The sequence below is a fragment of the Dreissena polymorpha genome, chromosome 5 (assembly GCF_020536995.1).
Source record: "Dreissena polymorpha isolate Duluth1 chromosome 5, UMN_Dpol_1.0, whole genome shotgun sequence".
Classification (NCBI taxonomy): domain Eukaryota; kingdom Metazoa; phylum Mollusca; class Bivalvia; order Myida; family Dreissenidae; genus Dreissena; species Dreissena polymorpha.
The window spans coordinates 88,034,067-88,106,155 of record NC_068359.1 but is presented as its reverse complement, the minus strand read 5'-3'; the positions used below and the strand labels follow the sequence as shown (position 1 = coordinate 88,106,155).

At 35.5% G+C, this 72,089-nt stretch overlaps 1 long non-coding RNA gene and 1 pseudogene across 1 annotated transcript; both read left to right on the top strand.

Moving 5' to 3' along the window:
- Positions 1–40,004: 40,004 nt before the first annotated feature.
- LOC127832602 (uncharacterized) lies at positions 40,005–44,980 on the top strand. Its single transcript, XR_008026980.1, has 5 exons — positions 40,005–40,417; positions 41,701–41,758; positions 42,807–42,831; positions 43,445–43,515; positions 44,554–44,980. It is a non-coding gene; the product is annotated as an uncharacterized LOC127832602 (long non-coding RNA).
- A 14,241-nt stretch (positions 44,981–59,221) lies between these two features.
- LOC127831053 (galectin-4-like) lies at positions 59,222–66,325 on the top strand (annotated as a pseudogene).
- Positions 66,326–72,089: the final 5,764 nt, after the last annotated feature.

Here is a 72,089-nt window from a genome sequence, read left to right as displayed (position 1 = left end):
ATGTCATCAACAGCTTGACATCAATACGCTTGGGAGGTGGCTGCTTCATAGCCTTATAAACCCGATCTGAGATGAGGCTGACCTCCGCTACCGAATCAACCACTGCATCAACCATTACGTTACCAACCTGAACCTTCAAACAAAACTGCGCAGCTGAACCCAACTAGATGACGCGACCTACTTCCGGTTAACTCTGCTTCTCAACCGCCTCGGTCACTGACAGCGGTATCGACTCATTGTTGGCCACGGACCCGGCGCCCACATGACAACCACACCAAAATGTTCCAAATCACCAAACAAGCAGGATGTGCCACGGCTCGCTATCCCTGGATATTTGCCCCAATTCGAACCATATCTTCCTCGCTTCGATCCCTCGGGGCGGACATTTGAATTTTGGTATCTGCTTCGGTACCCGTTGTTTCGCCGGTTCCCGGCGCTCCCATGGTAAGCATTTGGGCCGGATCCCCTTTCGTAGGCATGTTGGTTCCTATGCCCACGTATTCCGCCGCCACCCGTACCCTCGGGATACCTAACCTGGCGTTGCTTGATGAACCCCCGGTTCTGGGTGCCGTCTTCATTGGAACCTTCGGCCGCATACTCGCCATACAGTCCCTCGTCTCCATCGGAACGGAACACCTGAACCGATTGTCTGACGCGGGAATCATCGTCCTGGCTCCCAAAAGAGTTCGACAATCGCTCCACATAACCTAGTAGTTGATAGACCACCTGGGTCAATTTGTCGACCGCCGACCTACTTACCGCATATGGAGTAGATGCTCTTTTAACCTCGTTAACACACCTCGACTCTTTTCGCTCACCCTCTTGTCTATCCCTAGGAGCCGCGGCGAAAACAGACTGAACATGGTTGAACAGTTTTATCTTGTCAAACGCATCCCCCATAGAGGCAGGAATCTGGAAGCTCACATGCTTGCCGGCCTCTTTGTCAAGCAAACCCTGACAAAACTTCGCCACTGCCTGCTCAGTGGCGTACGCATAGGGCAGATCACGAAATGCCGTTGTTGCAAGCGTCAGCACCCGATCAGACCAATCGTCTAGGGACTCGTTAACTTCTTCTTGGACATCCGGGAAATGGCCCTGCGCGGTGGCTTGGAGCTCCATGGCACCAAAGCGCTCCTGAAGCCGCTGCATAAGCTCGGCGTAAGGTAACGTCTCTCTCGCTTCAGTCAGTAACGCATAAAAGTCCACTGCCTTATCAGTTAAACACCAGCCCATACAAACACCGCATTCTTCGTCAGACCAATCTTGCATCCTGGCGTGACGCTCAAACTTCCTCTTAAACAACAGCCCATTCCTGCACCCATCAAATAGTAGGCTCTTTGGCAGCTTGGTCAAAACATCCCGATCCCGCTTGGTCGGGGGGTTAATTGGGACTGGAGGGCTTGTCTGAACGGGGACACTGCTGGGTAGGGTAAGGTTACCTGCAACGGGTGGATTGTTGGGTGCGAGGTAATAACCTACGATAGGTAAATTGCTTGCTATTGGAAGGTCAACTACAACCGGTAGGGTGATGGCACGAGAAAGCTGCTCATAACAGGTGGATTGCTTGTGATGGAAGAGCCACTCGACGAAAGGTGGGTTGCTTGGCATGGGAAAGCTACTCACGACAGGAGAAATTGGTTGGGAACGGTCTCGCGGAAGTCTCCCTTAATTGCGCCGGCACGTCGTAACCTTGCCGCGCGACGGGGCCTATGCGCTGAATGGGCCATGGAGAAGGCCTCTGAAGTAACCGAGCGACAAGGGCTTCTTCGCCGAGGTCGATTGATTGCCCTACCAGCCCTCATCTGGGGCAAGCCTAACGACTGTGGCGGGGCAGGGACGCTTGATGCGACCTCAGACGGTATCGGCATGCCCGTCACCACCACAGAGTCCGGTTGCAACAACAAACGCTTTTGAAACAAAGGCTTTGCAAACTGGGGAAGGAAATATCACCATATCCCCGGGAGCTCCTCCCATCGAGTGATGTCCGCCTCTAAATCTGATATTTGAGAGGCTAGCTCTGCCTTCATCCGGTCCTGAGCCTCGGGGTCCTGGTTTAGGTATGGCGTGCTTACGAACCGTGGCTCGGGGGCCATGGACCTACTTAGGGATTCCCAATCAATAAGGTCTTCTTCCGTTTCACTGGCCAGGGATTCCTCTACCAGCATGGGTTTTTCTGAAAACTCTAGCTGGTCCAACTCCCTATCACTGAGGGGCCGCTTAATCAGAACCTCCAAGGTGTCAAGGTCTGGGTTACCTGACCCTTGTCTAAGTTGGACAATGACCCGCGCCAATTTGGGCCCTATTCCAGAGATAAACATCAATGTTTTTGGGGGGTCGAAATTTACCCATATGAGTTGAGGACCCGGCGAAATATATCGAGCACAACAAAAGAGAATGGAAGAACACAGCACACACACACACACACACACACACACACACGCTCGCACGCACGCACGCACGCACGCACACACGCACGCACGCACACACACACACACACACACACACCCGCACACACACACACACACACACACACACGCACGCACGCACGCACGCACACACACACGCACAATATGTCAATCAATTTATTTCAACAAAATGATTAATTGCCCATTATAAACCAATTAAATAACCACAACCATTGCACCGCTCCAAACCAAAACAATACCCGATCCGCACTCTTTAAGCTACGCCATCATCAACTTGTTCATAAACACCTATTTCATGGCACACTGTTTATATTGTCAGCGACGCAGGCGTTGAAAACATTCAGGTCATCTGGTGCACTTAATCTGCACCAATGATCACGCGACCTCGAATGCGAACAAGATAAATTCCCAGCAATATGACCACGTGGTCACCTTGCAGCACGTCTGAAAATAGACGGCTGTTGCGTATTAGACGTCTAGCATAGACCACTGAACATTGCCATTGTATTAAACAACAAACAAGACAAATGAACAAATTACTAGTAAATACTATTCGTGGTTCACTACCTTTCAGGATGCCGCTTTTGCGAAAAAACCAGCCTAACCGTTGAACACAATTTTCACTTCATCCCATTTCTGACACCATTGTAGTGTTTCATGTCGGTTAGCTCTTCAGTGGGTTTCGTCTACAATTACTACAACAACTAGCAATGACACTATTTTAGGTAGCAATGACACTTTTTTCTAGTCTTCTCACCGGGTCATCGACCGGAAACCTTGTCAGGATGGCAGACATCGTCCTCGGCAGTACACGCTTCGAGGGAAAATGGAAACGCTCGTCTGTATCGTCCTCGGCTTCACGCCACTGGCTAATCCTCCAGGGCAACACACACAGTCACAGGCTAATACTTACGTAGCAGGACTAATACTTATCCTCCTGGAAATACTTACCTCAGGGCATCTATCCTCCTGGCAATACTTACCTCAGGGCATCACATCCGTTCACGCTGCAGACTGGGTAGCAAGAGCGCGGGGTCATCTAGAACGCCCCCTGCAGGCATAAGCCTCCATCCGATTGGTCGCACGTCTCCACCTCAGACAGCATGACCCGATAGCATGCGCGTGTCACAAGCCGGGCGCCAACTCTGCATTGGGGTGTGTCACCAGATGGTCACCGGCACTTAAGTTTTATAAAAACGTCTAAGACGACACAAAGAAATAAACAAAATTTGAGCATATTATGGCACGTTTTCATTTTTATTAAACATGAAGTATAAAACCTGAGAGTGATTTTTTCAAGAAGTCATCGACAACTAAATTAAACCTTTCCAACTAAACCTTCAGCGTAGTATGCTGTGTCCTGATCGGCACCTACATGCCTGCGACGATCACTAGTTCTTCCCATGCGGAGAAAACTTGACCTAATGCGTGTGCGTAAAGTGTCGTCCAAGATAAGATTGTGCAGCCCGCAAATGCATTAAACCCCGTTTTCCCAGAACGTTGATATATTAATTATAAATAGCTTTTTATCTTGCAAAAATGGTTTCCCAACATATTTTGCGTCCGCATGGTATTCGTACATTTATTTTCTTGTAGACTGGTATCATTTTCGCACGAGCGTTCAGACAAACATAGATACACTCCATTGGTCGTTTCCGGCTCGGGTACTACTTACATGTGCCCCGGGTACTCTTAAGTATACTTACATGTACCCCGGGTACGGTAAATATACTAAAGCGTATCAGGGAAATTTTAACGATTAATCGGTCGTTGTCGGCAATTTTTTTGTATTATTTATGTTCACATTTATGTCAATTGTTTGTTAAATGGCCTCTATAATATCGAACGTCTTTTTCAAAAATACGTTGGCACTAAGGTGACATCACCGCTTCAAAACAAAAGAAGTCGGGAAAACACAAGTTCTGTTTTCCCGTCTCCGAAAAAAATTAACTCGGGGAAACACAAAATAAGTCTTTTTTTTTTACGAGTTAATTTTTTTGGAGATGGGAAAACAGAACTTGTGTTTTCCCGACTTGCATTTTTTTTGGACTCGGGGGAAACACAATCGCTATATTGTGCCCACAAGATAATCGGCCAATCAAAGATGCGGATTATATTGAGGGAACAAGATACTATCTTGTTCCCGCAAAATAATCAGCCAATGAAAACGTCCCTAGTATACAGAAGTTGTAGCAGCGGTCAAAGACAACTCTTCAAATGACAACACTACTTCCTCCATATAATCCGCGTCTGTGATTGGCCGATTATCTTGTGCGCACACTATAGCGATTGTGTTACCCCCGACTCTAAAAAAAAAAAATCTTGGGAAAACAGAATTTTTGATTTCCCGAGTCCAAACAAAAATTAAGTCGGGAAAACAGAGCTTCTGTTTTCCCAAGTCCAAACAAAAAATAACTCGTGAACACAAACTTATTTTGTGTTTCCCCGAGTTACCTTTTTTGGAGACGGGAAAACAGAACTTGTGTTTTCCCGACTTCTTTTTTTTTGGAGCGGTGATGTCACCTTAGTGCCACCGTACAAAAAGCATAATGATGCAGATGGGTTTTTCAAAACAAAAGTTTGTTTAAGATAAACAGTATCGTTGTACGGTAATTAGTAGCGCGTTTTACGACATCGGATTTTGGGCGGGAATACAACTCGGGTACTGTATAATACCGACCGGGTAAGTTTAAGTATATTTACCGTACCCAGGGTACATGTAAGTATACTTAAGAGTACCCGTGGAACATGTAAGTAGTACCCGAAGCCGACAATGACCAATCGACCCATAGATACAAGTTCGTAAACCAAGTTGTTTTAACGTTTCGTCAAAATGGCAATTTAAAGAAAAAATACATTCTTAAAAAACTGTAAATGAGGCGGTGTTATACCACATATTACGTAGACTCTTTCCGGAAAAAAGCTTCGTTTATTAATATTCATTTTTTTCAAATTTATAAAAAATAAACATGTTTACAGACGCATAATGATTTAATAATTTATATATTATAAACTTTCATTAACAATGAACAAAACCCACGTGTCTTCATTCCTTCTTAATATATCATTTTGTGGCATAATACACAGTGATGTACACTGAAACAGATAACAACTCGCAGAAACATCATGTTTAACATTTTCTGGGAAAGTTCCAATTACTTATTTAATGTAGTTCATGTTAATTCATAAAGTCAGAATGATGTACCCTGTGTTTACCAATACTCACAACATCACCACCCTTTGTCTCATCTAATTGTAGTAAATGCATATTTCAAAATTTCCCGTAGTAAAAGGCATGAGGCAAATCAAATACAGCATACTGCGTGTTTGCAGGCTTTTGAATGTTTCGGCTGTGTTAGAAACTGTGCGTTTGCAGGCTTTTGACTGTTTCGGCTGTTTTAGTAACTGCGTGTTTGCAGGGTTTGGACTGTTTCGGCTGTGTTAGTAACTGCGTGTTTGCAGGATTTTGACTGTTTCGGCTGTGTTAGTAACTGCAGGTTTTAAAGCTTCTGTCTGTTTCGTCTGTTTTAGTAAGGACAGGGAACTCAATTCGCCATTGCAGAATTGCATATTTTTGTTTTAAATTAATTGAGTTAAGCATGTCGCAAGTGCTTTAAATCATATCTTAACAAACGGGTAAGCTGCACATTTTGTAAAAACTTGTTAACATATAATAAAAGCAGCTTAAAAGGACAGTGAGCAGTTCAATCGACAGAACTCTCCAAATTATTATATCGTTTCGCGTTGCAACGCTTTATAATTTTCAGGTTTTTAAATCGTCAAAAGATGCATTTAATTGATAATTTAGAGCACGTAGAGCACGGTTAATGTTCAGTATTACTGTTTCCACACAAATATCATCACTAAAACGAAACTTTGCGAATCTGAAACAACGTTTTTTAATTTTGTCAATTTACGAAAACGTGAAAATGGTGAGATGGCCTTTAATGGTAGACGATTTTGTCTTTGCAGTTAAATGCTTTGAGAATATATCTCGTCCAAGTGTGAGGTTTGTGCGCTTAAACGGTTTGCAACATCCGATGATTTGCTTCGAATGTATTGTTCAAAGGCTTTCAAACTACTCGTAGAAATGATTGAATCACCTGGACTGTCTCCAAAATTCTTACGTCGGTTTTTTTTGGATTGGATTAAAGTGTCTTTTTTTTAATTGCAATAAATTTATCAAATATTTTTGACGCAAAACATATCTTAAGCTTTAAATGAAAGTTAGTGGTAAAGTTCACAACACACACGCTTTTTAATTTAAACAATTAACTTGGAAGAAGTAAAACAAATCCATATCATAAGCGACTTAAGAAAGTGTTTCCTAAAGGGACTGTCAACCACGACGACGAAGAAAAGAAAAGTTGTAAAATATCGTATTTTTTACAATTATTAGTTAATATTGATTAAAATATCACGACTGGTATATTACATTACTTGAAAAAAAGTTGTTAAAGTTTCATATTTTCAGTATATTCGGTAATAAATTTTACTGGGTATGTCTACCAGGTAACTACCAGTTAACTATAAATAACGCCAGTAGATTGATCATCATCGTCACGTGGTAAACTCAGGAATGCGAATCGTGCATGCGTAGTGAATTGAATATATTTTATATATAAAATGATCAATCTTCTTGCGTTATTTATAGTGTGTATATCGTTATGTCACCTATTTTCGCGATGTACTTTCGATTTCACATAGAGAAATTTTATCACCGAATATACTGAAAATATGAACTTTTTTAAAGTAATGTAATATACCAGTCATAATATTTTAATCAATATAAACTAATTATTGTAAACAAATACGGTTTTTTAAAACTTTTATTTTTTCGTCATTCGTGGTTGACAGTCCCTTTAAAACTGACTTCAGAATTGTCGAGAAATAGGGGCAAGCGAATGCAATTGAAGTTTCAATTTTTTTGTCTTAAAACCAGAACGAAAGCATCCTGTTTGGTCAAAGTATTTTTAGATAAAGATAGAGATCATTTATGATGAGTCTTTATTGCAAGTAAACATTTAAAGTGGTATGTCCAACATATATCTCACAGTAATTGAAATCTTCAGGTTATAATTCTAGCTTAAGCAATTGGGTTGAGTGAAATTGCATTAAATGTTATACATGATTTACAAGGCCTGGACATCACCTCTTCCCAATCTGGTCCATATCTAATGTGTTGTGTTTGCATTGCATATTAAATCTGAATACAAAAATAAATCTAATAATATGTGGGTCCACGAAAATGGCCAGTATTACTAACCCATAACAGATACAGAACACCGGAAGTTGCTGAAGGCAACATTCAAATGGGACAACGGGTGGAGGGGGAAACACGCGCAACAAACTGATCCAAAAATTGATACATGTACACCACCATCCTCTAGTTTTTTAGAGACTTATATGTTCGCATATTACAAAGTGCCGAGTAAACACGTATTTCGCTATTACAACACTTTTGTAACTCAATATCCATAATGCATGTTTAATGTGTATGCACTTTTATATCCATATTGACTTTGGTTAGCCTTATTTTTTATGAAAACGTCTAAGAGACCCCATACATAAATCAACACAATTTAAGCATATTATGGCACTATTTCATTTTTCAAAATAACGTGGAGTATGAAAACTGAGAGTGATCATTCAAGAAGTCATCGATAACTAAATTAAATCTTTCCAGCACGGTATGCTGTTTTTCTTCCTCATCGGCACTTACAGGCAAGCGACGATCACTAGTGCGTCCCGTGCGGGGAACACTTGGCTTAATGCATGTGCATAAAGTGTCGTCCAAGTTAAGATTGTGCAGTCCGCGATTGCATTAAACCCCGTTTTCGAAGAATCTTACTCTATTAATGATATAAAGCTTTTATATCTTGCATTTTTTTCTTGCATCTTGCATATATTGCGTCCGCATGGTATTCGTACATTTATTTTCTGGTAAACTGGTATTATTTCCGCTCGAGCGTTGAGACAAACATAGATACACGTTCGTGAACCAATTTTTTAACATAATGTCAAAATGGCAATTTTTAAAACAAAATGAATAGATTCTAAAAAAGAAACTGTAAATAAGTCATTGGCACTTTTCCAAAAAATGTTGTACATGATGTTTCTGTGAGTTCTTATTGTTTCAGTGTACATTACTCTGTATTATACATGCCACAAAATGATATATATAAGCGACTTAAGAAAGTGTTTCTTAAAACCGACTTAAGAATTTTCGAGAAATATGGACAAGCAGATGCAATTGGAGTTTCACTTTGTTTGTCTTTAAACCAGAACGAAAGCGTCCTGTTTTGTCAAAGTATTTTTAGATAAAGGTAGAGGTCATTTATGATTAGTCTTAATTGAAAGTAAACATCTTAAGTGTTATGTCCAAAATATATCACAAAATACTTGAAGTCTCTAGGATCAAAACATATTTGGATCCGTTTGTAAATCCTAGTATGATTACTTTTCCTCTTCATGTTTTGTTGATAACGCTTGTGTTTTATTATCCAAAGTGAATCAAATGTACATCTGCAATAGTATTTTCGAGTTATTCTTACATCTTTTTATTGAAGTGGCCAAACACAATGTCGGCCAAATATACAGTTTAAACGTAGTGAGTGACTAAAGTGGTGTACCTGCTTATTTTAGCTTATATCAGATAGACCATTGTTATACTTCGATGACCAGTATTGATTGTTTCATTTATGAATAGTTGAAATATAAAGTGTTTTTTCCTTATCGAAACTACTAAAAATATTCAAGATATCCGTAATTTAGATATAAAAAGACACCGACAACCGGGTTTTTCATCGACTGCAGAAGACTTTGAGGGTGAGTGTACACACTTTGAATTTGTTAATGCTTGTTACTGGTGTTTTCATTTACATATTTTTTTCAGTAAACAATAATTCTATTTGAAAAGGTTTGAGCCGGTTTTCGACAATGTGTTAATTAACCATTCGGTAATTGTTATTTTTCACCGGTACTTAAGGGACTACAGTTTTAAACCGTTTCCAAAGCAACCTTAGTAACATAAAGTGCGAAGAGAAACCTATCGTCCGTTATGGGATTCACATTTAAAACAGTTTGCAAAGTGGTAACGGTGCCTTTGAAAAATACAATGTAAATACTTTTGAAAATCTAAACGCTTTAAGATGTCACAACAGTGTTATTATTACATGGTATGTTTGTGTCACTGCGACAAGACTTCAACAATATTATGCATTATAATATATTACACTTTTTTTTAAATATATGTATGACATGGAATAACATTTCACTTTATTTATTATGTTACATACGTAATGTTGATAAATAAGTAAATCGCACTTTGACCTAGTTAAAAGGACCTCTTTACGTTGTGGTAAATTGACAAAATAAAAAAATGTTTCAGATTATCAATTTTTTTGTTATAGTTATGAAATTTTTGGGGAAACAGTAATGCTGAACCTTAACCATGCTCTAAAATATCCATTATATGCATCTTTTGAAGATTTACAGAGAGTTTATACAATGGATCGCTATGGGTTAATGAACCTTAATGGAGAAAGTTCTTTTTTAAAATAGTAATCAGATATTTAAAACAAATTACTTACTGTCATTATGAATTATTGTGGTGTTGCAGTTGTATTTTTAAATGAAATTCGCATTCAATAGTATACATGCTTGTTTTAAGAAATTAAAAGCATGGACTTTGTAATATAAATAACAATACTTTATTGTATTTGCTCAATTATAATATATACCCTAATGTGCAAATAAAGTTAAACGATAAAAATACAAATATTCTATTTTACACTGCTCACCGATCATGTACCTTTATTTAGACATCACTGAAGTCTTTGAACGTTGACGTTTCTTTTTGTTTCTCTACCTGCATCAAGGAGCTGAACAGCATCCACAATGAAGGCTACACTGCTCTGTGCTTTCTTTGCCTTCTTCCTGGTCACATCGTGTGGTAAATCAGCATTTTCATAAATCTTAAATCTGTTTTTATTTATAACTCAACTTAACCAAAAGTTGTAAACGTATCGTTCAATTCAAAGACAATTGTATGCCCATATGTTTATTAACATACGCATTCAACCAATCTAAACGACAATTTATTATTATTTCTTTAATGTGTAAACAATAAAAAAGAAGTTTCATCAGCATTGGCTTTTTTTTAATTCAGCAAAGTCGGAGAAAATGTTTTTGCATTGAACTTTTCACTCATAAGTATCTTAAAGCTAAGCGTTTGAAAAAACACATAGAAACGTCAATATTTGATAAACAGGGCGGAATGTTTGTAATGCAAAATACATCAAGACAAAATCTTAAACACCATTCTGTTAACATCCAGCTAAATCGATGGGCGCCTCGTTATGAGTCATTGTATTTATACTAATTAAGATATATTTCATTCCAGTCCTCGGAACCCCCAAAGGCAGAGGAATGGGCGGCTGTAAGTAGATCATTTCAAGAGCAGCGTAAAGATCAAATAAATTTCCAAACATTTGATGTACATCACAGTCAGTCAAACGCTTTCATTGTGAAAATTATCTTGTCGTTTTGTGAGCATAAATTTAAAACTTAATTATATTTATGCATAACACAATCATTTTGGAAATAATTATTATATTATATTACAAACGAAGTAACTGAGCATACAAACATATATACAACCTTTCTCTATTTGTATGCTACAGTATAGTACATTCTGCATTTGTATAAAAGGGTACATAATACGAAAGAAATACAATTAGCAATAGATGCAAAACTCTAATAGAGTGAAAGGGCGACCTATATCCCACTGATCTGGGTGGTGAGGGTCGGGGGGGGGGGAAATGTGACATTCGGTTGAAGACTTTACGTTATCAATTTCAGACTGTACACCGATACTTGACCTTTTCATTTTATATTTGCAGTAATATGCAGCACTGTTGGTAATTTTGTCTATTTTTATTATACGAACAAACTGAGCGTACAACACATACACACACGCATTTTCTCTGTTTTTTTTCTGCAGTCATGGGCGGTAAGGAAATGATGTACGAGTTTGATGGCAAGATGGGCGACGATGGAATGATGTACGACGATGATGCCATGAGGACCGGTGGAAAAATGGGAAAAGACTGGATGTGTATCAAGTATTGCATTGTAGCCAGATTCTACTTCGTCTGCTGCGGGTGGAGAGACTAGATACTAGAGCAACAAAGAAGAAGTAAGATGCTGGTGAGAATGTCACAGCAAATGATACTAGTTGAGCCTCGTTCTGGGAAAACTGGGCTTAATACATGTGCGTTAAGTATTGTCCCAAATTAGCATGTGTAATCCGCACAGGCTAATAAGCGACAACATTGTCCGCTAAGGAAGAAATCCTTAACAAAAATCCAGTTGAGACGGAAAGTGTTGTCCCTGACTAGCCTTTGTGGATTTCACAGGCTAGTCTGGAATGACACTTAACGCAAATGCATTAAGCAATTAAAAACGTATATCAACGTATTTCATCAACGGAACGTATTTTGTTAGTCAACCATTGATTTGTCATTCATCCATTAAACTTATTTTCACTTTCAGGACAAACACCCCGGATTACGGATTTGACTGGCACACCATATCAATGTATCAATATATATCAATATATCAATATATTATGTGCAGTAAAAAATAGAAAATTAATTATAAATGTAACCTTGGGGTTGTGTTATTACTAGCAACATGTTATAAATAAATGTACATTAACTAGAAATAAATTGGAAGTTTAGCAAGGTTTAAATATGTTCATTTTATACATAGGAAAAGCTTTCAATAGCACACGCTGTTGCGCAAATTCGCAAAGTAAGCGTTAATTCGCACACTTTATTTCGTAGAATATTTAACACGACTCTGAGTCATGCATGAAGAAAGCCGATGTCAAAGTAACACAATGAAAATGTCTTTCTTCGAATCGATCATTTCGTTTTACTGTTTCGTAGTTAGTAACTGCGTATTTGCAGGCTTTTGCCTGTTTCGGCTGTATTAAAAAGAGCTTGTTTGCAGGCTTTTTTACTGTTTCGGCTGTGTTAGTAACTGTGTGTGTGCAGGCTTTTGACTTTTTCGGCTGTGTTAGTAACTGCGTGTTTGCAGGCTTTTGACTGTTTCGGCTGTGTTAGTAACTGCGTGATCATTTCTATTGTTAAGTTTAGTTTACTGTAAGCTTAAGCGATTTTTACAAAGCCTTTTCTTTTCCAAGCCCCGTCTTACATGAAAAATAAAGCGTTTGCGGTTAGAAGTTAAGCATCACCAACCTTAACATTAAAAACAAATAATACCATTTATTATATACCTGCTTTATGTTCCCAAAAAATACAAGTTGTATCAATCGGTAAAATACAACTGCACAAAAATAATTTCCGGATTATGCTACTCGCTAGTTTTCCAGTTCCGTATTACCGTACTAGCCGGACTACTTTAAATGACGTCACTTTGAATGCAGAAAATTATAAGAGCATTCTTGGTTACTTATGAACGCTTTAACTCATGTTTTAAACTTAAATGATTCAAAGGTGTATACAGTGAAATGATTATTACGCAAGTCAATTGGTACAAGGGTTTGTAACAGTCTCGTGGCTTGCGCTATTTGGTATCACATTCGGGGCTCCGCCTCTCGTGAGATGCGTCGTCACTCAAGCCACTCGACTGATACAACTCACATACACTGCACTGGTCTCAAAGGAACAACGATACAAACTTCAGCATTTCTGTGTAACATATGCAGTGCGCAAATCCAAACTCAATGAGAGCAACCATCAGCTGAAACCATTCGCAATTTAAATGATTCATCGAATTTTTCAATGGATGTGGACCATAATCAACAACAGGATCTAACTAATAGTCAAAATAGAACACCTTCAACAGCAAATATTTACCATTTCCAATGTTTTGTTAAAAAAGGCATGCACTTTCTTCATATAAATGCTAGATCCTTATATCCAAAAATTGAAGAGCTGAAAATTATTGCTCAAAAATCTAGAGCGGCAGTGATATCTGTGACTGAAACTCACCTAGATTTTTCTGTAACAGATAGTGAAATTCACATCCCTGGATAAACGGTGGTTCGCAGGGACCGTAACAGGTACGGGGTGGAGTCTATGTTTTCATAAACAATAAATATGCCTTTAATGTTAGAGAAGATATAACTCTGAATTTTTGTTCGTCGAACTGTCACTACCAAATAACAAACCTATTTATGTCGGAACTATTTATAGATCACAGCGTCATACAAAATTAAATGAGGATCTTGAAAGTATTCTAATACTCGACTGTGAAACAATTATTCTAGGTGACACTAATATTTGAACAAACAAAAGAAAACCAGTCCGTTGTATAAATAATATAGTAGTACTTTAAGATTATTCAACCTAGACCAAATTATTAATGAACCAACAAGGATTGAAGCTGATTGTTCAAGTACTATATATCATATCTTATGTAATGACAAGGATAAAATTGTTCAGCCTGGAGTAAAATATGTTGGTCTCAGCGACCATTGTCTTATATTTTATACAAGAGAATCTTCTAACGTTCGAACATTTTCTCACAATACATTGTAAATCAGATGTCTCAAAAACTATAGTAAAGAATCATTTTTTTCAAAAATTACTGGAAACCGACTGGAACCGATGTTTTTATCAGAAAATGTAAATAACGCATGGAACATTTTTAAAGATTTATTTAAATGGTGTAGATAGTGTTGCTCCGATCAAAGAAGTCCGTCTGAAATCTAGCTCAGAACCTTGGCTTAATTCGAAATTTTAGAAAATATAAAGCATTGAGATACTTTATTATATAGATTTAAAAACATGGCAAATCTGAAGATTTCAACAATGTTTACAAAATATAGAAATCTTGTTCAAAGAGAACTTAAGTCAGCTAAGTCTGAATATTTTTCTAATAAAATTGAGGAAAACAAATTTGATTCCAAAAAGCTATGGCAGAGTCTAAAATCTTTAGGGTACAATAATTAAAAAAATGACTCACAGAACGTCGCTTTGAATATTGATGGTGAAACTTGATTTGATTCTTTTAGTGTTTGCAGTGCTTGTAATGACTTTTTTACCAGTATTGCTACACTTTTGGTACAAAACCTTCCAGTCGCAACACAAAAATATGACTAAAAGTCGGAAGCAATGGACAGTTTTACAAAACAATGAACCCCAATAACAAGGAAATGCACCTCCATCATGCTACAGAGGATTTTGTTTTTAAAGAACTTAATAATTTGAATGCCGGTAAGAGTACGGGTCTGGATGTTATCTCAGCTAGGTTTCTTGAGGATCGGGCAGATATTTTGAAAATTTCAATTCGTTTTATTGTTAACTTGTCTATATTTGAGGGATGTGTTCCGGGTGACTATAAACAAGCTAGGGTTAAGCCTTTGCACAAGAAAGATAGTAAGTTAGATGTTGGAAATTATAGGCCAGTCTGTATACTTAGTGCAACTTCAAACATTGTAGAAAGAGCAGTGTACATACAAATTGGAATCTTTTTTAACGTCAAACAATATTTGTTATGAACATCAATGAGGATTTAGAAAATCGTATTCTACCGAGAGTTGTCTTATTCAGCTTCTAGATTCTATTGAATTAAAAACCACAAATGGATTGTTTACTGGAATGATAATGCAAGATCTACGAAAGGCCTTCGATACAGTAAATCACAATATTCTTTTTGGAAAATTAGAACTTATGGGCATACGATCAATCCCCTGGTTTAAATCTTTCCTATAGGAGAGAAGTCGAATTGTTAGTTTTGGTAAGTGTTCCTCTAATTCTAAACCTGTTTCGTGTGGGTGCTTCAAGGCAGTATTTTAGGGCCTCTTCTCTGTCTTTGTAACGTGAACGATATGATTATAAGCATAGACAAAGCATGCAAACTTATTTTATACGCTGATGATAGTACAATTTTATTTAGTCATAAAGATCCGGTTTTCATATCCCAAAAGCTTGATCATGTTTTAGAAAGTTGTTCTGAATGGCGAGTGGATAACTAGTTGTTACTACATCTAGGCAAAACAGAGTATATTATGAGGCCAATACGAAAAGTAAGCAAACTGAAAGTTTCTCCAGTAAATTGCTATGGCCATACTATAAAAATGTTAAAAAGGTTAGGTATTTGGGCCTTCAGATTGTTGATACTCTTTCTGGTGATAATATTGTAAATAACATCGTTTCTAAAGTAAATGCAAAACTTAAATGTTTATACAGACACAAAACTTGTTTAGATTTTAATTCTGGAAAACTTTTAAGTTCAGCTCTTTTACAATGTCATTTTGATTATTGTTGTTCATCTTTATTCCAAAATTTAAATAAAGACCAAACGAAAAAATTACAATTAATGCTTATGCAAAATAAAATTTGATTTATTTAAGATTACGAACCAAAAACCTCCATTACCAATGATGATTTTGTACAATTGAAAATGTTAAATGTGGAAAACAGAGTGAAACAACTTAAATTAAGTTATATGCATAAAATTTATTATGGAAAATGTCATTCATATCTCAGCAAGAACTTTGAAAAATCATCAAGATCTGGTAAAAGTAATTTCATAAAACCAACTGTGACAAATGCTTATTTCAAAAAGACGTTCAAATACTCTGGGTCTACAGACTGGTATTCCCTTCCAGAGGACATCAAAAAAGTGAAAAATATTGACAAATTTAAAAGAATGGTTAATAAACATTTACAAGACAGACAAACTGAGAGAAGTGATGACAAAATATGTATTATTGATAAAAGAATATAACTGTGAAATAGAAACAATTGGAATCTATGATATATACTATATGAATTGAAATGTCTCCATATTTGCAATAATATTTATTTAGTTAAGCCTCATGTTTGGTAATTGTATACATTTTTGTTAACATTGGTTTTGTTTTCGGATTCAGACAAAACGGTAGGTTATTCACATGTTTTCTCTCAATCAAACACCGAAGTGTATCTGTGTAAGTTAGATTATATAACAACATGATCTTTTGTTTTCTCGTACTTTTAATGGACCCCATTGGAAATAAGCTTTTAGCTTAATGGGTTATCCATAGGTCAAATATATTATTTCAATTGATAACAACTATTTTGTCTAACTGTTATAATATATTTAATTTGTTTAAATATTTATATGTTATTATGATATTTTTTTATGTATTGTGATAGTGTTAAATGCATTTGACCTAGAATGTCAATAAATAAATACAAATTGCTAAATAAAAATTAATTTAAGAAGTAGCGGTATAGGGGGGGCTGTTTATATTTTTGCCGCCAACTAGCTTCCTCCAGGCGTCTCGGTTCTGGGCGAGTCTCTCCAGCTGCCCCCATGTTTGACCCATCTGCTGAGCATCTGCATTCAGGTCACGGTGTTTCAAGGCCTCCCTCTTTTCCTCTCTTCCTTCCCCTTGCGAATTCTATGCAAGACATTGCCTTGTCGTATTAGATGCAGGCTTGCGAATGGTGTGGCCTATCCACCGCAAACGTCACTGAAGGATGTCTTCTTCAACTGGCTGCTGGTTTGTTTTTCTCCATAAAATTATTCGTTGGAGATCTTGTCTGGCCAGCTGATCTTGAGGATCTTCCTGAGGCAGGTATTGATGAAGACCTGTAAATTCTTTATGGTGGTGACAGTGGTTCTCCAGGTCTCTGCTTCATATAGGAGTTGTGGCTTCACGATTGTATTGAATACCCTAATCTTGGTGGTGATACCAATTGCGCTGGATCCACAGATGTTCTTCAGCTGATGGAAGGCTGCTCGTGCTTTACCGATGCGGGTTCTGACATCTGCATCCGTTCCTCCCTTGCTTGTCTAGAATGATGCCGAGATAGGTGAAGCTGTGCACCTCAGCCAGCACCTCGCCCTGGACTGTGATGGGTGTGTTGTTGGATGCGTTCGTCTTAAACACCTTGCTCTTCCCTCTGTTGATGGTGAGGCCGAGTCTAGCTGAGTTGTCTGCTACCATGTTTGTCTTTTCCTGCATCTGTTGTTGGGTGTGAGAGAGGAGAGCAAAATCATCGGCAAAGTCTATGTTTTGCAACTGTTTCCAGAGTGTCCACTGGATTCCATTCCGCTTCTGCTCCGTCGATGTCCTCATTACCCAGTCTATGGTCAGCAGGAACAGGAAAGGTGAGAATAAGCAGCCGTGACTCACATTCCCTCATAAGACTTCCTGATGATGTTGGTGATCCTCCAGGGATTGTTCCAGAATGATGCGCTGGGTTGCGATCTGATCCGTGCACGATCTCTCCTTTCGGAAGCCTGCTTGTTGGTAACGGAGATGCGGTAAGCAGGATGCGATTAAACACCTTTTCTGGGATGGATAACAGTGTGATTCCTCTGTAGTTGAAGCAGGAGCTGAGGTCGCCTATATTGGGAAGCTTGATTTGATAACCTTCTTTCCACTCTGTTGGAATTTCTTCTTCTTCCGAAATCTTGCTGAAGAGCGGGTGTAGTAACTCCACACTGGTCTCCACGTCAGCCTTAAGCGCTTCTGCCGGTTTGCTGTCAGGTTCTGCAGATTTGCCGTTCTTTAATTCGTTTATGGCGCTCCTGATCTCTTCCTTTGTGGGGTGCAGCATTTGATTGGCAGATCGCTTGTAGCTGGCAGAATTTCCGGTGGGTTCGCAGGAGCTGGCCTGTTGAGTAGCAAGTGGAAGTTTTGTGTTTTGAGTCACTCAATTTGTGTCCCTTACTGGCCTCTCTGGCTTGGCAAACTTTCCTGCTAATCTCTTGGTGATTGAGTACAGATCTTAAGTTCTGTCCTGATAGGCTGCCTCTTCCGCCTCTGTAGCAAGCGTCTCTAGGTAGTTCCGCTTGCCTGCTCTAATACTTCGCTTGACGCTCCTATTTGCTTCGGAGCATTCTGTTTTTATATTTTCTAATTATTTTTAAAGTATTTTTGATTGTTTGTAAGTTTTTCAATTTTTGTTTCCGTACAAAGAAAATTTAAAACTCATATATTTTAAATGTCCATGTTTACGTTGCTAAAGGGTAATCCGATAGGAAACTATAAACGCGTACCGGGTATAATGCATCCGTATGCGCCGGATATTTCCTTTTCGTAAATGCCCTAAATGTATTAAATGTTTGATATTATTGTGTAATCCAGGCTCCTAAGATTTTAAATGTAAACACAATTCATTTTGGCATGGACACGTCTAAAAATGAAACATTTATTAGTTACGTTATCAAACATTATATTCATAATTTTTATTTCTTTTGAACTACCACATTTGAGTCAAGCGAACCGGCTGATATTTATATATTGGTTTCAGTAACGTTAACACGATTACATCGTCCATTAATTCCTTTCGATTTCTATTTATTTAAGGGGTGTTGCGGCAGTTTATTTAACCGAAAATATATTTATAGCAACACCGATGATGCTATTATCACAACTCAATATTTTTGTTATCAGTATCATCAGAAATGACCGAGTTGGTTCATAATTCAATTGTCAGTAGTTCGATCCCAGGTGGGGTTAACTTTTTATTTCTTTAATTTCATTCTTGTTTTATACTGGAGCTTTTTAGTCATGTCGTTTAAATTTATCAATTTAAAGCATTTAATCACAAACTCCAAAACAAGCCGAAATCTGTGAACAAGAACATGTAAGTTATTAATGATTAAGGTCGAGTTTGATACTGTATGGTATTATGTTTGTGATTAAATATTGTTTTTTATTAATGTCTTTTGGTAAGCTGTTGTGATCCCATTTAAGATTGTGAGCAATTTCTAACGTTTATGCATATTTCTTACAATCTATGTACCGGTACTTGGGTGTTTCCTAATTTATGTATTTTTATAAAATTTGACGTAGACGGTAGGGATAGTTAAAGCAAAAATCTCGGTCAAGTGTGCGGTGACCCCCTTTTTTTATTTGTGTTTTATGATGACAACACCTAGATAAAGATATTTGAGCAGTTTTGCAGAATTCTATTTGACGGAATTTTTTTAAATTACATTTTGGTGTTAAAAATAGTAAAAAATTGATGTTTTTTGGGGTGACAAAAAATTTACAAAATTATTTAAAAAAAGTTAACTTGTGTTCTCCATTTATTGGCATTGTGTTGTTGAATTAAATGGTATTTTATGTATCCTAGCTTATATAATATCTATATGTTGTCTATTTCATAGGTTATTAATTGGTTTGAGGCAATTAGAGATTTTCCAGTTTAAATGAAAAAGTACACGTTATAAAAATGGTGAATAAAATCAAAACAAGGCCGGTGATCCTATATTTTTTATATCATTTTTCATAAAGTATTTGTATATAGTACTTGAATATAAATTTTGAACAAAATCTATTAGGTGGAAAAAATCAGCAAAACTGCAGCAACACCCCTTAATGAATATTTTAAAGAAGTGGTTTCTATTGAGAGCAGTTTCTGTCAATTCTAGTAGGATTTAATACTCGATATAATATTTTAATTAGATTGTTTGCACCTGCAATAACTGATTACATCGACATTCAATTTTTCTTGTACATTTGTCAAAATAAAGATTAACATGTCAGGTAAGCATGTTATTATTTATCACTGACATTGTGTAATTGAGTAATTATACAGCTTAAAGGGACCTTTTCACAGAATTTGGCATGAATATAAGTATGTCATTATGTGCTTAAAAATGATAAATGTAAACAATGGAACTAAAAAGCTCAAGTAAAAACAAGAATGAAATTAAATAAAGAAAGAAAGCAATCCTCAACATGGCTCGAACCACTGACCTTTGGAGTAAAAGTCTAACACCTAAACCATTTGGCCATCCGTGCTCATATACAGGACAGAACATTTAGTGAAACGTGTGTTTTATACTTTATACAAGCAATGTTAAAAAATAACGATAACAACAGTACTCTCCAAATTATTTAATCGTTTCGCTTTTGTAACGCTGTATAATTTTCAGGTTTTTAAATCGAAAAAAGATGCATATAATGGCTATTTAAGAGCATATTAAATGTTCAGTATTACTGTTTTTTCCGCAAATATAATACCTACCAGGACAATTAACACATCTGAATCATTTTTTATTTCGCGAATTAACCAAAACGTGAAAATGTCCCTTTAAAAAGTGTCTCAAATTAAATAACAAGAGCTGAATGTGATTTGCCAATTTAACACCTGGAATACAACAATTAGTATTCTTGTCGTGCAGCCTTTGATTGTATGGCAATTCACATTTACCATTACTCTTCACATAACTTAGGCTGCCATTGACTTTTTTTTTTACATTTTTAACCAGTTTTTCCGAAGGAAAAAACTGGTTATTAGATTGGCGTATGTCGGCGGGCGGGTGGGCGGTCGAGCGGGCGGGCGGGCGGGCGAGCGGGCGGGCGAGCGGGCGGGCGGGCGGGCGGAACAAGCTAGTCCGGGCCATAACTTTGTCGTTCATTGTGAGATTTTAAAATCATTTGGCACATTTGTTCACCATCATTAGACGGTGTATCGCGCGAAGGAATTACGTCGATATCTCCAAGGTCAAGGTCACACTTTGAGTTCAAAGGTAAAAAATGGCCATACATGAGCTTGTCCGGGCCATAACTATGTTATTCGTTGTGAGATTTTAAAATCATTTGGCGCATTTGTTTACCATCATTGGACGGTGTGTCGCACGAAATAATTACGTCAATATCTCCAAGGTTAAGGTCGCCACGACTAAAAATAGATTTATTTTGAAACAAAGGGGGTTTATTATAAACAATCAGTTCAGTTTGAGTTGTCTCCCTTTATCAGACTTTTTTTTTCAAATTGAAAACCTGGTTTTGTGACAATTTTGTCCCTTGTTTTCAACAAATTGTATGTTACTTATATATGCTCATTGTCACTATACGCGTGATGCTCATTAAAAAGCTATTAATTCAAAATGAAAATAAGTAAAGTAAACAATACATTGTTTCAGAATGTCTGATGGCATCAAAATAAGGTGCATGCTATTAACCCGGATAACTATTGGAAAGTTGCATTAATCATTAAGTTCTTTTGAAATTTTAATCTCTATTAACCAGGTTTTCCGAAGGAAAAAACTGGTTATTAGATTGGCGAATGCGGGCGGGCTGGCTGGCTGGCTGGCTGGCTGGCGGGCTGGCGGGCTGTCGGGCTGGCTGGCGGGCTGGCGGGCGGGCGGAACAAGCTTGTCCGGGCCATAACTTTGTCGTTCATTGTGAGATTTTAAAATCATTTGGCACATTTGTTAACCATCATTAGATGGTGTGTCGCGCGAAAAAATTACGTCAATATCTCCAAGGTCAAGGTCACACTTTGAGTTCAAAGGTAAAAAATAGCCATAAATGAGCTTGTCTGGGGTATAACTATGTCATTCATTATGAGATTTTAAAATCATTTGGCACATTTGTTCACCATCATGGGACGGTGTGTCGCACGAAAGAATCACGTCAATATCTCCAATGTCAAGGTCGCCACGACTAAAAATAGATTTATTTTAAAACAAACTTACAAAGGGGGTTAATTTTGTTTGTTCATTTCAAAAGTTCAGTTTGAGTTGTCTCCCTTTATCAGATTTTTTTTTCACAATGAAAACCTGGTTTTGTGACAATTTTGTCCCTTGTTTTGTGTCATGTTGTTTTTGTGGTTAAATGTTATTGAGTTTGTTATTTAAAGGAAACGATATTACGGCGTACATATTGTTGATTTTCTTTTACTTTTCTTCCACTTAAAATTCTAAGTTGTTTTAGAATGAATTAGTTGTTTCCTTTAATAGATTTAATAATGTTGCTGTATTTATATATTTATTTTTATATTAACTTTTGTAACACTGACATTTCTAATGTATCATATTTGACAGTATATGAAATACTCATCGCTAGTGTCAATTGGCACTGCGACAAGTGACATTTGCGCTTATTGTAAAATTGTTCTTTGTTGTCCATTCGTTATTTTGATGCGTTGGAGAACCGCAGTGTTATGTATGTACGCGTGCTCGCAACGTGTTTAATTTATATTGTTTTTTCTCTTTATTAAAGGAAACTTAGTTCTAATGAGGGGGTTGTCTACTTTTAACCCGCAGAGGCAGACGCGTATCCCCACGCTTCATAGATGTAATATTTAGAGGTAATTTTGGGTGTGCAAGGCCTATGTTGGTGGGGCCTCGTTGTGGGTAATGTGGACTTGGATGGTCGAGATTGACCGTGTTGTCTTAAGAGATGTTCAGTATTTATTTGAAGTCAATTGGTGAATAAATGAAGAAGTTATGTTAAAACAGTAAACAGAAATGTGCACGTTAAAACAAAATTTGGGTGGGCGTGTTCGGCCACTATCTCCTCCTACACTATTAGCACTAGAAATTTGAAACTTACACACATGGTAGCTATAAGCATATGAGCGACGGTGCACTATTTGGAATTTTGATCTGACCCCTGGGTCAAACGTTTTTATCGTGTGCGTCGCATGTTGTTAGTTAAATGAGTTATTTTTACCCATTTATTTACCCATAACTTTTAACCCAAGTGTCAGATCAAAATTATGTCGCCGTCACCGTACCATGTGTGTAGGTTTCAAGGTTCTAGTACTTATAGTGTAGGAGGAGATAGTGGCCGAACGGACGCACAGAAAGCGGAGATCAATGCAATATCCCTACGCTTTTAAAAGCGTGGTGATAATAATTACAGATAAAACTGTAATGCCAAACATATAATCGGATATTTAATACATAACATCAAGTGCTATTTTAAAATCAATAATAATGAATGTTCAATTGTGTCTTTTTTATTTTTGGTGTTCGTGTGTGATGGTACTTATCAAAACAGCTGTTTGGTCACCTCGAATCATAGGGTATCCCAATGCAAATATATTTTTTTCCAATCAACTATTGTGAAATATAAAATTATCTTAAAAACGATCAATAACTTTGTTATTGTGTTCAGAAGATAACGTTATGTTGCATATGATTTGTAAAATGCATTAATATAAGTATTGCTTTCAGTAAAAAAACGATCCATGGCAAATGTAGTGTTCAATGAAGTAGTGTATTGAGTTAAATAGAATAAGCCAAAATCAAAATGTATTGATAAATTTACACATTTTCTACGGTCAACAACGTAGGCATATATTGAGTGTTTGTGTTTGAGTGTCACCACTGACCAGTTCGTAGATGGTCCCACCATAGGCGATATATGACTTTTTAAGACATTGTTGTTGTTTTTTTTACTTTGCGCAATATTGCCTTATTTTCGCTTTTTGTATTTTATGTTTAATTTCTTATGGAAAATTTTAAGGTGAGATCAGCGGGGGAAATAAAAATGTATTATGTAATTTAGTCTTTAACTGCACTGTGCTATATGGGACTTAGTCCCATAACTCTTAGATTGTACAAAGCTGTTTTAACTGATTTCCAGACTTTAGTGGATACTATATCACTTTATGGTATTTGGAAGAGAGGTAACTCTGTAGTTCATGTTACAGATCTGTAGTTTGAATTCAGGGGTTAGTTCCCTTTTATTTCACTATAAGTGTATGATTATTCTTTTGTTGATATAATATTCTAGTCTCTTACAACTCGATACTTCAGAGTGGAAGCATTTTTATTAATGTGCTGATGTTTTATTGTATGGTGTGAGTGTATAAATGCTGATGAGACTGTTATAAACTAAAAAACTATATTGTGTCCAATTGTAAACGCTTCAATGGAAATACATCAAACAATTAAGTAATTATGTGTGGTCCGATTTCAAATAATGACAATATTGATAGTTATTTAAGCAATTTAAACTAAGCGTGAAATTCAATAAAATGTTAATGCTTACAGCTTTTATGTGTTATGCAATTGGTAAAGTGTTATCAAATTGGAAAAACTTAAAGATTTTAATGAAAAATGGTCATTGTATTCTTGTTAAATGCGCATTTGAATGTTACCTTTACATTATAAATTATGTTTCGCATACTATATACTAAATGCCAATATTTTAAACCATTGACAAATAGTAAAATTGCACAATTTCAAATGAGTCGTTTTCCAATAAATTGGGCCGTGCTCTGGGCAAATGGGGATTTAATGCATATGCGTTAAGTGTCGTCAAAGATTAGCCTGTGCAGTCCGCGCAGGCTAATTAGTGTCGTCCCTGCGGACTGCACAGGCTAATATGTGACGACACTTTACGCACGCGCATTAAATCCCCTTTTCACAGAGCACGGCTCAATGAATAAAACGTCACACAATCGCGTATTTTTTGTAATTATGGGAGGTTAGTGACCGAGTATCAGTACTCTGTTCTGCAATTATAAATAATAAGTTGTAATTTTAAATTGAAGGTCCATAGATGCTGACAAAAACTAAATTATCATCTCTACAACTTAAAATTTTAAATTACAATTTTACATAAATGGTATGAATAGCCCCTCTCACGCTAGATAACCTTCAAAATTACATGCATTTTGAATTTTCGCGATAGAATTGTGCATGTGCAAATTTGATCAAATTTGGTAAAAGTAAAAAAGATTTGCATATTTTTACTTTAGATTTTCTGTGTCACATTTTATTATTAATTTACAATGTATCACCGATACTAAACATCTATGAAACAACAAGGCGCATTTTTGTTTTGTATTTGGTATGTAATATTGTATAGTGGCAATCTGAAAAGTGACTTTAAATCATTGCTCTGTGAGAGAGCCTGGTAGCACCCATAATGATCAAATACTTTATGTTGACTTATCTTTCGATAAAGCATTAAAAAGGATCTCCCTCTGAAACCGCATTGCCCAAGGTTCGATATGTGATATTTTGATATTTTCGATATTGCGTAGTGGAACTCTACATTAGTTGTTAAAATATAAATGAGCCATGCATCAGGATATTTTCGGTTTGGTTACCAATTTGGTAGTGTAGTGGTTTCTTTTGCTACATACATGTATGTGTCAAGTCAATTTTATTATGTAAACAAAGACATCAAGCCCAAAATACATAGTTATAAATAAAAACTATCTATTAGATCATAACAGAGCTGTGTCAAGAACATGTTTATAAAAAGACATAAGGATTGTTTAATATAGCAATGTGCGTTATTAAGTTATTGGTATTTTTAAATATTAACATAGTTGTGGTTAGAACATAGCCACACACACACGCACTCAAATACAGAAACATCAACAACACACACAAAAAACATCCTGTATTACTATATCAAAAAGTATTTGGACCGTGCTCTGTGAAAAGGGGGTTTAATGCATGTGCGTAAAATGTCGTCCCAGATTAGCATTAGCAGTCCGCGCACAGGCTAATCAAGGACGACACTTGATATTTGTCGTTTTGAGAAAGTATCTTTTTGACGAAAATCTAGTTACGGCGGAAAAGTGTCGTCCAGAAAATCATAACCACAAGATATTTAAATCAGTACGTAATATTACTCTTAAAAACCTTTTTGAAGTTTTGATATTCTGTTTATGTCTCTAGTATTTGCATTTTGCCATGTGAAATATCCATTATCAATAATTAGTGTTACGTACGCATTATAGAACATAATTTTCATCTCAGGTGTTAGAAAATATTGTATACGCCTGAACAGTTTTGAACAAGTTTTATCAACATGGGCCTTCCAATTTACATGTTTATCAATATGGATACCTAGAAGTTTTTGGGTTGCAACATATATATATATATATATTTATATACTCTTTATTTCCATTTTTCAGTGATTTAACAAACATACAGAATAATTTAAGTATACATTTATACATATAAACTTAAAGTCATATACTATTTACACAAGTATTATTTACATATGAATACAATGTATCTTGAAATTCAATAAACGTCTGTTTGTTGAAACACGATTTCTTTGAAGTTTTACTCATATGAATAAAAGTACATATACGTCTGGTTGTCTCATCATTGAGAGAGTTGGCCGCTGATAGAAGTAATGTCACTTTATCATATGGATTAGTATCGGGGAGGATGTGGCACTCTCGTAGTAATGTAAGTCTATGTGCACTCAGTCTTGGACAGGAGGCGACGGCATGAATGTCGCTGTCTATAACTATGAGACCACAGTGTCTGCAAGGTTGTCCGGGAGTTTGTATCCTTGTGTTTACTAGCACACGCACAGCTGTCGAGGCTTCCGTTGTTTCAAGGGGTGTCCTCGCCGCGGCCCAGAGGCGAGCAGCCCTGATGTTGGGGTGAACGACGCTAAATTGCACAAATTCTGGATCCCCTGTGACGCGTGTCGTCCATTGCTCCGTTTGATAGTGGCGTATCGCATTATTTACTATGCGTTTAAACGTCAGTTTAGGAGGAATCACAGTGGATTCACAATACGCTGTATAATAGTTCACGAGGTTATACTTTTCCATTAATGCATATATGTCCGGTATAAACCCTTTCTGTGATGATTTGCCTCGGATATTAAATAGCGCTAGTCTATACTCAAATAGTTGTTTCGTAAGGTATTTAGTGTTCATAGAGCACAGTTTATGAAAGAACATCAGTTTTCTTGCGTCGACTTTAGCAATCATTGGTTACCAACCGATTAGGCTTAATGCCTTGTCAGTCCTTGTGCGAGTTGGCAGATTTCGACACATTTTTGCTGTGAGTCTGATGAATCTTTCTAGTTTAAGGATATCATCGTTCGTCAGTGATGACCAGAGTTCCGATCCGTACAGAGCTATGGGGATGGATATCTTTTCCACGAGATCGGCTATTTTCAACGGATTAATGTCGTATGTTGTTTCTTTTATTGTCATTAGGGAAAACACCGATGAGCGACCCTTACGTATTCGTTCGTCGACTGCTTGTGACGACTTAAGCGATCTGTGAATCAGTATTCCTACATGATTTGCTGACTCTGCGGGAAGCAGTTTTTTATCATAGATTTTTACTGTAGTCTGAGGCAAAACTCTATTTTTTCGCAGACCATATAAATGCATTTTTCTTCGTTAAATCTGTACCCCCATGTATTAGCATATGTCGTTACAATATTTAGTTGGCGCTGTAATGATTGAGCACTGCATGAAATGAGCGTGAGGTCGTCTGCTAGAGTTGGATTCCCGGTGTGAAGGTGGCCAGTCGTAGTTCCATGTCCGGATGACTCCAGATCACACAGAAGCTTGTCTATAAATAACAGATACAACCAAGTTGAAAGGACTCCCCCATTGTCTGACTCCCTGTCGGACCGGAAATGGCATGGATAGAACCCCGTTAACGCATACTGCGCTTTTGATGTCTGTGTAGCAGTTTATTAACGTCCGCAGCGTTGTAACTGTTATTCCGAATTCTAGCAGTTTTATGAATAGCGCGTTGTGGAGGACATTGTCAAATGCACCGGAAGTTTATTTTTGAGTTATTTACAAACAAATTTAGATCTCCTGAATGTTTAAGTTTTCGACGCGATCCTATAGTCATGCAAGTAGTTTTGTCTGGGTTGATTGCATTATTATTTATCATACACCAATTTTGTGACCTCAGTAAGTCGTCTTGAAGTCTGCAATTTATCATCGTTATATTTTCCCTTTACAGTGGATTGTTACATCATCAGCATACATGTCAGATGCTGATGTTTTAAGGGTAGATCATTTACGTAAAGTAAAAATAACAAAGGTCCTAAAATGGCGCCATGCGGTACACAGGAACTTATCATGCAGGTGTCTGATGTTACTCCATTTGCCCGAATTAGTTGCGAACGGTTCTGTAGATACGATTTAAAAAAAAACTTCAAAGACGAATCCAAAAAATGATATTGTTTCAACTTGTGTAGAAGAATGGTGCGGTCTACTAAGTCAAATGCTTTTTTGAAGTCCACAAACACAGTTCCTATCAAATAACCATCGTCCACACAATTTAACCATGAATCAACGAGTCTGATTAAAGCAGTTTTGCATGAATGGTTTTGTCTTAAAACCGATTGGTGTTCATTTAGTTTACAGGTTTCTTTTAAATATTTATTCAATAGAATTGCTACATGTCTTTCAATTATTTTAGAAATTGTTGGTAATAAAGAGATAGGTCTAAAATTATTAGGATCATGTGTATCTCCTCCTTTATGGAGAGGTACGACACTTGCTAATTTAAGTAAGTCTGGAAAGATTCCAGTTGAAATTGAAGTATTTATTAATGCCGTTAGAGGCTGTACAATATAATCTTTGCAAAGTTTAAGGACAGTAGGTCCTATTCTGTCTAAGCCACTACTTTTATTAGGATTAAGTTTATCAATTAGTGTAAGAACTTCCACAGGCGATATAAATTCTATTTAGAACTCTCGATTACCCAAGTGTTCATGAAGATACATTTTAAATATTCAAAATTTTCAGGTTTGAAAACTTTTTTCTTAATTATATGAGATATTTTAACAAAGTTTTTGTTAAGTTCATTAGCCACAATCTGTTTCCCGCTAACATTAACCTTGTTTATGTTCAATTTATCAGGTACAATTGCACTTTGATTTTCACTATCATTGGATATGCTTTTGATAGATCGCCACAATTGTTTAATATCTTTCTTCTCTTTAATAACATTATTGAAAAACGCTCTCTTTTTTCTTAATTATGGAATTGCATTTGTTGCTCCATATTTTATACTGATCAAAATTGTTGCAAGCTTTAAATGTATCGCTTTTTAATCTAGCTTGCTTTATTTCATCAGAATACCATCCAGGCTGATGTATGCGTTTAACCCGCTTTCTTTTTTTTGGCGCATGCTGGGATAATAATGTGTTTAATATAGTGTATATAGTCCTTAGGGCCAAATTCGGATCATTGGTAGTTTCTAAATATATTCATATCATATTGGTATTCCCCACGACCTTGTAGAAAAAGTGTTTGATAAAAATGTTTAAACGATCTATAAGTTATTAGTCCATATTCGGATATAGACTTTTAAGTTTACAAAGGAGTGTACACGAGATTGGATAGTGGTATAAATGAATGTCGCATTTGATATATATATATACCGTTTTATTTGGTGAATGTATCACCATCTACAGATTAGTATAATCCGCAGCAAAATATTTAGCTTGAAATTAATTTATTATTTCATGTTTGTACAAAAATGACCCGTATGCATATGTGTCAACAATTAATGGGATTGACGTAATGCTTTTAGATTATATTAATTGTGTTCGTATTACTAAAAACTGGAATGAAAAAGAGTGTTAACATATGCGTTATTTTTATTAAGTTATTACAAGCACAACATCATATTTGATTGTAATATAACACTCACATGTTATGTTTAAATAACAATCTTTTTCATTGCTACTTCAATGTATGTTCGTAGTTAAGTTATCGTTAATGCGTGAGTTCTGTTTATGTTTATTTGTGAGTGGAACACATATATTTCATCGTAAACTGATTCTGCCACAATATGTAAACTGTTTTTGTTTTCTTTAACGACATCGAATTTAACTAGCAACTAATATTAACCCTAATCAGCATTCTTTGCTAGAAAATATACATTTTCAACCGGGACATAATTCATATAATATTATTAAACACATCAAGAAAATACTCAGATAAAAACAAACCTTCGTTTGAAAATATTCTGGGTTCTAGTTGGCCGATGCCGTCAATAATTGTCAATAATTGTGTTGTTTTTTCTATCTTGAGGATTACTGCACGTATGTGAACACATACCAGCATAATAAAAAACATGAGTTTAGAAGGAATAAGATGTCTAGGCTTACACTTCAACGTTTTCAATTATATAATTCGTTGATGAAAACACTAGTCTCAAAGTTCCGTTTTGCGGGAGTTTAAATGAATATCAACATTAAATGTTGTTATATGAGTGGATGATAAACGATCATATGAAGCTTACACATAACAAACATTGATTCAGTAATGCTTCACTGAAAACCATTAAACAGTTATATGTATAACATTTAATAATGATCAACAAAATTGAATTTAATAGTAATATTACCAGTTAATACCTACTTAATAATATCAAAATGCTTCACATTACGTGCCTTGAAGGTTAATCTCTGATGATTCATTATTCGCAGATTATTGAGAAATAGTGAATTATGGGTGTTATGGCATATCCATACGTCTATCGTTCATTGATGTTCATGATTAACACAACGCACGTAATAATCGAGTATACATTGTTTTGTTATTGTCTGATTTCTGGGGCATTTATACTGGTCAAGACGTGTACGCTAATATATGTTCACATTGTGATCGGCTTTACTTATTTCTATACATGTGTAAAGGCGAATCATTTAACTTGTGTTTTCTTGTGTTGGTTGCCAACTATCAGATTAGCATCGGGGGTTGGGATTGTCCATGAAGTATGATAAAAGATTAGCAATAAGCGATATGCGGAGAAAAACAATGTTGTACGGACTAGGATTATATACAGTATACATTGTTCGACATTCATATATTCAAGACAAAACTGGAACATCACACAAGCTCTGCGAAGTCTTAAAAATTGATCAACATTTCGCGCAATCGTCTGAAGAAGCAAACCTTGTAAATATTTACATAACATAACAATTGCTGACTAGTTGAGGAAAAAATGTTCATGCATTGTCTATTGCATTGTCTATTGCTTACTGTGGCTGCAGAAAATGATGTCCAGATCTGTCATTTTCAAGATCTGTCTCAGCACTTTTTACTTTGCAGATGTTTATACATGTCACTGTAGCAATTTTCCTGTAACAATCTCGTACACCATTCTCCTCCTGAAGTATGGCATGTGCTGCTGAAACCAAGAGCACAGGACCACTGATATACAAACTGTATACTTCTCCACACAATTTTTCATGCAAATAACCACAGCTTCAATTCATTGTGCCCCAATTACAGCAACGAAGATAAATTCAGCCTAGTTCTGTTTCATTAATTTGCTTTAAGTGTCATACCAGATTAGACTTTGCAGTCTGCACATGCTAACACGTTGACACTTTCTGCATTAACTGGATATTTGTTAACAAGAGACTTCATTTACGCAAGATTCCATAAAAGCCGGAAGAGTTGTCCCTAATTAGCATGTGCAGATTTCCTAGATCAAGACTCAATTCACAGTCCAATTTTAAAGATATTCAATTTTTAATGAACTTCCACAATATGTTATTTATAGATGTATTACACAACACACATAATTAAATTTGATCAACAATAAATAAATGACTTAAAAACAATTAAATGCAAGTTCTTGGATAAAATTGTATTATTAAAATGACAGTTATTGGCCTATACAACACATTATATAACGACAACTTAGACAAAACATATACATATGTTAGAAAAAAATCATTAGCCATGCAGACTTTGGTAGCATCCGCCGTTCGTGATTACATTTTTTATTCTGATAACTCGTTTAAACCAAACCGATGACCGACCATAAGAAACAAATATCCTCTGTTTTTAAAAATGTTTACCAAAAATCTTTACAATATAAACATAACAAAATCACATCGTCAATTTAAATAATTTGAAATGGGGTGGGTGGTTGTGTTTGTTACTGGTTTTCACAAGTCCATGGATACTTTCAAAACAATTAGTGTATTATAAATATTACTAATTGGAACATTAACACGTAAAATGTTTGACAGATCTATCGGCAATTGTATAGCAGACACATACTCAAACTGTACAGTACAACATGTTCCTATTTAACTGTGACCAATATTTTATGTAATTTATTTAGGCATAACAACATATCATTATATCACAAAAAAACAGTCATGTAAGAATAATAAACGCGCATAACCAATGTTAAAACACACACACGTTATATCAAGTAATTGATCTTAACAGTATTATTTGAGATCTAGTTTCTTATAACGAAAGCTTTATTGATGTATTTACATCAATATAAAAATAATTTAATCGTCACATAAAACTCATTCAATGACTTTATATGCAAATGGAATGGTATACAAGATATGTTAAACATATTGTTTTCTTAAATTTTATAACAGCGGTATATACACATACGTTGGCGTTTATCTTCATTATAAAAGTCAAACCAACATTATAATACAGAACAAAAAGTATATTCATGTAACTCGAACACGTCCTGCTCAGCATTATGCATACGAAACTAACAATATATACGCAATAAGCACATGTATAGTAATGCGAAAGTGATCAAGATAGTATACAACACGGTGTAAAAATGCCATTGTATAACTCTACGTTATAATTCACTGCCTCAGTTTTCATTTTGAACGCATTATTACAATATATCGCGAGTTAAGTAAGAGCGTAAGTGTTATCATTTGTTAACAAAAGTATATATTTTTGCATACTAGGTCGGTTATCATAGAATTTGTCGATATACATTTTTCTAATATCGGTATAAAGAAGATATACAATAACACAATGATACTCGTCTTCGATTATCAATCGAGCTAATTATACTACTTTTTCTTTGGTTTTAGGAAATATTGTATGTCTCCAAGATTCCATTTTCAACATAGCTGACGAAAGTCTTAATGTTGATATGCTTTTTTTCTTAAATTAAAGATTTGGATTATGTTGAGGTAATCGGATAATTCAAATCAATGTTTCAATCATTTGTACTTATTGAATGATTTTTTACATTTAAATTATTTAGCCACATACATATGTGCATAGCAATACGTCTAGTTTTAAATATACACATATATACTGACTCACGATACACACATCTACAAAACAAGTATTTTAAAGCAAGTCCCGTACTTTGGTTATTCAATTGTTAAATCTTATTATATGTTCAGCACCGTTTCTCATATAACATAGTGTACTATATAGTATGCAATTAATTTGCTTAACAGTATACAATTTTATAAAATATTTTATAATTCGTACAAAGCTGTTTATATAAAGCGGGTATTGCCCTAGTTCCCCCGTATACTGCTGAAGTAAGTGTACTCTTTTTGTCAAGTATTCGTTTAAAAAATATTCTTTGACAACTTTCAATATCCTCAGTATTTAAAGAATAAACTCAAACGCATAACACAATATTGAAGTCACATACGAATCAAACAAATTCAATATTATTTTAATGTTAATGTTTTTGATGGTTGAAAAAAGCGAAACGATAGACGTTAAGTCTTTATCTGACAAGGTTTGAGTACTTTGTATAAATGACCCACCTCCAGATGGTACACAGCCGAGATAGTTAAACGATTGAACTCTTTCTATTTACTTATTTTTTTTTTTAATCGCTTGTTTGTCTGCCCTTTTTATGTATTACTACTGCATTGACTTTTAGCTTCCATCGATCACAATATTGGTATAGAGTATTGCAACAATTTTTGCAATCCTTTTCGTGTTTTGGAAAATAATAAAGCGTCATTTGCAAACAATAGTTAGTAGATAGCTAGTCTTACGTTATCATGTTTTCATTGTTATTACTCGAAGATAATTTTTTTAGGCGATACCAAACAATACTATTCATTTCGTAGTAATGTTGTATATTAGCCTTATATATCGGCTTGTTTGGATTTTTTAAGAGTGTGCGAAAACTTTTTATTTAACAAAAACAAGCGCCGCCGTCTATGAAGAAATATATATATGTCCCTTTCCGAGTAGGATTTAAATCCGCTTAAATACAAAATACAGGGTTGTTATTCAATTTACCGCACAACGTATGTTTATAATTGTATAAGTCTATATTTGAACTCACAAACTATTTATTGACACTTAAATTTCCAGACACATAAATACTAAATGTCATAAATATCTAACATGGTATTGACCTTTGAGACTCACATTAAATAACCTTAATTACAATCTTTCGAAATTATATATAAACAATTTGCATGGTGTAATATTTATTGTGCATAATAAATATTTTATCATTTAAACAAACCCGTTATCCATTACAACACTCGTATCTATTTTGACAATGTTTAATGTTAGTGTTTAATTTTGTCGACCATTTTAAAAACGTTTAGGTCCACAGCTTAATTACAAATTATGACTAATATTTGAGCCGATGTTAATAATATATTGTACCTAGAGTTACCTGTTTAATTAAATAAAGAAAACACAAGCGTCGACATTGTTTATATTTGCCTCAATCAAACAAAATAAATACCCATGATCAAATATATATCATAACATGAGCATACACATCCTTCACAAATCAAGGCATTTCCGACCAAAACATGTTCAACCATAATAGATTACGGAACATTCAATATGCATCTTCACCGTTTAAACGTGTGTTTTCTTTTGAATAATCGTGCACCGACTACATACATATATAAACACAATCAACTTTTAAGTTACCTTTCCCAAATCCTTGTCAAGCATCCGAAATAATATTGTTTTATTCAAAGGCATAGTCTGTAATTTTGGAAAATCAACTTGCTGAAGTGTTTCCTCTATAGTTATTAGCATCATTATCAGCCCGTTTTGTGGAAGAGCAAAAAAGCACATTCTAACCATTTGTCGATGAATAGACTGATAACAAAATACCATTAAACACTTTTAACTTTGGTTAGATAAACTACATTGTATCACAATATGCAAAAACGTATACGTTAAAAAATATATTCACTACAACATGATTTATATCATGTGCAAAGTTTTAATGTAAATTTCATTTCTTAGACACATATAGGGTGTCCAATTTTAGGAAAAGTAGCATTCTATGAGTTTAATTACATTAACATATATTTTCTGTAAATATAATAATTTTCTTACAAACTACTACTAATGTAAAAAATGCCTGTAAACTCAGATCCGTTTTAGTGAAGCTGTCTTTTGATTTAATAAATCAAAACGCTTTCTCTTAACTTGTAATCACCAAAATGAGGTGCATTTGACAAGAGATTGTTTTGTGTATAATACCTAATACTTGCATATAATTGATTACAGTGAGAAACATCTCAGTTCAGTTTTTCATATCCCTTATTTACAAAACTTATATACACATTTTTATTACATTTCAGTATCTGCATTTCGAAAAGGGAACACTAGAACAGACAGAGCTGAACCTTTCAATCTTGAAAGTTCACAGTTTTCAAACACATTCTCATGTGTCTTCCCTCAATCTCTGGAGAATGTCATTAAAAAAAGTTTCGGAACATGAAACGTTCAGTCAATGGACGAAATATAATAGATATCATCACAAAGGTTCAAGAAAATAAAGATGTTCTTAGTCAACTAACTAGTCATCTTGAACCTCTATGTATCATGAGGTTTTCAAATCGGCAGCTTCAAGTGAAAGTAAAACTAGTGAATCACTCTAACAAAAACTCCATGAACTCATGTATCAGGAGGATTCTATAGATAAAATATCCAAAATATGTCAAGTTGCTGTTGGATCCATTCCCACTAGACAGTTCATTGCAGTTGTACACCGTTAGTTACTTACAGATCTAATAGAAAATAGGGCATCTATGTACAAAATACCTTATACAAAAGGCATTACAAAACCTTTGAACGATACTGAACAGTCTGTGATTGTTCATATTAGTGGATATTTATTGTACCAGTTGAAGAAGAAGACCCATGAAAGAGACACAGAAGCCATCACAAGTCTAATACAAAAAACTGTAATAACTCAGAAAAGACTTTCATAGATAAATACTCATGTTGGACAACAACCATTAGTCGCGGTGGACTTGTAGTCCCGAGTGATGATTTCTTCTTATTCATGCGGGAATGTGAAACATGTCTCAGAAGAAATGTGAATAAATGTGAAATCAGCAAGGACTCCTTCATTAATGCTAAAGAAATTATCATGGAAGATCATATGGTAAGTTCTACTCAGAACAACTTCTAAATGATAAAATATCCCAACATGTTATTGAACAATGTATTACAATATTTTTTAATGTTCGTGGTCCTGCAGTGGCAAAACTTAAACGTAGACAACTCATGGGGGACAAAAATGATGCTGCCAAATCATTGAGAAAAGTGCTTCATGACAAAATAAACTCTGATAAATAGAAGAACTTTTGACAAGACTTGAAAATCCTAACTTGATGATATCCAGAATGAAAGAACAAGTTCTCAATAATGTTGGTTAAATCGAAATGTAATTATACTTTTCTTAAAGCTGCACACCATGAGATGAGTATAGCACTCTTAAATGTAATTTTTAAGATAAATATTATATGGAGAGAAATTATATTCACTAACATACGTATGTAAATAAAAGTGTTAACAAATGTATTAAGATTTAGTGGTAAAGACATTTTTGTATACCTTGAAAGAATTTACAAATTGTAATAAGTATAATTTCATTTCTATCTAGTTACATATACATGTAGAGAGTTACTGCACACAAGATCGAAAACACTTTATTTGCTTCAGAGTTTGTTAAGTATTTTTATATTCAAGTTATATTTCCAAATGTCATTCCATCTATATATTTACATGTATTTCAGAACAACAATAAAATATTGTTTTCCTTTACTTAAAGGGGCCTTTTCACAAATTTTGGCATATTTTGAAGTTTGTCATTAAATGCTTTATATTGATAAATGTAAACATTGGATCTTAAAAGCCCCAGTAAAAAATCAAGAATAAAATTACAAAAAGGAAAAAAAGTAGCCGGTACCAGGGCTCGAACCAGTGACCCCCTGAAGTCCTGGAGTAAGTCTGAAGTAAAAACTCATTAGCCTCGTCGGCTATTCCGCCAGGTACACACATTCAAGTATTTTATACCTTATATAAGCAATCTTCGTAGTTTCGTAAATTTAAACGACAACAACAGAACTCTCCAAATTATTCAATCGTTTCGCGTTGCAACGCTTTATAATTTTTAGGTTTTCAAATCGTCAAAAGATACATATAATGGCTATATTGGACTATGGTAAATGTTCAGTAGTACTGTTTCCTCACAAATGTCATCACTAAAACGAAAATATTTGCGAATTTGAAACAACTTTTTTCAATTTTATCAATTTACCAAACCGTGAAAAGATCCCTTTAACAGTCAAATAAAACGTAGGCAAGCAGATATGTTGGCCTTCTATTTCATATGCTTAACTTTTTCCGTAGTGGCGAGTCATCTAATGCAGCTATCGGTGCTATTTATATATATAAAGACATTAAAATAAATTTGATGATTCGTACAAAATATGCCATATACTCATTGTTACGCATACAATTCTTCCAATTTACCTCAAATGGCAATCCAGAAAACCAACAGAATTAACATTGTATATGCCTTTCAAATATTCCCAAGACAACCTACGATACATTATCCATCGGTTTTTAAAAATTTAACAATCAGTATAATCTAATATTAACGTGATGATTCTTTTAAATTGGTACATATCGGCTTGTTTACAATACATTTCCGCCACTTTGAAATCTATCCTCTTCCGAATGCAAATATTTTTAACCTGATTAAATGACTTTATCAGCATAATCTAACATAAATATACATGCGTAACTGATTTTGAAAACATACCTGTCATTATACTATGTTTATATGGTCTCGATGCCCGTTTAATATCGGTGATTTAAACGATTTTTTCACATACTGAAAGACGTCTGATCAACTTTTTTCGTTTTCAGCTTCAGAAGAGTGCGCATGCGCGAGCACTGCGCGACAGCATGTTCGGCTTAAAATTGAGTTGCGGATACCTCTAATACACATACCTGGTGTAAGCAAATGTTTGCTTTGCGAATACAAAATTAATTGAACGTTATTCATCTAAATAAAAACACAGTGAAAATATATAGAAAATATAATATTGACATCCAATACGTATATAATTATATAGTGTACATATAAAACAAACTCTAAACAATCTCTTTGGCACACGTTCGGCTCAAAGTACCATTTAATCAGCTTTAATGTATTAATGACTGAGATAGTGATGTTTTTACAGATGGCCCTGTTGATATAACTCTGTCACCAGTTACTCAGTCCTACACGCTTGATGAGGGGAAAGCACTTCAGGATATCAAATGTGCCGCAAACTGTTTTCCTGATTGTACATACTCGTGGAAAAGGGCGTCAACCGTGATAACGAACAATACTGTACTGACCGTTGGCTCTGCGAAAAAGGTGACGCAGGAATCTATGAATGTGCAGTAAGGAATCATAGAACAGGACACATTTTACACAGTAAGACAGTCGAGCTTATCGTTAGACGTAAGTTAAATTGTTTTAACAAAGGAATAATAAATGTCAGATAGCAAAATTGCACATGACTTATAAGATAGTAAAACAAGTCATATTGTTTTACAGACGGTCCCGACTCGGCAATACTATATCCGTCTACGCTCTTCTACTCTACGTCTGAAGGAAGTATAATGTCAGACATAACGTGCTCTGCTACCTGTTATCCTGCACGTTGTGGTACCTCGTGGACAAAGTCGGGAACTGAAGCCATCAATTCTAGTGTCGTGTAACTTGGATCCGCTCACATAAATGAGGCTGGTACCTACGTACGTACTGCCAATAATTTAGGATCTCTAGCCAATGCCAGCAGTGCCGTTATTGTGACGGATATTGCATGTAAGTGGACGTTTTGTTTAAGTTGTTTTCTAAGAAAATCTATAAAGCAAAAACTGCATTATCATCTGAATGCTTGTGTACTTACATTTAGGGCAAGTTACTCATTTCCCATACAATGCAGGATGATACATTCGACATTAAATTAAAGTAAAAAATGATTATGAGTAAGCATTTTTATTTTACGACATGCTTACTTGTATTTAGTTAAGGGAACAAAACCATTTTAAGAATTATTTGAGAATCTGCTAGAATATTTCTTTGTTTATATTTTTTTGTTCACTAGAATACATGTAATTCATTTTTTTACTTTTTATAACTGTTCATATCTCTCATGTATAATTCACCTTTTTATTGACAAAACTGCAACGTGTGTATTTATCGTTTTTAACCACATTTTGATCGAAATTCTGCAACCTGCAACGATTTGTTTGATGCTAACAAATTAATACACATTATAGCATTTATTCAATAATGTTATTTACGGAAAATATGTATTATTAAACATTTATTATCGGAAAGCACAACAATTGAGTTCCAGAAAAGTTATAATTTCGACACTTTAAGCTGATATTATATTTGTTGTGTGTATCTCACAGTTTGTTGATGCAAGCTATAGGATCAAAACGGCATTACATTGTTTTCATCTTTTGTCGAATAGTGACGAATAGTTTTAAGTTTACAGATGGACCTTACAACATTTCACCAGTGGTCCTACACACTCAACGAGGGACACACACTTCATGATATCACGTGCTCTGCCATATGTGTCCCTGAGTGTACTTACTCGTGGAAAAGATCGTATACCGTGATTACAAACACTAATGTATTGTCAGTCGGTTCTGTTAAGAGAGGTGACACAGGTATATATGAATGCGCTGCAAGGACTCCTACATCAGGGCAGATTGTAAACAGTCAGTCAGTGGAGATTTTAATTAGATGTGTAGAAATAAGCTCTGATAAAAGAATTGCTTAAGATTTGTCTGTACATCATTCGTAGTGATACTGTGTGCACCATTCAACGAAAGTTGTACATCTCTGATTAATATAAAGGTAACTAATATGATTTAGTTTTCATCATCCAGTAAAGTTTACTTGGTATTGCCGATCATACGAATGGCTTAAACTAAATGAAAGAAGGTTAAAACAGTTCACTGTGAACATAATCGTGCGTCTGTTTTATTTATAAAGTACTAAGAATGCGTTCAGACAAGCTATAATCGCACTAGGAGGGTCGGAACATCAGTTATTCATCGGTCATTTGAATCCCACTACTTTTATTTCGTTTATGAACGAACATGAAGATATGAAAAAGAGTCTGTTTGCTATATTACAACGTGTTTTACAGATGGCCCTGAAACAGTTTCAGTTTATACGACGCAGTTGTCGTTCACCTGGTAATGAGGAACAATTGATGTCCGACATTCGATGTTCTGCCACCTGTTACCCATGTTGCACGTTGAAATGGAGAAAGTCCGATATCCTTGTCAACCACAACAGTGTTCTGTCACTAGGCTCCCTCCAGAAGGGCGAAGAGGGACGCTACGCTTGCACTGCATCAAATCCGGAGTTGAATGTAACCACCGAAAGTCCGATTGTCGTCATTGTGATAAGAAGTATGTGTTTTGATTTTTTTTACTTTTCATCTTCTACAATGTTATACGCATTTAATAAATAAGTGTTGCTTTACTTTGATTCAGTTAATTAAAGATAATACGGAATTTTATGAATATACGTTTACAAAGGTGCTAAATGTACAAAAAAAATATTAACTTTCACTCCACAAATTGTCCAGACTCAAAACAGAAATGAATATTCGACGACAAATGTTTACTTAAATTTAAGGTGGTCACGAATCCGTTTCGCTGTCACCACCTACTCTCAACTACACACTGACAGAGGGTCAAGTTATTGATAACATCACGTGTTCAGCTCGATGTTCACCAGTTGCCTGTTTATACACGTGGTCCAAATCAGGCACCGCTTTCGTGTAGAGTTTTGTGCTATCGCTTGGTTCATTCGAAACTTGGGAGGGCAGCTATATTTACAACCTTGGGTCTGGGGTTACAGATAGCAGTCATAGTGTCCTCATTATAATAAATGGTACCAATTATAATAGCGTCATTTAACATCAGTTTGTCGCTTTCACAAAGAAATTTTTCATACGAGCATTAATAACCATCAAGCAAAAAATGCAGATATTGAGCCAATATGGATTAATGTACATCATGACGTGTTTGAAAGTGTTTCAGCTTTCGACATTCATCATGTGTCGATCTTTGATAACGTTTCTTCCATATTATCTAGAGAATATATTGATATGCTAGGCATATTGTCTGGATGTAATATTTTGATGGATAACTATCAATTCAAACAAGTGCTTTAATGTTCACTTTAATTGATCAAGTGTCATTGTTAATTCCCGGAAATGTTTAGAAAACCATTGCGTCAGAAAATGTGTTTATTTGAACATGCCATCATCTAGTCAAGCGATAATTCAAATAAGGTATAGAACCATATGCATAATAGCATTCGTGCCTCACGGGGCGGAAATATTTATCTATTTAAGACCAGCCCAGTGTTGAAAAAAAAGTAAATAGCTTTTGAGAAACAATTTGAAACATGACAATGAACTCAATACAAGCATATTGATACTTGATTGAAACTAAAACCGACTATAGTTCTTATAAACCCGGCGACAGAATAATGGTTTAACGATAACGTTTTCAAAGCCAGCCACAAGACAACAGACTACTGGCAAAATTGGCGGGACTATGTGCGGATGCGTTATTATTATAATAATAGTTGGATTTCTAGTCATCAGAAGACGATACAGATTGATTTGTAAATGTGTGAAGACAGGTGGGTTCACATTGTTTTATAAACGTTTCTACTTCAGAATTAAGATGTACATGCATGCAGACCCGCGCAATACCAATGTCAATACACTTATCAAGGTATGCCGATATACGGTAAATCAAAGGACATGCAATTTTGAATTATTTTAAGTAAAGCTAATAACAAACATTCGGACGGTTTGATAGGCTACTCAGACAATTATATGTGATATAAAAAAACAGTCCGTTTGTAAATAGGGACAGTATTTTATCAACATAGAAGTGCTAGTACAAATTATTTTTTAAAAATGCATAATTATGTACTAACTTACCAAATTTCAACAAAAAAATCAAAACTATATAGACAAGAAACCGTCGGAGACGGGTGATGCTCTTCACAAGTTTTTTTTTGTTACAATATTGCACTATATATTCACATAAAAGGAAACGTTTTGAGGGAACAGTAGTTGGGGGGACAAGATTTTTTTTTATAGAAATAGAGGGCCATAACTCTGTGAAAAATCATCCGACCAGAACCCGCTGATAATATGCACATCTCTTGGTAGTGAAGCTTCCCATAAAGTTTCATTGAATTCTGGTCATTAGTTGCTGAGAAATAGCCCGGACAAGCATTGCACTATATGTACAGTTAATGGAAAATTTCAAAGGGCCATAACTCTGTGAAAAATCATCCGACCAGAACCGGCTGATATTATGCACATCTCCTCTTGGTAGTGACGGACGGATACACGGACACACGCACGGACAGACGAAGTGGCGACTATAAATTTTGGGGGAGCATAAAAATGAAAGATATGTTATAAATACTTCAAACAAAAACATTATCCCTTTTCATATAAAATAACTGTCTTTAAATGGAGAGTATGTTCATGGGTTTTTATTCGTGTATACCGGTGTGTTTTGACTATATCTAAACAATAAAAGTTAATTGTTTCAGCGTCTCCATCTGATGACATGGACATGCATTACACTGCATACAATGCGAAAAAGACAGATAAATCTGAACAGCATGAGTTCCTCTTCCTTCATCCTTCGCACATACGAGCTCGAGTACACGGCTTAACACGCTCATACTTCTACTATATATTGCTATTAAACTGTTAATTGTTTTGATTATACGTTAACTCACAGTTTATTTATTTTTCAGATGCATACGCTAATCAGGCATACAGGTATGTACCCGAGACTCTATTGAGTTTAGCTTACAGAAGCTATTGGTGCAAAATACAATTACCACATTTCTAAATAAGTTTAAGTTCTCAAATGGATTGGATCGCTTTCGTCCGTTTGTCCGAATTTTTATCGATTATAAAAAGGAATTGTCGAAACAATTTTGTTCGCATTCCACTTCCGTGTTTCGTCTTTCTGTTACTTTGTTTTACAAGCATGTGCTCGTGTATTGCGGTATTTAATTTTTACAAACTGTCATAACTGCGAAAAGGTTTTCAACTGACCAGGGTAAGTGAATAAGTGTCTACAAGTGGGTCAAAACAAATCACATGAATTATGATGTACTTCAGTGCCACTTTTAAAGCACATTTTCTACTCAAAATTTACATATTTTGGGGTAAAATGATAAAATGATTTAATATCAACTATCATAAATGTTAAGGTGAGAACAACACAATCCTACTTAGGTTCTTTCACATATTCGCGGTTATATATCTTTCAGAAATCTTCTCAATTGTGCAGAGGATGTTTGTATAACCATCACTAATAATATTAGGAACAAATATATGTGTCGTAATTATTTATAGTACGATTTTTGTTACATGTATCTTTTAGCAGAACCACTGGATTTGAAAATTACCAGCATTTTGGAACTGAAAATAGTCAGCCCATTTATGAACGAATAGGTAATAATTTAGAAATAAAATCAGGTTAAATTTTGGTTATTGTGCTAATAGCCAACGGTTTGGAGTTCCGATGCGTCTGATAAACATATAATTTGCCTGCATCATTGTAGAACTATTGTTATCTATACCCCGCCTATTTTCCGCGCAAAAACAGGTATTTATTTACTTTTTGCGTTTCCGTAACGTCAACACACCAAATCAGCTTAATCATCAACATTAAAATAATGTGACAACATATGTATACTTAAACACAGTGACACACTTTTGCTACTTAATGTAAATTAAATTCAAACTAAGTTAAGGTAAACACTTTCGTGATCTTTAAAGTAAACGGCGTACTACTAATTGGTTTTACGCTTGCGTGTTAAAGCACTTGCATTGAAATGAACAATTTCATGAAATTTCCAAAACTATTTTCACAACATTCGGCTCCGCCCAAAAAATGTTGCGTATTAACACGCATCTAATTTCATTTTGTCGCGGGTTTTGGTAGTCTTATAATAACATTTTAATAATATTGTACTTAAACAAAGTCATACTTGCAATTTTATATTTAAGTGTACTTTATTCATGGACTATTAGCAATTTAAGGTAAATGTACCACAAATTATTATCAAACTTAATAAAACCTGCAATAATTTGTCAATAAGTTTTTGACATGAAACATACAACACATCAAGAAAAGGTCTACAACCTTACTGCCTTTTATTGTTTCACAATATAAAGTTATATACATTTTTAATGAATACGATATCTGCTCACTGTATAACAGATACGTCTATGTCACTTTATTGTCGATTAATAGCAACCTTTCACATGTTTCGTGTAGGTAACACACTTTAAATAAACAGCTCGATTTACAAACCGATACGCTTGTTGAGTCACCTTGCACAAGTATTTAAACAATGTCATTTATTTTTATTCAACAGCGGAGGAAACAATCTTTCACACGTATTTCCAATACGATTATGTTGTTTTGTATTGTGAGAATAACTGCTTAGTTTGCCTAATGTTTATATGTATGTAATTACATTTTAGGTAAAGGCATCTAAAGTTGACAATGACTGATATGAAATTGGAATAGGACGTATCCCGTATGCTCCTAGGACACGTCAAGTGATGTTGTACGGTTGAAAATAAAAACATAGACATATCTGTATTTCGACATATCAACTTACTTACTCGATTTATTTTATATGTTTATTGTGCTTGAATGTAACTGTTGTTTGCAATGAACATGTGATTTAAACTCCCATCGTGAAATGTCAATGAACATTTATTGACATTACGTTTGGTTCATTAGAATGATACTCGTGAGTGCAGTTAACGCTTTACGTGATTTGGTGTAAGTTATTTGAACGCTATCCGTGATTGCAATGAACGCTTGCTGTGATTTAGTTTTGTCAGTTATTTGAACGCTAACCTTGATCATAACGAAAGGAAATCGTTATTTAGTTTGAGATATTTCAACACTAACCCTTAATGTAATTAACACCTTATGTGATTGTGTGTGCGGGTGTGTGTGTGTGATTAAAGTCCTAATTGGTGTTGCATTAAACGCGTATTGTGATTTTGTTGTGAAGTAGTTGAACTCTAACCGTGATTGCAAAGAACGATACTAGATCGCAAACCCTAACTGCAATGACCGCTTATTATGATTTAACGTGAGTGATTTGAACGCTAATACTTATTATCGACTGCTTATTGTTTTGGTACGGATGATGACAGCTGCGTGCAAGCAATAATGATACCAACTAATTACGCTTTCTGTTTTTATCATCGAAACGCATTATTATTATTATTGTATTGGTGTTTTGAGTACACATTTATAATCTCAATATACCCTGGCTAAATCAAACGACACCAAAGCCACATTGATCGTTTGTACAGAAGCCGACCAGTTGACAATCCGTATATCCTCCTGACTATTTAGCACAATATAACAATTTGTTTGGTATCTGTTTAAACCAATATCTTTATCTAAGGCGTTAAGTATGGTATACACTGAACAATATGCCACCATCTTCACGCTCATTGCATTATCTGTTGATTTACCCCTTCACACTACATGCATTATAGTACATGACTATTTTTAATAATTTCTGACATATCTAAACCTCAAGTATATGCAGTTTGTATGAAAATTGGCTGAAGCATGTATTCATAAATATACAATATTATAACTGAAATTTCCCAAAATAATACTATCAGCATTTGATAATATTACTTGATTTTTTTAATTTGCATGCACGTTTAACGTGTTCGTTAGTCAAGAAATAGTTGCGATGTGTATAACAACCTCATATAGATAAATACTATGTTTGCATTGGATTCGATGTTATATGCACTTAAATTCGCTAAATCGTGAGACATTGTTTATTCGTTTATATAAATTAATGTTTCTGGGCATTTCGCAATATTGTTCGCGAAAAGAATGCTCCGCTCAGACGTTTACTTAGGACACTAAAATTGTGTAACATTCGGCCAATTTAGTAAATCTTGAATATAAAATAAGATAAGAAAAAAAAAAGAAAGAGAAATGTCTCTATATTTCGATTTGTCTTATATAGACCCCTGGACCTTAATGCTATTACACCTTCTGTTGGGGACAACATCTGTGCCTTGACCTGAATTAAATCGATAACATAACACGGGCAAATATGTGACAAGTATTCTTACAATTCTTGGCTCCAATTACATCAATACTACTGGATTTACCATTTGTTAATACTTAAATAATGTTTAAAATTACAGAGCCGGTGATTGGCGATTGCCATGTATCTTCATCTACATCGTCGGTAGACTTTGTATCAATAGGAATGCTACGTATGGTTGACGTATGGTTTGTACATAATCAGTTCTAAAAATACATAAACAAAGCGTTTGGAATAATAATAAGTCCATAACATGAATATTTTAAATACGATGGTGTTTTAAAATCCGCGAAAAATAAGTAATGGTTATTTCTTGAATAAAGGAACTTCTGCGTAATTGTACACTTCCGGAATGCAAGTACATGTGTTTACCACTGAGCAAATGCAGGTTGTGGTGAACACATTTTTCGTTGGTGGAATTTGTACGACAGTTTATCTCAAATTTGATGTATCTGATTAAAATATTTTAGTTCAGAACATAGTTTAAATGAACCGATACATTGTCATAAAAAATGTCAATAATAAGTTTTCATTGCATAAACTATTTAAACAAATTTACTTGTGCAGGCTGTATTGGAAATACATATAATATATCGAGAGAGAACAACAGTCTCAGATATGTATTGGGTGACTCGTTAAACATATATATTGGGAACTGTGCCCTTAAAAATGACCATCGGCTTTGAAAGTAATGCTGATGTCATACTTTTCCAATATTTATAACTGCAGGGCAAATATAAGTGGTAACACGTACTCTCGGATCTCGCTACCTAACTTATAAACGATTATTCTCGAAAACAATGATTGTTCGGGAAACTTTCTTCATAGTTTATTTGCGATTAGCTCGATCATTACAGTAGACCCATCTAAACCACCACACTAACATCTATATCGGTGTGAGACCGAGTTATTACTTGTGAGTGACTGATGACATGTTTGGCACCGGCAGTGAACTAGAAGACCTCATCAACGCACTCTCCGATAGAGCAGGAGCATGAGGTATAGGTGTCAGCATGGGGAAGTCAAAGACCATGGAAAAGAGTACAAACAAACCAAGTGCATAAATCTGCATGAACGTCTAAAATCTGTTGTCCAAGGATGACAGCAGTGCAACTAAGGTCCGAATATGATCTTTATTGGCGACTGAAGCGATTGCCAGATAAAGCAAATTGTGGATAAGCTGCTCTTTTAGCTTTCCCGACAATCACATTGCAAGTGCGTCGTAGTCTTTCTCGTATTGTTTGGCTGCGAGATCTAGTCGATTCAAAAGAGCGCAGAACGCGGGACCCAGGCCTTTATAACAAGTGTTTAAGACAACTTCTCCGCAACTCCTACCTAAAGCACAAGACAATCGAGTACGTCCGTAATACGATAGCAGCAATAGTTTGCCAACGAGAACGCCTTATGGCGACCTTCAAAGGACGAAAGCTGGCTCGTTCTGGACACGTCATCACTGCACGACTGACTGTTCAAGACTGTGCTCGAGGGAACACTAGAGAAAGGTCGCCGTCGAGACCGTCAGAAGAAAATGTGAAAGAGTGCACGTCACTCCCCATGTATGAGCTAATAATAGCAGCCCACAACATACCGGGCTCGCAGAGAATTATCATGACCCTTATAACCATTTATCGTCCATTTATACCGATAATTATTTATATCTGAATCGTAAATGAATGCTATACCGCCACAATACGACACCACGATGCCGATAGCGAGGGAGTACGATGGTGATAATACGAAATTATATCGCATTACCATCATCGTATTGAATTGTATTGTGTATTTTTGTTGTAAAATCGTGTCTTTGTCATCGTTCTGCCGCCGTATCGTCATCGTGTTGTCGCTTTTTCTCGATTTTTATCATCGTAATTTCGATTGACATTATCCAACTCAATCCATGCAAAGGTGACGGCCCTAACAGAATCGCGTACGTTTGAAGGCATTTGTTTCATGTATCTTTAAATATGTGTTATGAGAATGCACATAAAAAGCAATTTTTCTGCTCAAATTTGAATATGTTAGTTTTATGGTTTTGCATTTTATCATTTTTATTTCGGAGATTAACGTTTAATGCGTAAGATGATTTGGTTTGAAATGTCCATATAATTACAGAGAATGAAGACCCGACAGGTCGTCCCTTTGGTCTACAGTTTTCTTAGTATCCTATCACTTTCTTCTCTTAAATGGATCTTTTCACGCTTTGGTAAATTGACAAAATTGAAAAACGTTGTTTCAGATTCGCAAATTTTCGTTTTAGTTATGATATTTGTGTGGAAACAGTAATACTGAACATGTACCATGGTCTAATATAGCCATTATATGCATCTTTTGACGATTTTAAAACCTAAAAATTATAAGCGTTGCAACTCGAAACGATTGAATAATTTGGAGAGTTCTGTTTTTGTCGCTAAATTTTATGAAACTACGAAAATTGCTTATATAAGGTATAAAATACGTCAAGTATGTGTACTCGGCGGAATAGCTCAGTAGGCTAAAGCGTTTTTACTTCAGGACTCTGGCAGGACTCCAGGGGTCACTGGTTCGAAACCTGCTCCGGGCAATGTTCTTTTCCTTTGTTTAATTTTATTCTTGATTTTTTACTGGAGCTTTTACGATCCAATGTTTACATTTATCAATATAAAGCATTTAATGAATAAGTTTAAAAAAATGCCAAAATCTGTGAAAAGGCCCCTTAAAACCATTGATGTCTAGCGTCCCATATTTGGGACACCTAGGAAATCTGGTCAGTGTTAATTATTTCCGTAATAAATATACAGTTATCTCTGTTGTGTGGCTGTGCCATCAGTCCTTTGTATCAGGTAACACCAATTAGAGATGAAACAGAAAGATATTACATGCATTCATAAGGCTGCATTTAACAACAAGGGGCAAATTTTCTTGGACTGACAATTTCTAAAAAAAGGTATGTATTTATTTATGCTAAATTATACAATTTTTGTAATAAAGTCAAAATTATAGATTTGTAATATTGAAATATGTGTTTTTATAATGTACACTCATGGAAATATAAGTATTTACTTATTTTCCCTTGACTTTTTACTAATCAATATGATGTCCCAAATATGGGACGCTAGGCACATATGTGTAAAAATTTAGATTTAGTATAGTCTGTAAAAATAACAAATAATACTATTTTACAACTACATTTATATAAATTTATGTTAACAGGAGCACTCTTAATGATGTGTTGCATCTTCTTCCAAGATGATACAGACTTTCAAGAAGCTGATGTGTTCGTGACTGGACCAGAAGATGCTACAAAAAGTGATGAGGATAGCGTAGATGAAGACCTCGGGGCAATATAAACAAGTTGACAGGGAACCAACTTCTTGCTGAAGGTCAGGCCCTGATTGTGGAATGGAATGACAGCATTCTTGTATATATGGGCACAAACTGCCACAAAAGCACTCAAGTAAACAGGGTCCAGCATTGGTAAAAACGTGAAAGAAGCATTATAGAAGTGCAACAGCCAAACGTTATTGCGGAATACAACAGATGTATAGGAGGTGTTGATCGTATGGATCAAAATATCAACACCTACAGAATTGGTATTCGGATAAACAAATGGTGGTGGGAACTGTTTGCGTTTAACCCGGACATGGTTGTTCAAAATGCATGGGTCCTGTATAGGTTGTCCGCTAAATATCAGAACCAACCCATGGATCTTCTAGATGTCAGGCAGGAAATATGCGCAGAGTACCGGCAGGCAAGACAGGCGCGACCACTACATAGCGCCAAATAACACACAGAGAATGCGTGCCTTTTGTGGCGGAAAGTCAACCCGGATCTGCATGTTGGACTCCATGACAGATGATTCATAGCATTTCATCGCCAGTGATAAGTGGAGATATATATTTCACAATTCATAGACAGGTGATTGGATTGTAATAAACATGCAGAAAAACATACATTCATGCATATTTGGAAGTAAATGTGTCATTACTAAAAGATGGAACATATATGAATATTGATATCGTATGTGTCTAGCGTCCCAAATTTGGGACATGACTAAAATTGCATAAAGCAATAATATTCCAATAGTAAATATCATTATAAAGTTGTTTAATAGCATAATTATATAGTTCCTTACAGTTTTTAATAAAATTGCAAAAAAAAAATAATGTGGTCATTAATGGGTTAAAGATAAAGGTTAAAAATGGCTTTTTATTGTGAATGATAAAATAAAACGAAAGGATAACATATGAAGTAGCACTTAACACTAAAATAACGTCATTTTCCTGACAGTATTGTATTAAATAAGTAGGTAATACAGCTTCATATTTCAACGGCAGTTATTTTGATGCCACATATGTTTGATGCTGAAACCAAAACATTAAAAAATCAGCGCAAAAAACAACAAATATAATGTCCAGACAGTTGAGTTACAAAAACATTTAACTTAACAAAAATACCAGGAAGTGAAAATCTTTAACTAAACATGCTCAATACATCCTGTCCGATTAAAGATAAAAAGAAGGTTTAAAACTTCCGCGAAACCCAACATATCAAGTACAACATATATAAACAACAGGATGTGATTATCCTAAAAAGGAAGATAATAACCATAGAGACAGAGTTGTCTTTGTATTACTTTTATCGGCCTCGCACTGGGAACACGGGTTTATGCATGTGCGTACAGCGTCGTTCCAGATTAGCCTATGCAGTCTGCACAATATAATCAGGGGCGTCACTTTCCGCTTTTATGGCAAATGACAATTTATGGTGCGGTAGAATGAAGTATCTTCTTAGTGGAAATTTAGTTTAGGCGGAAAGTGTCATTCCCCTGATTAGCCTCTGCGGACTTCACGTGCTAAGCTAGGTAGAAACGGTACTCACTTGCATTTAACCCGGTATTCCCAGAGAGAGGCTCATATACATGTTTCGCTTTAACTTTCATAGTAATGTAGAGACTGAAATGAGAGTATTCAGCAAGGCGTTTAAGAAGACATCCTTTTTAGTTATTCAACTCTGTTACAACCATGGGGTCGTATTCCAGAAGCATCTTAAGTAAGTTTTATTCTTATCCTTAAATTGGGAAATTTTCATAAGTGTTTCATTTCATATTGCAATAGATTGGCATCAATATATACATTTAAATAACATCATTATGCCAATGTTATTTTAACAAAAAAAACATGTGTTTCCTTATTTAGTAAAGAAATACAAAACATTGTAATTTTTTACTTAAGTGAAAATATTTAAGAAATGACTTAAGATATTTCTGGAATACGACCCCTGGTAAACTATTCGCCTTAGTCTGAACTGGATTTATGACGCTAATTATTTTTCCTACATGTCACTTAAACCGATCGGGATCTAATAATCAAAGGCAGTCCTCTCAACGGCGTTGAATATGCTATCACCGAAACGCAAGTCAGGGTCAGGGTCATGCGCTATCAATGATCTTACAAGTTTAAGTTGCATTGTAAGTGGTAAGTTAGTTTAGAATAATTTTAGAATAATCACATGCCAACACGAGAAATACTGCGAGTCAACTCTCGACGGTAATATTTTCTTTAACAAAACAGGTGTCATATAAGATATAGAATTAAAAATAAATTGGTGTTCAATACGTTGAAACTTCATTACCCGAAAAAACGAACAAAAGCTTTGGAATTTATTGGCGATTCACTAAAAAAAATGAACCATGTGCACCTTACATTTTCAAAACATAATGCCCGTCATGATAATTAAACAACAATTTAAAAATAAATATACAGAAACAACATAAGAATACAACAAATATCAACAACCGGATCAATCTCATGCACGACGGTTACATTACATTCATTTATGTGAGAGCAAGGAACGACAACTCTGCATGGAGATTGCAACCGGATGTGATTTTTAACATGGCGCGCAAGATCATTTAAAGTATTTTATCTTAAGGCGTAGCTTCACGTATGTTTTTTTTAATGAGTCTTAACGACTTAAAATAAAAAGATAGTTATTTAGACGAATGAAAGAGGAACCAGTTAGACCGATTTATGTCTCATGCATTTTGTTTAAATCTGTCATGACACAATACAATTTCCGCGCTTTCAATAACTCGAAAGGGGATATATGACCAGCAATATACCGCTTTTATTAACCTAAACAGTTAACACACAAGACTTGACAGACACAGGCGTTCAACTAGCCGGCGTTTCTAAGGCATTGCCTTACAGACTGCGTTCAGATCTGGAAGGATTTAAAGTACGTGATTTTTTTCTAATTGCATGACAATCAGTGCAATTTCTACATAAGTAAACGTTGTATACATGTTTTGAGATAAACATTAAAGAGAAACAACTTTCTAATTTAAATCATAAACATCGTTTAACTTGGATTTGACTGCGAGGAATCATTCATTTTTAAACGCGGACGTTGTGCCTGGCTACGCTATGCAAGAAATTTAAGCAGACGACATTTACCGTCTGTGTATGCGATATTCAAACATTGTAAAATTACTAGTAAACAGCTTGCGGTGATGGCGAATATAATCAGAAATCCGGTGAGTGCCAATTTTCTCTCATTATCTCTTATTATCTAGCTTCACTGTGCACGTACATAACATATTGAGCAGAAAGTGTTCTGATATCATATTATGTTGTTATTAATATCGATATTTACGAACCTAAATTAACGATGATCCGTGCATACCGTGTCGGGCGTGTGTTAACTGTTTTCTACTTCATTCAGTATCGAAAATATGTTGTTTCTTGTTATTATTTGCCATGGAGATTCTACTGCTGTAAATCAAATGAAATGAGCCGCGTCATGCCAAACTGAGTGTTATGCAATATGCACCCATACTAGTTCCAGACAAGCATGGTCTGGTCAGGAGAAGTATTACTCCAGAAAACAAACACTAATTTTACTTTGAATGGCGGTTATTGTGTGCAGCATTTTCTGAAAAATGTATGCATTTTATGAAAATGAATGAGTCATAATATATTGCTATAGAAACAAGAATAACAACGTTTAAAAAAAGTTGTGAAACAAAAATTGCATCATAATTTAAAAACACTAATAATAATCACAATAACAACAACGTGTAAAAATTACAAGAAACAATGATGAACTCGCGTATTTCTTAGCGTCTGGCTTCAATAACTCATATAACGACGCTTGTTAAATGCTCTTACTTTTCAAGAAGTACATAGCATAAATACACAGTATAGTCGTGCCTTGTCGTAAAAAACGATTGTAGCGACAAATGTTACATTTACATCCGGAAACCCTCGTCAAATTATATTAAAAAGTGCGGTTATTGCGTGCTGCATTTTCTGAATATATATGCATTTTCTGAAAATGAGCGATTTATTCTATACTATATTCATATCCTATATTCTGTTAAACGTTTTGTTATTTGATCGAGCAACCCTGATTAAGCGAGCAACATGCAAATCTGAGTCAAAGCTAAAGAACATAATAACAAGTAGGATAGGCAATACGTTTGTACATGTTTTTTTTAGTATTTTCCAAAATAAACATGCATTGAACATTCATTCGCTCTACCACTTGAGCCTCGCTCTGGGAAAACGGGGCTTAATGCATGTGCGTAGAGTGTCGTCCCAGATAAACATGTGCAGTCCACACAGGCTAATCAGTGACGACACTTTTCGCTTTTGTGGTATTTGTGTTTAAAGAAATTCTCTTGTTTGCAAAAATCCAGTTTAGGCGGAAAGTTTCTTCGATGCTTAGCCTGTGCGGACTGTAAGGGGTAATCTGGAACGACTCTTAAAGAAAATGCCATAAACCCCGTTTTTTTAGAGCGAGGTTCATTTATTGAATTTGTCAAGCTATGCATCTCACTGTCCTGTCGAGGTCGGCATAATGCCCTGGTCACGGTTTATATGCGTCATGTCCATGTCACTGTTTGGGTCATTTAGTTTGTTCACTGACCAAAACTTGTCACTCTTACATTTTTTCTTAGTCATGAGTGATAGTTTGCTTGTTATGATATACTAAATACATTTTTAGTTTTAATTAATGACTTCTTTATTATGTGCTGTTGTTTGTTTTTGTATGCACGGGTTCTGGACCTTTTCTGTGTTGTTAATGAGCAAATTTACAACGGCAGTTTTGTTCATCGTCTATAGGGAGATCATGGTTGAGGATCATGGTTAAATTGAATAAATATATATATATAAATATTGGTATATTTTTGCACTTTATCGTATATACAATTGATTTAAAAACAATACTTTAAATCAATAATTAATTTTCAATGGTGTGGTTTTATCGGGCAATAGACAACGATTATAGTTAATGCGTAGGAAGAAGACCACGAGTTTAATAACCACGCATCATAACGACAACGAGTTATATATTTATTGATAATTAACGAGTATGCGGGACAACAAATTTTGGAATTGAATTGCGAGCTATCTTTCACTATGCTATGATCAGTTGCGGTACTTCAAGTTCACTTTGATTTTACATCGGTAATTGTGTGTTTTGTTAAAAGAAGCTCCAAGTATCATGTTAAAATTAAACTGTTAATAGCTTCACGATATCGTTTTACAAATTTGCTTCATCAAAGTTCATGTTACATTTATTATGTATTTTATTTACATTGTGTAACGTATATTTGAGCAGCATGGTATGAAATATTTAGCTTTATTTTACTGAACAGTCCTATGTCTGTCATATAAGTAAACATGTGTTTCTTCCCGTTTATAACAAAAGTGATATTTTGCCTCTTAGTGTAACAATATGATCGTGTGATGTGGTTATTATGGAAGAATGCGTCTAAAAAACTTTGAAGAAAGAAAAATATTGAATGGAAGAAAATAAGGAATAGGAACTTAAGAAATACATGTTGTTATAAAATGGCAGTGCAACTTCCTTCCAGCTAGGTCTGACTTGAGTTTCATTTTATAAGTACTCTTACACGAGATGACGGTGTTATGTACATTTCATGATAGTTAAAAGATACATGACTTGCTGGAAATATTTATACGCGTATATTCCAGCCAGCGTAAGTGATTCGTTGCATTTAACTTAAGCTATCCGAAGAAATTTATACAGCTGTTTACTTTTTCATTTTAATACTTCGAATGCAAATATATCATAAAACAACTTAATGAAAACGTTTCGTATAGTAAAACCCACACACAATTCCTTCAAGTGTACAGTTGGGTCACGATCAAAGGGCCAACAGTTCGCAAATACAACTTTCGTTTCCTTTCTAGTGCCCTTACTTGAAGATATAGAGAATACTAGGTTAGCGTTGAATAGAGAGAAGTTTATGTTGCGAGGCTTAGAACACCGGGAGCGCGAGCCTTGGCGAGCGCTCTTTCGGTGTATGAGACGAGCAATATAAACTTCTCTCTATTCAACGCTAATCCTAGTATTCTATTTATCCCATTTTTTTTTTTCAACGTATGATTTAACATTAATCGACCTAATAACCTTATCAATAATTTTAATACCTTCTTAAAAGCGCTTAAAATTTATATATAACGAATGTAACTATGCGTAGTTATATAGAATGTATTTGTTCTGGTACGCAAAATAGTCTTAAAACAATTCACACAAAAACCGTAACACGAGAAAAAATATCACCATATACATCGATTCAATTTTACGCAGCATGCAAATTGTAACACATTACGCACGCGAAAAGAAGATTTTACCCTTTTGATATAATTCATTTTGTTTTCGAAAGAAAATGATCGAAATCCAATATGGCGGCGATTGCTCCTGACAAAATGATGTCGATGTCAACATATATGTACATGTAGATTTACACACACAGTCGTTCTAAACATAAATTATCAAAAAAACTATCATCCCCTTATTTTTAGCTAACCTGATTGCTCAGGTGAGCTTTTGTGATCGGTCTTTGTCCGTCGTCCATCCGTCCGTCTACATTTGTTTGTAAACACTCTAGAGGCCACATTTCTTGTCTGATCTTCATGAAACTTGGTCAGAAGATTTGTCAATGATACCTCGATCGAGTTCGAAACTGGGTCATGCTGGTTCAAATACTACGTCAATAGGTAAAAAAAAAAGACAAATCTTGTAAACACTGAAGAAGACACATTTCATGCCCAATCTTCAAGTAACTTTGTCAAAATGTTTGTCTTAATGATACGTTGGTTGAGTTCAAAAGTGGTTCCGGTCCGTTGAAAAACATGGTCGCCAGTTTTCGGGGGAGTTTTTTCTTATTTGGCTATAGGGAAACCTTGTAAACACTCTAGAGGCCACATTTCTTGTCCGATTTTCATGAAACTTGGTCAGAAGATTTGTCCCAATGATACCTGGATCGAGTTTGAAACTGGGTCATGCTTGGTCAAAAACTAGGTCACTATGTCAAAAAAAGAAAAACCTTGTAAACATTGTAGAAGTCACATTTCATGCCCAATCTTCATGAAACTTTGTCAAAATGTTTGTCTTGGTCGAAGTGGTTCCGGTCCTTTGAAAAACATGGCCGCCAGTGGGCGGGCAGTTTTTCTTATTTGGCTATAGAGAAACCTTTTGAACACTCTAGAAGTCACAATTTTTGCCCAATCATCATGAAACTTGGTTAAAATATTGGTTTTATTGATATATCGGACGAGTTCGAAAATAGTCCAGATCGGTGAAAACACATGGCCACCAGGGGGTTGGGCAGTTTTCTAGATACGTGAGTTAAGTTCGAAAAAGGTTCCGGTCCGTTGAAAAACATGGCTGCCAGGGGGGACGGAGCAGTTTTCCTTATATATTTATAAAGTAAAAAAAGGCTTGTGAACAGTCAGGAAGTCAAAGTTTTTGCCCAATCACCATGAAACTTGGTCAACACATTGGTTTTATTGATATCTCTGACTAGTTCGAAAATGGTCTAGATCGATAAAAAACAAGTCCGCCAGTGGGCGGGGCAGTTTTCTCTATATGTATATAGTGAAAACATGTGAAGACTCTAGTAGTCCCATTTTTGCCCAATTTTCATAAATTTGGTCAGAACATTTATTTCCTAGATACGAGAGTTCAGTTTGAAAATGATTCCGGTCCGTTGAAAAACATGGCTGCCAGGGGGTGGTGGCGCATTTTCCTTTTATTTATATCTTAAAAAATCTTGTGAACACTCTAGAAGTCACATTTGTTTGCACAATCATCATGAAACTTGGTGAAAACATTGTTTTTTTTATATCTCAGATGAGTTTGAAAATGGTACCGATCGGTCTTTAAGCTTGGCCGCCAGGGGGGGGGGGGGGGCAATTTTCTGTTTATGACTATAGAGAAACCTTGTGAACACTCTAGAAGTCACATTTTTTGCCTTATTATCGTGAAACTTAGTCAAGACAATGGTTTTATTGATATCTCAAACAAGTTCGATAAATGGCTCAGATCGGTGAAAAAAACACACTTTTTAGTTCATCTTATTGCTCAGGTGAGGCTTAAGGATTGTTTTTTGTCCGTCGTCAGTCCGTTCGTCCACATTTTGTTTGTAAACACTCAAGCATTCAAATTTCTCAAGCATTCTGTATCAAAGTTGCTGAGAAGCTATAAGATCTCAGTCAAGTGTGATAATGAGCAAAATCGCATAGTAAATTGCAGAATTATTGCCCTAAGATTGTCAAATTTTCATTATATTATACAAAATCCTTGTAAACGCTCTAGAGGTCACAATTTTGTTTCGGATTTTATGAATATTGGTCATAATATTTATTTTTGTAAGCAAAGTTTGGTGTGTGGTCATGAGGGGTCAAAATATAGGTCACCAGGTCAAATCTAACAAAAACCTCGTAAACACTGTATACGCCAGAGTTTTGGTTCAATAATGATGAAACTTGACCAGGATGTTTGTCTGGACAATATCTAGGTAAAGTTTGACGTTTAGGTTATGTGGGGACAATATCTAGGTCATGGGGTCTTATCTTACAAAAACCTTGTAAACACACTAGAGGCCATAGTTTTGGTCCAATAATGATGATACTTGACCAGGATGTTTTTCTTGATGATATCTAGGCAAAGTTAGACATTGGGTCATGTGGGGTCAAAATCTTGGTCACCAGGTACAAATCTCAGAAAAACACTGTAAACGCATGTAGAATTAGCATTACTTGCAAATTTTTGTATTGCAAAAATCCCATGCAAATGGACAGTGCTCAATCAAAATTAATCATATTCTCACACTGCAAAAGTAAACAGAAAGAACCAATCTAATATGCTCTAGAGTACTGAATTTTCAACTAAGCAATGAACAAGGCCTTGTAAAAAAATGTGAGCGAACTAGGGCCATCTTGGCCCTCTTGTTTCATGGATGCTGCAGATTTTGATAGCGTCTAGATCTAGCCTTCACATCATGTAGTTTGTTACCCAAACACAATATAATCCGTAATAACTATATTAAGCATTGAAACACTTGTTGCAAACGTGCTATTCTTACTGAATAGACTTTCTTTGAAATAATAACAAAGACAAAGTTTATTCATCAAAGAAAATACCCTTACGTTTACTTACATCCAAAAGCAAAACAATTCGAATAGACTACTGAACCAAAATACACACCAATTAGTATGTATTATACACACAATTTCACATCCAAATAGGCGCGCACATTCTGAAAATCAATAACACGAATAAGCTAGATCTTCATGTAGATTTAAATCCATCGTTTCACCGGTTCCATCCGAGGTAAGTAGTCCATAGAATATGCACTTTTCATAATTACATCCAGGATACATTAGCACGAACAAAAAATGCGCGTCTTCAATGTTTTATTCCCAGACATCGCATACTAGTTTCGGTTACACTAAACAATGATATCAGATATTATTGGAAAATGACGCAATAGGTATGTCATTTTATGACGCCGTCAATCAGCTGATTCAGTATACTGATGGCGAAAAGTATGTCCCTTGACTAGATCTAAAGGTTGAAGGTCGTATAATTTTAAAGCTCAAGTTTTTTCGACTCCAGAGATTTCTTATGAAAAATTATTTAGTGGTAGAATAAAAAGTAGTCCGTGAACGCGACATGTTTATTCAACAAGGTGGGATAAAGGTAAGTTTATTCCATGGGGTGTTATACCGTCAATGCCGCAGTGAAGATGGGATAAAATAATAATTATGATGGTCATTTGCAGTCAACCCCGTTACGTGGGCCCCATTGCCATGGCGATGACAGATGGCGCCATCTATTCACGTAAGGGGTACCACGGAGAAGCACCATGCGGGGTAAATACAGAACAAAAATCAATATTAACTACATTTCACCGTTTTAGCCATGTAATACATAGCTTATGTAAAATTTGTACAGAAATGCTTCCTTGTTAAAAGATGTAGTTGTTAATGGATTCAATCATAAATGCAATCTTTTAAAACCGTGTTTCGTCCGTAATATTCATGAAAAAAAACTTGCATAGTGTCCATTTACTATTGTATATAAGTGTTTTATCGATATTAAAACTGCTTATTACGTACATATAATTTATTTGGATCGATACTTATGGCATTTTAAGCAAATTTTTTATCGTTTAACGTTTTATAGAAATAGCTGGTATACTTAGATTGTTTCGAAAGACCGTAGGTTAGTTCCGCTTTTGTAAAAAAAAAACGGCGCCATCCGATATACCGGGTAAATGAGTGCCGTTGTATCTATTTTTGACCAATACAGATCTCATTTGACATGCTTCCAATCCGTCCGTATTCTAGCTGCATACTGACTTTTATCCCCTGTTCCTGATCAGACTGTATTCTAGCTGCATTCGTGTGATTTCTTGTTTCTTAATACTGACCCCTGATTTCTTCTCGATTGCCCAGGTTCCTGATCAGCCTTCAGTGTGGCGGCAGTACGGACCCCAGGAGCGACTGTGCACTTGCCTTCAACCCGCGCTTCAACGAAAATCAGGTTAGGGGTCTGCATGTATCCTTCATATTTGTGGAATGCAGTTTAACTGTGCTGATGTATCCGTCTTTATACCGAAAAAATAAAACACAGAAGCTAGTTAAATCGATGGTTTTCTTAGGGTCCGCCATTCAGCATAAGACAGGAAACAAGAGTGGAGATGGTCATATGAAAAATTATCTCTTGAGTCAAACCTTACTTGAGCTTAATTGACGGTTATGGTTCTACAATAAGCAAATACTTTACTTACCAATTATTTACATACCGGTAATGGCCCTGGCATACTCACCCTTTTTGTCACCTTCGTAGCGTTTATTTGTGCTATTTTAGGTAGCTAATATTGCTATTGTTAATTGTACCCAGTCATTAATTAATCATTTGTTTAAACGAGATTTATGTCATATTAAGTAATGGAGATGACAAGGCAAACGGGCTCTCTTTCAGGTGGTCCGGAACAGTCTCCAGAGCGGCTCTTGGGGACCGGAAGAGCGTCAAGGAGGTTTTCCCTTCAGGCACGGCGCTTCTGTCGACGTTTCAATTGTAATACATGCAGGGCACTACACGGTAAGTGATGGATGGTAATGATGGTCGTCTTTCATTGCCGTTGAGTAAGTATAGTGTCTGCTTTCATGCTTCAATACATTTAATTTGCAATGCACTAAGGAAAGTAACCATGGCAAGAAATTAACCGAAAAGGGAAGTGACTGATTGCGATGAGTTCAAAGTAAAGGGAAGTAACTAACTGTTGCAGGCAGTTCACCGATAAGGGAACACACTGTTGGAAGGACTTAACCGATGAGGGAAGTAACTATCGTAGGGAGTTCATCGATAAGTGGAGTAAATTTTGTGAATAGCTCATCAATAAAATAAATAACGCTTGTTAATCCCTTTTCCATCTGCAGGTGAAAGTGGACGGTCGCCACTTCTGCGACTATAACCACCGCATCCCGCTACAGCGGGTGAGCCACATCTCCCTGGAACAGGGAATCCGTATCCGGGAGATCGTTTTCGAGGCACCCATGGGATATCCACATCCGGTAAGATATTTTGTTACGTAGATCACAAAAGTTATTGTTTGATTTTAAAGATATGCAATAAACCTCGTGAACAACATGCGGCTTGTTCTTCATAGCCGTAGAAGAACATCAAATACGTTTTTTCCAAATTAGAGTAGAATGGCCTTTGGTCGCGCTATACAAGTCCCTATTTGTTCCCAAACATATAGTTATTAGAAAAACTTGAGAGAATATGCGTAAATGATTAAAAGTACAGTGTTTTAAGACAAAAGCATGCAGCATACATGTCGCTGGTCCTGACGTAAATAATCGGCCCGTTGCCGATAAAGCGGTCATTATACGGCTGGAGCTTATTATACACGTTCCACTTATGTCTGTCGTTTATTGTCGTTGATAATATGTATTATGTGAATTTTTACATTAAAATGTGGCATAATATCAGCTTTCCGTACTTTATTTTCGGTTAACTGATTACGCAATGTGTGACGTATCTCGTGTGACGTAGTTTTGTGACGAAATACGCCAGTTAAAGTTAGACTTTCTTGATTTTCGGGTAGTTGACATGGTTGACGCTGCAAGTCTCGTGTTTCAGGCGACGGGATATCCCGGCGTGGGACCTGTTGGGCCGATCCTTAATCCGGTAAGTGTATCTCATCTCCGCGCAATTATATTACTGTTTCCGAGCACATGTCTATAATTTCTCTGCCGCCACAATGTGTGGTGTATTTAGGATAATAAGTGCAAAAATCTTAGAAGTGGTGGCTGTCCGGTAAACGCAATGGTGGTTACACGCGCTCCGCACAAACATGTAGGCGACCAAACCCCGTTTTCAGAAGCATACGATTTTGATTAGCAGTCACCATACTTGGCAGGTACGGTTTTTATCCGGGAACTCCGCCCCCCCCCACACACACACACCAAGTTACAACAAAATAGATGGAAATTGCTACCATGAATTAAATTTCGTCCCAACTTTCGGGAGTCTTTCATGTCAATCAGGTAGGTGTGCTGGGATATACCCCGGGTCTACACATTAATCTACCTCAGTCGCGAAATGACTTCATTAACTTCGAAATTCACAAACTCTTCAAAGTAGTTTCCTTCCCTGGCAAGTTAACGGTACTGTATAGACTGGATCAAAAAAGAAAAACAATTCAAATATTGAATGAATTCGTGTTGTAACTTGTTTTATTTTATGCAAACACGTGTTGTTTTTCTAAATAATGGAACCATTAACGGTTTTTTTTGCTTTGACCAATAGGATAAAATCTAAAGACTTTAAAGGGGCCTGTTCACAGATTTTGGCATGTTTTGAAGTTTGTCAATAAATGCTTTATATTGATAAATGTAAACATTGGATACAAAAAAGCTATAGTAAAAAATCAAGAATACAATTTAGAAAAAGAAAAAAAGGGAAGCCCTCAGCAGGGCTCGAACCACTGATCCCCTGGAATCCTGGAGTAAAAAGTCTACGACTTAGACCACTCGGCCATTCTTCCGAATACACTGCAATCTGTATTTTATACTTTATATAAGCAATACTCGTAGTTTCACAAAATATAGCGACAACAACAGAACTCTCCAAATTATTTATTCGTTTCGCAACGCTTTATAATTTTCGGGATTTTTAAATCGTCAAAAGATGCATATAATGGCTGTTTTAGAGCATGGTAAATGTTCAGTGTTACTGTTTCCTCACAAGTATCATAACTAAAACGAAAATTTGCGAATCTGAAACAACTTTTTTCAATTTTGTCAATTTACCCAAACGTGAAAAGGCCCCTTTAAATCATACAAAGTAACAAAAAATCAATAAACACTAATCATATTATTTATATTTTTATTTTGCTGTTGTTCCAGGCGTAATGAGTGACGCGCAATTTCACCCCAGGTCGATGGTTAAGTAAACAATTCAAGGTCAAAGGAACAATAAGTGAAATTTATATGTATAAAGACTTAGTTCAAGCGTAGGTAAAACAAACGTACAGGCGTGCATATCTTTACACGGTTTTCCGAACATGTTTTTAAACGACTTTTCAAATATAATATAATTATATCTTCCCACATCAAAATTATTACTTTAATTGCGTAGTTGATGACAAAACATGTTGATTGAACAGCCGTACTAAAAACAATTTTTTGCAAGAAACAATGATACAAAGCGATAATAGATAAACCAACACCAGCTAGCAGTAAGTACTTTCTTCCGCGGTTAAAGAAGATTCGGCAATCATGTCAGTTAATCGATTATTTTAACTTGCTATTTTCTGACAGAAGGCATGTACAGTAGAATGGGCAATAACTCATGTTAGCCTTGAGTTCAGTGTAGTGAGTTATATAGGGGTTAGGTATGACATACAGCACAGCAATAATGTTTATTTACTTTCTTAAACATTTTAAAGCACCAAAAGTATGGTCGCAAACACTTATAAAATACACAAAAATATTTTCAAAAAAAAGGTGAATAAATAAGTTAGTAATTACAAATAGACACAATTTATAGAGAAGACCAAATCAATAATAAACATATTTAAAGGTGCTAAATGTTCTTCTTAACAGGTATCAATCGAAAACTCGGAGCTCAAAACAAAGTGCTCATCTAATTTCCTTTTACATGCGGTCAAACTGGTTCACTCCAACACAATAAGTCTTAATCATGCGTCCTTAGAAGGACGGTTTCCCTATAATTAATCCTCCGAAATACCGTTCACGAAAAGAATGATATGTACAAGGTTGTTAGTGAGACCAGTTCTAACAAATCACATAAGATAAAATGTGGTTAATCAACTTCAAATGGTACATTGACAAAAAAGCTAGACGATGCTGATAACCCTCTTGACCCGATACGTGTTTACAATGTCGATAAGAGAAGCGTGAATCTGTTATTAAAAGAGGATCCGATGATTTATTTCAAATACGAGCACGTTGTTTACCATTTCGGCAATTCATACAAAAACAGATTACTGTAACGGCTTCATGTTGTGCGTGTGCAGAGGTTTAACTATCATTCTCTGGATTGAATAAAGAAGCGGTTACTGTCCGCTCTAACCTTCTTCGTATCTTACTTTAAACTGTACACTTAGCTTAAATGTGACAGTTCCTGTGAAACACTCATGCAATTAAGCTGTATCGATACTTCTTAGGTTGACAGCAAGGATTAGGGCCAATGATTAACATGCCAAACATGCGTGTGCATTGTGGTTTTCAACGATGCTGTATATTTACCAGACAACATCGGATCTAATTCAAAAAGTTTAAAACATTTTATTTACACCTGATATAAAGTGTTTCTGTGATTTTCTGTGAAAACATACTAACTTGAATTTGTCAATTTGTCGTCAAAATGTACTTAGTAAGCCCCCCCCCCCCCCTATCCGATGTATCGTGGACACATGTTACAAACACATTCAGGTATTAATATTTAAAAAAAGGATCAATTGTTCGGTAATAAACACAAGTGTGATCGGCATCATCATCATATGTCAATATATATCAAGATACGCCAGTATTGCTCTCAAACATCATTTTCGGTACGATTTCTTCAGGATAACGTCATTAAAAGTTGAGAGATGTGTTCGCAAGCGAACAGTCGAAACATTTGCCTAAGTTGTCATTAATCCCCGCACCATATATATATAAATTTGTCAATAAAAGCTATTTATATATGGGTCTTCGGTATTGTTTTCAAACTTTTAGATCATCATTTTATCATAAAAGTATATGCAGCAGTTATATTAACATCTACCCAATGATTGTCTTTTCAGCCGACTCCGTTTGTTTCACAACATGGGGTCGATCTACCCGGGGAAAATGATTTTCATCAGTGGTATCCCCAATGCCAAACCCAGCAGGTTAGTCAGAAGTGTCCATTGCAATCGGCGCAAATATTTAAATTGTATGAATTTCTAAATATGGTGTTTTTTTACAATCATCACAACACTAACATACTGTTTGTATATTGAGGTATGTCACTACCAATTTGTTGTTGTTCTCAAAACCATCGTAGAATAATGTGGAGTTGTGCTTGCTTTTGCTTCAAATTTGCATGTCAGATAAATTACTCTTATTCTCGACCATCGATCAATGAACATCGGTTTTAAGTTAGCTTTTGCCAGTTAGTCGGTCAAGGCTTTTAGTGAAATGTTAGTTTTGCTACGCGTTGAATTTGAGTTTAATTATATATAGTTTACACAATGTTCGATTATTTAAACAGAAACATTTCCACCAATGTAAATTGCAAATAATCTGCAATGCTAGTCAACACAAGGACTTGAAATGACGTTAATAGGTTTTCTATTTGCACATAAGATTACATACATGAACGGGGTCAGTTTTTTTCCCCAAATAATGGCGTTCCAGATAATAAGTAGTATATTACATGTCTAATTAGAACGTAACGAAACCCAGCTTTGTTTAAATCCTTAGATTCAACATTAATATCGAAAGCTCGCCAGATGGACCAGATAACGCCTTCACGTGCGACTTCCGGTTCAACTTCGGTTCAGACCGTAACGTGATTGTGCGCAACTCGAAGCAGAACAATATCTGGCAAGCAGAAGAACGCGCTCTCAGTATTTTTCCCGTGGCCCCGAACGCCTTCTTTGAGATGATAATCCTTGTGGAACAGTACTGCTTTAAGGTTTGATAACTCTTTTAACGCGGTCTGTTAAGTAATAAATTAGTAATACTGCAATATGTTTACCGCCTTTGGGTAATTTCTCGTACGATGACTTTGCACTCTTATTACAGTTTTTCTGCAATCTGATCACAATCTTAATGCAATCTTTCAAGAAATCTTAGTTTGAGGCTTTCTTATATCTACCTAAATGCATTCGTATTTCTACGTTAAAGCAAACTGATCGTTATAGAGTATGCATGTTTCTGTATCGTATAAAAATTAAACAAACGGCTGGAGTTCCATTGCTTTGAAAGATTGGTTAACGATTAGGAATATAGGTACTATTTAATGTACTCTTAGTGTTTTAAACGCACTTTTTTTGTCGCTGAAGGTCGCCGTGAACAACAACCATCTTTTGGAATACAACCACAGACTGCAGCCACTTGGCAAATTCACGTTTCTGAGAATAGACGGCGACTTGAGAATCACGCAAGTGCGCTTCCAGTAAGGTCACGGACATCATAACGTTTCACAAAATATGTATATTTAATGAAGCATACGTGTGTAAAACATTTATCCGGACATTGACATATTATATACGTATTTGTGTGATTTATTTTGTTGATGGCAATCATGATAAGTGTAAACATGTTATATGATGAATAAATAACAGTCAATAGTTATACGTTGTTAAAATATTTAAAAAGTGACGTCACATCCCATGCATTTTTGTTTGCCAGTGAAATTGTTTTGAACTATGATGTATTTATACCAATCGTTTATCGAATATAATTTTTTTCATTAATTGTAAAATTTCTATATTTCTAGACCTTTAAACGGATTATATCCTATGGGTATTTCGTAAGTATATTACATGTTCACAATAAAATCGATCTGATTTTTTTATCTGTTTGCATTGGTCTACTTATGTTGCCAGTTTCACGTTATATATACCATTTTATATTTACTCGATTGTATACAACAAGACACCTTTGCAGTTGGTCTCCTGGTAAGAACATGCAATACTTGATGTCTTTAGATCTTTGGAACACTAATAATTCTGAATCGAGAGAAGTAGAGAACGGCTGACAGCCTAGCTATTACACATCTCATCAAAATCCACAAAATATGTAAAACATGGACATTGATTTCATTGTTTTGAAACAGAAGTAGACGGTGTTTAATAACTGATATTTGAAGTCGTACAAGGTTTTCACCATTTAGGTAAAATAAGTCGTTTATCTTCATCATGGTATTCCAGAAGCTCCACATGATTGCTAGAAATATACACCTTATAATAGTATATCAACATCTAGTTGTTGATTGTTTTAACGCAGAAGATTATTCCATGTATTTCAGTACATAGGTTCAATTTGAAACGGAGCCTTAAGACTTAGCTTATGTATGGACTTGAGTTCGTTTCTTCTTTTTTAAAGTAATTTAGCTAATAGAGATTAACATCATATTGATATCGAGGTTGATAAACGAGCAACCGGCAAGACTGTTTTCGACGACATTAGTAATTGTTTTTATTCACAATTTAGTGCGGACTCGACTTTGTAAAACATTCGCCTTTAGAAGTTTTCATGCGGTGAATATGCGACTAACAAGTGTAAACAAATTTGAAATCAACACAAGCCATTCACATGCATAAAGAGTGTGTCTTAACGCATGGGTCGAGATGTGTGTGCACTTTTTACCATCCTATATATTTTATAGAAATAACTTAGACAAAATAACAACACCATTGCCCTTTTTTAACGTTCAGAAAGCATAGTAAGTATGATGAAAATGGTAATGAGAACTGCATACAAACATAATTTGCAATCATCATTATATTAAATGAATATTATTTGAATATCGAATACCTATCTTACTAAAAATATAATTTCATTATGGAAATTTTCTGTACCATACTTTAGATTTTTGACACCATATACACATTCAAAATATACAAGAATATAATTGCTGAAAATAAATCATAAAAAAAGAAAAGTGAGCAATACTTTTTACTCACGAATTAGATAGTCATAAAGACAGCCCTGTTGACCTGAATTTCTGTGTCTATGCATTACTTGTTACCCTAGCACAGTTCACACGGTGTCAACAACTCTTACCTAAATATAGGTATAGAGCATCAATGCGCTTTTTCGGCTCTTACCCAGCTCTACACCTTAAATGACTTATACATAACGCCAGCAGACACGCATGAATATATTCGAATATTTCATAGGCTGTTTCTAGATAAATCCTCTGAACTTTGGCTACATCACTGTGTCTGGGCTCAGCGTAAAGGATGTATCACTATTCAGTGTAAGAAATTCCGGACTACTCTCTGTATGTTCAAATGACACAAATTGTGACCCAGTTATAATACGCGTTAAAATCCATCTCGCATAATTTCAGGGTCAGTACTCGTTCACTAAATCGTCGAGGAAATATATAATTAACTATCGATAAACACAGTTTCGCTTTCAAGATAAGAAAACAAACACATAGTATAGGGTCACGATAAGAGGAATATCGATTAATTATCCAACCATAAATGGTTGCCGTAATCGGTCAGCATGTCTAGAAATCGTTCCTAAACGCCTGGATAGGCCACCTTTATTTACAAATTTGCTATTTTGAATACTGTATCGAAAAGCATTTCAGGAGATACATAATGAGACCATAACACATTGGGCGATTTAAGAGCAAACAGCATCGCCAGCAGACTGCGCAAATGCACAGGTTGGGCATAAGATACGCTGGGCGAAACGAATAAGATCCATTTTCGCATGACGCGGCTATGAAATTGTGATTGAAATGTGTCGAAAGAAAACTGCGTGTAAATCAAATATTAACATACCATATATTTCGATGGTGTAGAAATACACTCATAATAAGGCATGTGAGGACACATACGATGCACTCCCGTAGTATAAATTATATCAATTTACACTGATACGTGGTACTCCCGTAGTATAATTTTTATCTACTTACACTAATGTGTGGTTTCACAATGATAAGTTGATAACACACATTTCATGCGGTGAATATGTGGCTAACAAGTTAACATACACAATAGTTAAACTTTTGTTTTCAATTTAATTATTTAAGAAACGTAAATTTCAAATTTTATTTCAAAGTCAGCATTTACGCCGTCTACCTTTTAAAAATATATTTTTTGTTATATTTAGTTGTTTTTTATATTGGGTTTTAGCGATTATAAAGCATTGTTGTTGTTGTCTATATTAATCCTGTAGTAATTGGTGAGAAACGTAAATTGCAAACTTTATTTCAAAGTCTATCGATTATATAGCATTTTTGTTGTTGTCTATAGTATACCTATAGTAATTTGTGAACGCATATTCAACGTTTCATTTATTGAGAACTGTAAATGTAAACAAACTTAACCTTCTACAATTGCATTGTTAGCACCCGTGAATAAAAAGATCGCCGCTATCTGTTGAAAACTAAACAATGTTTCCCAGGCATATCAAATTTAACCCCGATGTAGCAGCATGCACTATAAAGGAGGTTACACAAAATCCTTCTATACTTGTTTATCGGCATCTATTAATAGCCTCAGATGGCAGATGCGGCGGTTATCGTTTTTAGCGTAGGGTGCGGTGGTTATCGTTCTTAGCGTAGTGAAAAGCAGACTGACTTGCAAAACTTGCTCTGTAAATAAGTTGTCCGCTAACGCGACCAACTAAAAACCAGCAGATGTTTACATATATTCTAACGTGAGTCCCATGAATCATCCTACATTTAACGCATTTATAAATATACGAGTACTTCCCACAAAATAGCCATTCGTACCAGACCGAAATGTTAATGTTTTGTTAATGATCCCAATTGCCAAATCAAATGCATGTCAATTTGTATAATTAACCTGTTTTAGTAACGTGGAAAAAAGAGGTAAACCAACGATTAATGCGAAATCAACGAAGGAATTTAAGAAGTTACAATGTGTCAAATAATTGTATGACACAAAATGTGTTGGGAAACTTATTTGCAAGATAAAAAGCTAAGGTATTTATCATTAATAGAGCCTGTTCTGGGAAAACGGGGTTTAATGCGTTTGCGGGCTTCACAATCTTATCTTGGACGACACTTTATGCACATGCATTAAGCCCAGTTTTCCCCGCACGGGACTCACCAGTGATCGTCGCATGCCTGTAAGTGCCGATGAGGAGGAAAAATAGCATACCATGCTGGAAAGATTATATTCAATTATCGATGACTTCTTGAAATAATCACTCTCAGTTTTATACTCAACGTTTTTTTTTGCAAATTGAAATAGTGCCATAATATACTTAAATCGTGTTAATTTCTTTGTGGGGTCTCTAAGACGTTTTAATAAAAAATAAGGTAAACCAAATTCAAGCTGGATATAAAAGTGCATACACATTAAACATGCATCATGGATATTGTGTTACAAAAGTGTTGTACTATCGCAATAAGTGTCTGTCCTGGCACGTTGTAATCTGCGAACATATAAGCCTCTTAAAAACTGGGAGATGGTGGTGTACATGTATCAATTTTTGGATCAGTTTGCCCCGTGTTTCCCCCTCCACCCCACGTCCCATTTGAATGTTGCCTTCAGCAACTTCCGGTGTTATGTATCTGTTATGGGTTAGTGATATTAGGCATTTTCGGGAACCGACATTTTTTTAACATTTATCTTTTGTATTTAAATTGGATTTGCAGTGCACACCCACTACATTAGCTTTTGGCCAGATCGGGGGAAGGGGATGTCCAGGCCTTGTAAATCAGTTATAACATTTAATGCAATTTCACTCAACCCAATTGCTTATGCTTAAACTATAACAAACACTTATATATAAAACAAATGGCATATAAGACATTGTATGGTGGACCAACAGGTTTTTTTATAATTAGTGTGTTCTTTTGGATTTTAATTCCATTCGTCAAAATTGAGACAACATGAGCCACGTTCTTGGAACATTGTGCTTAATGCATGTGCGAACAGTGTGGTCCCATACTGGCATGTGCAGTACGCACAGGCTTATCAGGGGCGACACTTGCTTTTTTTCGTTTATAGGAAGTCTCTTCAAAACGGAAAGTATCGTCCATGATTAGCCTGTGCGACTGCTGTCCCGTTTTCACAGATCGCGGCTAATTTAGATTAAGCGGGCCCCAACGTTGGAGAAGAATTGAACACAAAAGTGGGTAATTGTGGTAAACATGTGAGTTTATAACCATACAAGTGCGGTCAATCTTAACATGTGTGCAAAGGAAGTGATTTCATTATCGCTCTTGTTCAATCGCGTTCAATCGACTCAACTACGTGAATGAAAAAAGGAATATATACGTATCATTATTTTAGATTTCTTGCAAAATGACATGGTTAAATAAGTTATTCATTGTGTTTTCTTTTTGTCACTATACGCCCAAAATGTGCCGAGAGCTTTATACAAAGCACATAATTAAGCAATAAACGAACACGTTTGTAATTTGCCAGCCGAGCAATCAAGAAGATAGGGTATTTTTTTTATTGACGGAATACCATCGAGCTTTACGTATCTCAAACTTTTCTTGCCGTTTTGAAATGTAAGTTGAGTCTATGCCAAATGAGCATTTGTGCAGTCTAGTGAGGAGTCAACATATCCGCTAAAGACAACACGTGACTCTAAAGCGAACAGGTAGCTCCTGGCCAGACTGCGCAAATGCGCATGCCAGTCAGAAGATACATTGGTCGCATACAACATTCGGCATAAGACCCATTTTTGCATTACGCGGGTTATATTACAAAATAATAATTGTTAGAATTACGCAACATATCACGAACTGTCACTTTAGAATGTTATTAGGTATTAACCCGTTTGAAAATTGAGTCGGTAGTAGATTTTATGAACACGTACTTAAACTGTTTGGTCTTAGGTTTTGACAACGAGAAAGTAAAAATAAATGACCAATTCGACAAAATACGTTTTCACTGTGTTACTTTGACGTCGGCTTTCTTCATGCATGACTGAGAGTCGTGTTAAATGTTCTACGAAATTAAGTGTGCGAATTAACGCTTACTTTTACTACCGCGAATTTGCGCAACAGCGTGTGCTATAGAAAGCTTTTCCATTCATAAAATGAACAGTATTGCTACCTTGCTAAACTTCCAATTCATTTCTAGTAAATGAACATGTGTTAATAACATGTTTCTAGTAATAACACAACCCCAAGGTTACATTTATATTTGTTCTTTTATTTTTTTTACTGCACATAATATATTGATGTATCGATATATATTGATACATTAATATCGAGTACCAGTCCTATTCGTAATCCGGGTTGTTTGTCCTGAAAGTGAAAAAAAGTTTAATGGATGAATGACTAATAAATGGCTGAATAACAAAATACGTACGTTGGCATGATATACGTATTTAATTGATATACAATCATCATAATATCTAATAAAATAAGTTTTACGTGTATTTTGAA